The 72089-nt window shown below is 42.7% G+C and overlaps 1 protein-coding gene across 1 annotated transcript; it reads right to left on the reverse strand.

Annotated features, from left to right (window-relative positions):
- Nucleotides 1–4916: 4916 nt before the first annotated feature.
- LOC110073450 (neuropeptide Y receptor type 2) lies at nucleotides 4917–30134 on the reverse strand. The gene is made up of 2 exons (XM_020782657.3): nucleotides 29728–30134; nucleotides 4917–6554 (listed from the first exon to the last, which is right to left on the reverse strand). The coding sequence occupies exon 2, from the start codon at nucleotides 6491–6493 to the stop codon at nucleotides 5333–5335; it is 1161 nt and encodes a 386-aa protein (XP_020638316.3). The 5' UTR covers nucleotides 6494–6554; nucleotides 29728–30134; the 3' UTR covers nucleotides 4917–5332.
- Nucleotides 30135–72089: the final 41955 nt, after the last annotated feature.

The following is a 72089-nucleotide window of genomic DNA, read 5'->3' on the forward strand; positions in this document are numbered from 1 at the left end:
TACTGAGCCTTTGTTTCTGTTCTTCTTGTTGTTAGTCGTTGTCATTGTCATCATCTATGGGAAGTCTGAATTTGAGAGAAATTCATTTCTACTTGGCTGAGCAGAGGCTTCAAATGACACAAGTGACAAGCTGTTCAAGATTGCTCTGGCAATCAAGCCTCTTCTCACCACAAAGTTAAAAATATACTTCCTCTGCTGACACAGATTTTATTTTTTTCAAGAAAGTAATAAAGCCTGTTCTTATGCTCCTTTTTTCTTTGTACAACTCCAATAAAATCATCACCGGATGGGAATAATGAATATACAATGAAGCTAATTTAAAACAGGTGCCCTACTTGCTTTTAAAGCCAGATATAGTGGCCAACAAACCTCCAGTGCCATTCCTTTAGCTTTCTCTCTATAAAGACGCAACAGTCTTTTGTAATGGAGACACATGTCATCAACAGTGCCATTCAATTGGAGTGCTCACCCTTACAAATGCAATGGCTCCTTTCACAAAACAAGTTAATGTTTGGAACAAAGAAAAAGTCCTGGAAAAGGAATGTCTGCTGCCAACTTTCTACTGATATTCTGCAAAGCAGATTTTGAGTTTTCTCAACCTACAGAGTTGTAACTGCTGGCTTCCTTATTCTCTCTGCGGGCTTTACTGTACTCTCTCTCTTTCTTCCCCCTCTCTCTGTATAAACCAGATACAGTATTTAGAAAGCTTTGATGGTTGCTACTGTCCTGCTAAGTTCCTTCCATCAGCTGTTGTCTCCTCAGAGCCTCAGCTGTGGCCATGGACACCTTACTGTACCAATGTGTGGGAAGCAAAAAGATCACAATAAGCCAGCTCAGCAGGAATATAAGAGAAGCCCTGCTGGATCAGATCCTAAGCCTGTCAAACCCATCATGGTATTCCCAGTGGCCATCCAGTTGCCTATGGAGAACCCACTATTAGCACATATCCATTCCTGTTTCCTAGCTTATGGAATTCAAAGGCATGGGGCTTCTGACTATGGGCAACATATCACAATTATGGCAAGTAGTCATAGTTACAGAGTTGTTATACCATCTGTTTAGCTGAGTTTGTCTAGATTTCAGAGGTGCTACCCACTGCCTATTTGGACCATCATCTGCTCAGATTCCAATCATTTATTTAAAAAATAAAAAATAATGAGCCTTTAGCCTTCATGGAAGTGAACATGGTCAATATCTTTTCTGGCTGTTGTGGATTGTGCAGTTTATTGAAAATATATTCCAGATCCAGTATAAATTTTATTCCCAATATAGCAGAGCAGGGAAACAAAACCACACCTAATGGTTGTGGGGTTCAGGAAGCAGGAAGCATGCTAGATTGGCACTTGCTGGTGTGCGTTTGAGAGAGCGATTGAGAGAGAGAGAGAAGCCAAATATGGGAAAGAAAGTAAAGCCAGGATATTTTCCAGTTATAATAGAATATTTCATTTGCATCTCTGAAGGCAGTGACACACACACACACACACACATTCCAGATTTCTGTGATTTATACAGTCTGTCCTCATCTTCCCCTGCTTTTCCTCCCTGCAGATCAAGCACAGGGCAAACACCCTTATTTATCCGTATCCACTAGCACGGTGCCTAACTGCTTTCCATGGTTCCCCCTCTCCATCTTATTTGACCAACAACTCCATGAGGCAGCTTTGCCTGAGAACTACTGATGAGCCTAAACAGACCAAGGAAGCTTTGTGACTTAAGCAGTGATCTGAACTCTCATCTCCCTGTTCCTCACCCAGCAACTTAACCACTTCATTCTGCTGGATCCCTCAGATCAATGGGTTCTGTATAAATGATTTCAACACTATACTATATTGGTAAAAAATATATGCTTGGAAGGGGGGAAATGAGCTTAATTTGCATGATATAAAAATCCATATTAATTAATATATGTTAATTCATACAGTATGCAAATTGAGTGTCTACTTTGCGTAATATACAAATTAGGTTTCCCAGATGTGGAGAAAAGGAATAAAGCAAACATGAAGTAGTCAAAACACTTTTCAGAACAGCCCAGTCTGTGACCCTTACTGTGAACTCTGTGCTTCCCTTTATCTCCCCTAAATAAGCTCAGGCTGCTATTTAGAGTTTAAAACAACACTCAATTATGGTCACCAAAAAATGGGTTTCGGAAAGTATAGGCTTCTTTCCCCTGTATTATAGAAATTTCCAGAAGGATAGTTGTGTTTGTCCATGAATGCCAGCACTAAATAAAACTTCAAAAATCTTCAAGGTTTTATGGTTGTTGTGTGGTTGGGTTTTTTTTTTTTATTTAGTGTATTAACATTGTGATTGGTGGGATGATTTTTCTTCTTTTTAGAATAGGAATCATTCCTTTATTAGACAGCAGCCTGTCTTTCTTAGTAGACACTGCCACTTATTTCAAAAGAGATATCCAAGGTTACCCCAGTTTATGGTTTCATTTCAGTTTTGTTTGATCTGAAGTATTTTACCTATTAAAAGGGGGGGGGGAGTCAGTGTGCCCAGATGACTGTAGATATAGTGATGCAGTGCATATTTCGCCTACTAGAAATGAAAAGAAGACTCCAATAATAAAGATGAAGCAGAGATTTCTGGCCAGAAAGAAGGCAACCTGTCCTGCATTAAAAGGAACATAATTTCAATTTTGTTCTCATTGAAACAGACTAACAAAGCTGTCTCAGTGAAAACGGTGACATCAAAACACTTTGCTGAAAAGATCATAAACTGTTCAAGGATTTCTCATTCCTGCCTGAGAATGGGAGGGGGAAGAGTTGTTTTGTTTTGGTTTGGTTTGGTTTTTGTTAGCAGCAGCTCTACCAAAAGCAGATGTTGCACCAGCAAAACATTTGTATTTTGCATAATACAATGGCCAATTAGAATTTTCACTAATTGTGGTGCTGGAGGAGGCTCTTGAGAGTCCCTTGGACTGCAAGGAGAACAAACCTATCAATTCTAAAGGAAATCAACCCTGAGTGCTCACTGGAAGGACAGATCCTGAAGCTGAGGCTCCAGTACTTTGGCCATCTCATGAGAAGAGAAGACTCCCTGGAAAAGACCTTGATGTTAGGAAAGTGTGACGGCAAGAGGAGAAGAGGACGACCGAGGATGAGATGGCTGGACAGTGTCTGCGAAGCAACCAACATGAAATTGACAGTCCTCCGGGAAGCAGTGGAAGACAGGAGGGCCTGGCGTGCTCTGGTCCATGGGGTCACAAAGAATTGGACACGACTAAATGACTAAACAACAACAACACATGTGCAGAGCTGGAACTGGAGAAATTGCTGTGGCAATCTGATGAGATTTGATGTCTTGATTCTCACATGTCAGTCACACAACCAGATATGTTTAGTGGGCAGCTAAGTGTGACTGTAATAAAGAAAAGCAGGATACACAAGCCTGTAAGTTCAAGCAACTTTAAGTTTAAAATATGGACTTCTTTCTTGTTAGGTTGAAATGTTTCACTACTTATCCAAGTAGCTTCCTCAGTCTTGGTTGAGTAGCAAAATGTTTCAACCTAACAAGAAAGAAGCCCTGTTGTCATGACTCAACTTCCAGATTTGACTTTTAAATTGTTTTGTATTCTTTCTCCTACAAACATCTCTGAGTTAGTTGTTGAAACTTAAATTGTCAGTTAATGAGAAAATGGTGGCCTCTGTGGAACTGGTAGCTATTCTCCTCTGTGACTCTCTGTATTTCTACTGTGTAGAGAAGGAATTTTATTAGGAAGTCAAAACTCTGCACCAGCATGAGCTTGCTAAATCACCATAACAGCTTTCGTAGTTGGAACTATGCACAAATATTGAACAGAATACTGGTTGCTGTTTTTGCATAAAATACGACAGCTTTTGCATAAATGCAAAATGCAGTGTTTCTATGGAGAATTCACTTTCCAAAAACTAAAAATCCGAACTGTGAAAAATGCGCATAAATTCCCATGGAGGAGAAAACTTTTTCCTCTAATTCTTACCTGCACAAAGGGATTAAAGATGTACCTCCCTAGCTCAGATAGACACACAAGTCAAATTTAGAATAAAAGAAAAGTTCTATAATATAGTTTTAAGATGGTACTTAACATTGGTTAAATTGAGTAAAGTAAATACTAAATATTTGAATGTTTGTTGGAAATGCGGTAACAAAATTGATACATATTTTCACTTGTGGTGGGAGTGTGAGAGGGTACAAAAATTCTGGAAACTAATTACGAAGGAATTAAGAAGTATTTTTGATAGAGATATAAAGTTGAATCCAGAAATGGCGTTATCAATATTTGTTACTGAAGATTATGATTTTACAACTAGAGAAATGCTTACTAATTTATTGTTTGCTGTAAAATTAATTAGAGCTAGGAATTGGAAATCTAAACTTGAATCTCAACTGGAAGAATGGTACAATGAAGTTTGGAATCTTGCTGTAAATGATAAATTGACTTGTATTCCCAAAGTTAAGAAAGGGGAGATAAAAATATTTATGATGATATATGGGGTAGATTTATTGAATTTGTGTTAATAAGAGGAAGAGGTAAAGTCTCAATACAAGGATCAATGCAATTCTGGAAACGAGGACAATGAGAAGAAGAGATCTTCAGAAGGTCCCAATGGTGGTGAGGAGCATGGTTGTTTTAGTTTGTATCTTGTATTTTGTAAAAATTAAATAAAAATAAAAATAAAAAAATTAAAAAGAAGTCAAATTTAGCACAGTGGTCATTTCTCATTGCCTTGAAATATAGAATTCAGTATTTTAAAGAGGAATATGTAAAGAATCCACATGCTACGTTTTTTGGCCTCCCAGTTGTTCTGTATACCTATCGAAACAAATTGCCCACCATAGAATATCAATAGTTCAGTCTTAAAATGAATGTCTATGAACTAAAACACATGACTTGTGGGTGAAGAACTCAAAAGAATAGAGGGACATATCAGTTAAAAGAATATACAGTGTATTTAATGTGTACCATATGATGTTACAGTATGTCAGTACTGACAATGCAGACACTTTTGTTGTCACTGGATTCTTAAGTCTTGTCCCCTTTTCCAGATAACAGTGGACCCAAATTTTCTCATAAATTAAAGCATTGGAGTACAACATGTTTTCTACTGCTTATACAACAAGCAATACAGAACCCAAGAAAAAGCTTGATTAACTTGCTTCATGAAGCAGAATGGACAGTACACTGAGATTCTCTGGACAAATAGGCAATGTGTTCTCCGTTGGTTATGATGACAATAATAGCATTTTTGGCAATACAACATTTTCAGTTTTTTAGAAAAGCTGCTTCAGTTCCAGGTAGATGCCACTGAGGTTCCAGACCCCTGGTAGAGATGGCGTGGCTTACGTACTAAACCTCTGTTGGCAGCTGTCCATTGCCTGTGGAGTGTTTAATACTCCCATTCAAGGTGGTAGCTCGGAAAGTATAGGATCGGCCTCTGATGGATCCCTCAGTATAGAGTCTCTCTGGCTTATTCTGGCAGCGGAAGAACATGAGGAACCCATTGCGATAATTCTTGTTCATCCAGCCATACAACAAAGGGTTAGCAAAAGTGGAACACATGGCCACCACGTGGAATACTGTGTAGAGGAGTTTATAATCATGGAAGATGAGCACTAGATCTAGGTCAACAGCAAGCTGAAATATATGGAACGGGAGCCACGAGACCGCAAATACCACCACCACCATTACCAGCATCTTTGTGGTCTTTTTCCTGCGACAATGACTATCACTCCGAGAAGTGGGACTGATATGACTTTTCAGCTTGAACCATATCCTAATGTATGCATAGCAGATGATAGAAAGCGGGAGAACGTACTGCAAGAGGAGCATGGACAAGCTGTATATGGTGGCATCTCTGTTTTCAGAAGGCCATTTCTCAGAGCAGACAGCTATTCTGAGATTGATGGTTGGGATTTCTTCATATCTGTACTCTCGGAAGATGGCCAATGGGCTGGCTAAGACAGCAGCAACCAGCCATGTAGTGGTTATGATGGTGACACTGATCTTCTTGGAGATCCTGCTGTCTAAATGAAAAACAATGCATCTATACCTATCCAAGGCAATCACCATTAAAGTGAGTGTGGACACATGAACACTTAGAGCTTGAGCATAGGAGACCAGGTGACAAAGTACAGCCCCAAACTTCCATTCGTCCAACAGCGTGTAGGCCAAGGTGAAGGGCAGGCAGAGCGTGTCCACCATCAAGTCTGCCAGGGCCAAGTTAGCTATGAAAAAATTGGTGACAGTCCTCATTGTTTTGTATCTCACAATCATATAGATGACTAAGGAGTTCCCAATGAATCCCAGCAGAATGATTAGAGAATAGGCAGCTATCAATATGATCTGGACTCCCAAGATCTTAGTGCTGTCCATCATAACATTATCGGATCCATGGAGACCTTCACTCAGGGTGACAAGATCTTTTGTGTGCCAATCAAAAGGCAGTCTTTTATCTGAGATTTGTCCTTCCAGAAGGAGGGTGCTGTTGGCTTGATCAAGCAACCCCATGCCAGCTTCTTGGTTTATTTTGTGCTTGGGCTTGCAGCTTTTATAACATTTACAGCTTTGCCTGTGGATGGGAAAAGAAACATATTTTTAAAAGAAAAGAAAAAAAGGCTAGCATTTCAGCCAGGAGAAAAGTTTCAAATATTTCATGTTAACTATGACATTTTCAAGACAGCATTTCAAATTAAGCCCCATCTATTATTTCCCATAATCATGTAAAACTGGTTTTCATACATAGTTGGGGGGGGCAAGGTTTCCTTCTGGAAGTAAAGGCCAATTCCCCACCTCTCATTTCGTCTGTATGATGAAATTAATATTGACCAAAATGATACTATGAATTCTTTAAAACAACAACAGTAAAGCAAATACATTTATCTGTCCTGCAAATTCTATTTATCTAAAATTGAATGGTTTAAAAAGACCCTTCCAAATGCCATACTGAGGTAATCATCTAAACCAGATCTTCTATTTAGCTATTAACAAGAGCCATCCAATATTGGTTTAGAGTCTGCCTCTTCACTGCAGTGACCTTGGCTCTGTTTTTCAGAATAATTAAATAGAAATGAAATATAGGGAAGAGTACAGAACACTATATATATCAATAAAGGCTCAGGAAGAAAATAGAATCTATGATAGCTTTCTCATGACTGTACCTATGGCTGAAATACCATGCACACTCATCTGGGGACAAAGGAAAGAGATTCAACCAGGTTTAGTGTCTGAAAGCATTCTTGACCATTTGAAAAGCACTCATGGAAAATTGCTTCAGCCTAAATGTAGACAGCCCCCCCCCCTTTAAACAGCACTTTGGGCTAAGGGATGCTGGGCAGCTGCTCCCAGAAGCTCCCACTTTAAAAGTTCTAAAAAATATTCCCATTGTCATTCTTGAGCACTGTGTGAAAAATCAAAACGGTACCTCTTGTAGTATTGTAGTAAATTTCATTGGTAGTTCTGTCAAAGTGCTACTGGTGCTTGTTGGTGCTAGAAGTGGCACAAGAGGATAGCACATTGTAGCACACTGAGCTGAAAGCCCCTCAGACCTGAAGCTTCTGAACCACTAGTGCTAGAGAGACAAGCAGACAGAGAGATACCCTTTTGTGCCCCCCATTTGGTGCATAGGTGAGCACCCTTTGATAGCTCAGGAATTAATTTTGCTCCCCCCCCCCCGGACCTGGTTTCTAGAAATGCATCCGCTCCTTAAAATGGCCTAAGGAGGTATATTTCATTCAGAGAGCATTTACATTACAATTCTGTTATATTTAGAGGTAATGTTGCCATAGTCCATTGCTCCAAATCCAGGTAGCCCGATTTGAATATTATGCAAATCAAACACATTAATGATTGCATTTCTCCCACCACTATCTTTAATCCTTGGCATTATTTAGATAGTTAGCTCTGATGTGAGAGGGATAGTATAGTGCAAGCACTGCAATGTTGAATTTGGAACAAGGAGAACCAAGTTTATATCTCTGCTTGGTCACAAGCCTCAGCTTCCTTGGTTCAGACAGTAAGTTTTATCCAAGCCTACTCATAGCATTGTTGTGGGGCTGAATGGGTAGAGGGGAACAAGGTAAAGTTGCCATATATGTTCCTAGTACAAGTAGGCAAATATATAATGATATGTCATTGTGCAAAGAGGCATGTGATGATAGTTTTGTCCGTTCATTGTCATTCTTTCTCACCAGAGAAAAAAGCCCTATGGATCCATTACAATGCCACAGGAATCCCCCACAAGGAACACATCGCCACCTGATTTCCAGGAAAAATAGATAAGGGAAACTGAGGTCAAGCTGAAGGATTCACAAGGAAAAAATACAAGGTGTGATTTCCTTCAGAGATGCAGATTAAATATTTTATTGCTGTTACAAAATATTCTGGCTTAACTTTGTCTGACTTGAATTTTCATCGCAGTACATGCGTTAATCAGCTCATGCATGCCAGGATGTCTGGGCTACCAACCAACTATTGTTTGTTAATGACCACCTTCAGGATAATGATCAGTGTCTGTATTTCTTGAATTTCCATGACCTGCCACCCCCTTGACTACCCCCTCCCACACAAGCATGTATAATAAATGAGGCAATGCTGTGCACATGTGCAATGCTAAATGGGCTACAGTCCAGGAAAGTTGAAGACAAAACCCATTGTAAAGATTGCCACAAGATTGTTCTGTATTATTCCCAGTATCATTACCTTTTGTGATAAAAAGGAAGTTGCCTGGAAACAAAGGCAAAAACACAATCATCACATTTTCAGGGACGTGGTGGCTCTGCGGGTTAAACCGCAGAAGCTTCTGTGCTTCAAAGATGGAAGACCTGCAGTCGTAAGATCAAATCCACATGACGGAGTGAGTTCCTAGCTCCTGCCAACCTAGCAGTTCAAAAGCATGTAAAAATGCAAGCAGATAAATAAGTACCACCTCGGTGGGAAGGTAATGGCATTCTGTGTCTAGTCGCGCTGGCCACGTGAGCACGGAAGCAAGTCTATGGACAAACACTGGGTCTATGGCTTGGAAACGGGAATGAGCACCGTGCCCTAGAGTCGGACACAACTGGACTAAATGTCAAGAGGAACCTTTACCTTATCATTACCTTTAGCAAAGAATAAAATTATATAACAACATTTGTATGCTTTGCCAATTTCTGTGCATTACTAGCAATCAAGACTAGACTCAATTTAAGACAAACTAGTTGTGATCCATGTGCCCCTACATCTCTAAGAGTAGTCAAAACAACAGTGGGGGTTTTTTTTAAGCTCAAGCCTACAATGCTAGGAGGCATAGTTCCTGTTTTCCATTTTGTCAAGTGTGTTACATACATGAGTGATCTGTTTCAAAGGTGTAGATTTGTAAATGATAGTTATGTTTCCTTCCTAGCTCTAAGAAAGACACAGCTGGTAATTTAACAACTTCAATTAAGCTTCATCTCAGTGAATATCACTGGTGTACTTCAAGCTTCCAAATGGCCATTATCCTCTCATCCAAAAGCACAGGCAGCCTCTTATCACGGCCATTTTGAAGATTTCAGGCATTTTCTCTGACCGTTCCACCACCGTTTAAAGAAAGGTTATATGAACCTGAAAATGTGATGATTGTGTTTTTACCGTTGTTTCCAGGCAACTTCCTTTTTATCATAAAAGGAACTATTACAGATTTCACAGGCTACAGTTCTCAAAAATATGATTGTGGGAAGTTGTTAAAATTGACGGGGCAAACTGCAAACAACTGGTTTCAAAACAGTTCTCTTACCGGAGTGGGGCATCACCTTGAAAATGTGGCAAAGCGATTTCTCAGTAAAACAGAGAATTGTTCCTTTAAAAAATGCAGGAAGAATGATGGTTGGCCAGACAGTGACAAAGGCAGGGGTTATATTGTAATTCATAGATGCCCTTGTGTTTATTTATCACTTGATAGAACAGATTTCCTAACATCTCTTGGGAACCACTGCAGGGATTCGGACTGGCTGCTTGACTCTATTGCTTGAGATAACCACCAAATACAGAAAAGGCCTTTTTTGCATTGGTCTTAAATGCTTCCTGCCCTTTCTCAGTTCTCTGTGTGTGTGTGTGTGTGTTTATCATAGAGATTGACACACATGATTTTTGTCTGGGGTAGTAGCAGTTATACTGGCTACAAAGAACATAGATGAATATGTGCTGTCTTAGATGGGAGGGGCTAGAAACCAGGCACTTCAGCTTGTTTATTGCCATTCAGATGACCTCTTCTAGTCACACATATTCTGGGCATTAGGTGTATCACATTAAGCCCAAACTGAACAAGAACTCACAATGTGGAGTTTGGTCAACAGGGTTTAGTTTATTTGATGGCTGTTGCTTAGCGTAGTGATTGCACCAGAGTAGATCCATTGAATCAGTAGGGATGTGGTAAGTCAATTCCTCCATAAGTTCCGTCGATTCAAATAAGCTTACTTTAGTTATGTATTACTTTAGCATAATAAATTGTAACTCAAGTAGGCCCATTTGAATCAATGGCCCTTATGGAGGAGTTGAATAACCACTAATTCAATGGGCCTGCTCTAGCATGAATCACTATGCTAAGCAACAGGATTTCAACCACTGTGTATTGTTCTATCTATGTAAACCTCAAGTTGGCTGTTACATTTTGTTGCTCCTTACTGTGACCTCTCAGGAGTTCCACGGGGTTGGAGGAAAAGTTTATGAAATGGTTTGACAGAGTCAGATAAAGACTGAATCCATAGTACCTCACTTTTGAAGCAATTGGAAATTCATCTGGTTGAGTTCTTCCATCTCCAGAATGTTAAAGATATTATGGACAGCCAATGAAGTCCAGTAGTTACAGTTGAACATGGGAAATCTATATTCAGCCTCCCACTGAACTTTGAAATTCACTGGATGGTCTGGATGACTTTGGCCCATTCACCTCTCTTTGCCTGGGTTACATCTCAAAATTGTTGGGATAGAAATGAGCATGAGGGGTGCCATGGACTCATGGATTCTAACTGTGCTCACTGGAGGAAGTGTGAGATATACAGTACAGTAATGTAAGTAATACAATGAGCAAGTGCCCAATATGGCATAGTGAACAGAGTAACAGCCTAGGGCTCAGGAGGGCTGGGCTTGAATCCCTGTTCAGCCATGGAAACTCACAGTGCATGTACAGCATGTGGCATTAGTGAAATTATTCCTTAAATATCTCACTTGCCTTGAACACTCTCTAACATAAGGTGGGTGTGAGAAATGAAAAAATAATACGATATCTACAGACGTCAAGTTATGAGGTGTATTCAGTTCTGCAGAGGCAGTATTTCCAGCAGACGTTAAACATTTTCTAATTTTATTGGCAAAATGCTCAGCTTCCACTAAAATGTGCCAGATAGCCACAGATGAGCTGTTGTCATACACAGCAAGTAATACACACTCATAAATGGCTCTGGCTAGGAAAGCACATCACCCTTGCACGTCAACAGAAGCATCCAGCCAACTCACTTGTGCTTAAAGAAGCAGTGCCGCCCAGTTGCAGATGATCACCAACATGCACAACAGCTATGCATCCAGAAGGCTCTTTTCATCAATGGGTCCCTCTTGCTGGACTGAAGTGTACATGCCAAGTTACATAAACATGTTGATGCAACACAGGATCTTCTGACAGAGGTGAATGTTCTGTACACGATCCTTTTATCTAGTTGACTTTTGCATCTTAGATCATATCAAGTATCAAAATAGACTGTATAGGTTTGCTCCAGCAGCATCCACATGAGCATTTATTTCTGTTCTGGACTAGAATGGCCCCTTTGATTCAGCATGCCTTAGTTGAGCCATCATACTATGTTCAGATTCTTCCACTCCCTTGCAAACAGCAGACAGTGCTAGCTCAATCATCCCCTCAGATCTTTTCTAACCAACACACAGTGCAAACTGGCCACAGAGTATCAACACAGCAGTTTCTAAAAGTCAACAGATAGAAAGAAACTGCAAGTATAATTATTGTTATTAGCATCTCTTAATGGGTTTTTAAAGGCCAATGTTTAGAAAATAATTAACATGTTTCAAAAAATGAAGCAAAACCGTATGGCTGGGCGCTGCTAGTTCAGCTACAGTCTGATCAAAGATTTTTTAGGAAAGCTTCTGCACTGCTTCATCTCATGCATTGAAGATTTCTCTTACAGAAAGCGAAGTTGCTGTTACTGTACTGATAATATGCTGAAATAGGCTGGCTTTAACCCACCAAATCACCATCTTTTCAGCTGCTGCCAGGCTCTTGGGACTCTATAAAACAATGTCAGGCACTGAATTATGTAAGAATGAAGCAATGGGTTATGCAGACTTGCTGGTAATATTTGTCTTTTTCATAATCATGTGCCTTTTCTCCACAGCGATGATAGCTAAGCAGTATCATGGCCCAACAATTGCACTTATAGTCTTTCCAGAAGCAATTGACTGGGCACTTTGTCAGTTGCCTCTGGGAGGTAAATTAATGAATCCTGGACTAGATAGGCCCTTGGTTTGATACAAAATTATTTTTTGTTACATCCGTATTAATTAAGAAGATCCTAAGAGACCTGGCTTACAACAGTAGATGACATGTTGGGTGTCCTTATTAAGGAGTACTGGGCATTCTGCAGTCCCCCTGAGGCAAGAACCTGGTTTAGAACCCCAGGACAGGTTGTGTGGCATGTGCGTCTTCACTCTACAGTAGAGGAGGACACCTAGGAAGTTGAAGAGGAGCATCCAGAAGGCCCAGTAATATCTGCCTCCTGAGGAGGTTGCTTTCAGTCAACCTCATGGCAGAGTTGGTCACATGACACCATGTGGAGCGGGGAGAAGCTATCAGAGCCACTAAAGGTAAAAGGAGATAAGGAAAGGGGGATACAATTACATAACCATGTGGGGGGGGGAAGAAACCGAATGCTGACAGGCCTTAAACTGTCCCCTAACTCAAATAGCCTAGATAGTCCCCTGGGTTAAAAGTGCTACTGCTGAGTGCCAGGTTGGTGAAGGAGAAAACAACAACAGTTGACCAGGATCTTGGATGAGTATAGCAAAGTGGTCTGCATTGCGAAGATATGAATGGATGCATCCAGGAGAATCGTTCTCTCCCAGCTCTGTCCACCCGGGCTCTCTGTGCGGCAGCAGGTTCAGACCTTAGAGGCAGAGTTTCAGTGGTCTGTTTTGATTCCATACCCTTCAGCAGGTGGCTTGTCCAATGGTGTCCTAAGTTTGAATGTATATACCTGAAGCTGGGTGCCTGGGACAGAATGAGGATTCTTTGGGGGCACCTGCATGATACTCTTCCTCCCTGTGCTAGCTGAGGCAGTTTGAAGGATGGTGCAGGAGTCCCCTCAGCTTTTTGTTCCGGGGAATTTCAAAATCTATGCTGAGGCCACTTGATCAGGGAGAGCTTAGGACCTCATGTCTTCCATGAAAACTATGAATTTATTCCAAGGGATATAGGTCCTCACTTATGTAGCAGGATACACACTGTAGTTCTGTTGTTTTGGACAGATCACTTCCTGATAGGATGTAAAGTGGAAGAAACTAAGATACTCTGTGGGGTGAGGATTAAGAGACTCGAATCCAGGTGGAGGGCAGTTCTTAATGATTTCCTTGGGTGGAGAGCAGTTTCTAGCAGGCAATCCCACCAAAACCCTGATTTTGCGGGAAATTATCAAGATGGCAGACATAATCATGCTTGAACATTTTATCACACCGATTGGATCCAAATTTATCTCCTGGAATATTAGGGACCTGGCAGTTGTTAAATGAGTTGGGTGGAGACTCAGATGATGATGGTGGAAAAATCAGAACAGATCTAACCAAGCACAGGCTAAAGCCCTTTGGAAAGTCTATCTTCTGTGGATGGTGGCAGCAAAGAAGCCTAATACAGTTTGCTCCCAGGCTAGTTGAAGAAAAATGTAACCCTCCCTAGCTTTTGAGGACTGTAGTGGGGAGAGCCTTCACCGGATCCTGCCACACGTCCAACTGTGTTTGGGAAGGACATGAAAGAGAAGACTTCTGGTGGCTGCTCCCGGACTGAAGGATTATCTTTCACCTGAGGCCTTCCTTGCTATCCTCTCACCAGCTCTCACTGAGCTGGTAAACTTATATCCAAAGTCTGAACTACAGACTGAACACATAGGGGCTCTTCTGTGCAACAAAGGACTTCCACAGCAAACACCGGATGTCAAAGGAAGATGTCTGGGCTAGCCTCTGTGTTAGGATTAGTATTTGACAACAACAATAGCACTTTGACTCATGAATCCTCGTAAGTCCTCATAATATTAGGGTAATATTACTGGATAGTTCCATAAATAAATGAATGTAACAATAATTATACTTGCATGGAACGAGATTCTCTAAGAAGTCAAACTATCAAGAAGCAGCAGAATTCATTAAGATTAGGAAGATACTTTGGAGATTAGCTCATGAAAATCCAGGCAGGGCTAATATACTGTAATGATTTGATGATATCTGATACTTATTGGGTGGGCTTTGCAGAAGAACTGACATGAGCCACTAGGTAATGTCAGAAGGAAGCACATCTAGAAGTATTTAAGGTAATATAAGAAACCCAGGCAGGAAAACGGAGGAGTGGGGAATACTGGCGTTAGTATGATGGGTTGTAGCAGAATTACATTAAAATGGCTAGGCATAGCTGTTTTGGATAACTCCTGGAATCCCTCAGCCACCATGGCTAGTGACCATGCTAGAGCAGCTGTCGAAAACAGTAGCATTAAGCTCTGACATTCAGAAGGCTACAAAAGACATGTTGGCTAAGAAAACTGGCTGTATAGCAGTTGATACACATCAGTAGAATGCTGGCTAGAAAATCAATAGCTTGAATCCAGGCTGCACAAGCAGTGTGATCATACGTGTGATCTGCTATGTTGCTGGCTTCATGAAGTCAGGAGGCTACACTGCTGTTGGGTTATCCCTTCCTATAACATCTGTGATTTAAATCTAGATGCACATGCATATACCTTCGCTTCTTCTCCCTTCCTAGTGGATGCTGCTGCTGAAGTCCTAAGCATAGCATTAATTCCAAATGGGAAGGGATAGCATTATATAACAACAACTCTACTGAGATTGCTGGAATAAAGACACCAGTGATGGGTAAAACGGAATCTGTAAGAATAACATTGTTACTGTGAATGCGAGAATTATTGCTGCAAATGCAAAATTATTATTAAATGAGAATACAGAGACTGGGGATAAATAATTTCTTTTAGTTTTTACTGCAACTGGGGTTCAATGCTGAGCCCCACAACTCGATGTGGTTTTTTTTTTTTGCTCCCAAGAAGGCATTGGATGACGAAGTAAGATAAATTGAAGTGAAAAGAGGCAACTTTCTAGTATGAATTGAAAAATAAAAACTTAACAAAAAGCACTGGGTCCAGACAGCTTCAACTGGGTGAGAATTCACACAGAGCGGGAATGTATTAGAATGCTAGCCTTTGTAGCAAAATGGTAAGTGTCACTAAAATCCATTCCTAAAGGACTGGAAGCATTTTTAAAATGGGTTGCCAGCAGGTGCCAGAAACTGACAAGTCAGTCAGCCCACTGGTGGAAACTGTTCGGAGACATATCAAAGAGCAAGCCCTGCTGAAGAAGAAGAAGCAACAGCATGCCATCTGCAAGGGTGGGGTGGGGGACATATTTGCCTCATCAGCCTATCTGAATTCTTTGAGGTTATTTGCAAACATGTTGACCTCCTAATTGCTAACCTATGTATTCCCAGAAGTTGTTGGACTGCAATTCCCAGAATCGCTCAGAATGTCTTGGTCATACTGGATGAGGCTTCTGGAAACCAAAGTCTAACAAAAACTGGACAATACCACGCTGTAAGAGCCAAACGCGGCCACTGGCTCTAGTCCATATAGGGCAGGGATGGGCAATCTTCAGAGATCCAGGGCAATTGCACATGCCCCTCTCCAGGTCTTGGATGCCCATCCACAGGTGCTCCTATGACTCCTGTGGATTTTTTAATCCCTTTTTTATAACTGAAAAAGGTCATTTGTGCCCATTAGTGGCCCAGAAATTTTTAAAAGGGGATGAAGGCAGGGGGCCTGGGAGGGCCCTAACCTAGCAGAATAAAATTGCTTCCCATGCTCTCTTGAGGACACAAGGGGGACGTCTGAGCCTCCCATGGAAAAAACAACACTTTTTGTGTAGTGCGTTATCCTGGGTAGTGTCTGCAGAATTAGGGTTGCATTGTCTTGCTTCTTCCTGAAGTTCTATAAGCCAGCTAAGGGATACGGTGGACTGGGAGGCATGAGGGGCCCCCACCCCCTGTAACTCTATTCTGTTTCTATGATAATATGCAATGGAAGAACTCCTCTCAAATATGTATTCGCATATATACATCCAAGAGGTGTGGATCAGGTCATCTCCTATAGGAACCTGAAAATACATTTCTCCAGCATCCTGAAATAACTTTGTGTATGCTTTACTCTGCTGTGAGGAAATAGCCATGTGTGACAAACCCAGACCTACTGGGATATGTCACACAGTTACACTAAGCTGCCACCAACCATTCCCTATAATAAGTCACACAGACCAGGGATGGATTTTTAAACAATAAAAGAATAAGGTTTATTTTAAATACAAACAGGGTAAATAAAACAATCAGGTGAATAAAATAAAGTAACGTGGCTTATTCTCACACACACAAGCATACAGTTTGGTTCACCTAGAACCTTTAACTTAAAGCACAGACCCTGAACCCATCAGTTCTGGCTAACCAACAGACCCCTGAACCTTTCAGGTTGGTACTCTGACACACAGTAGTACCCTGTCAGACACCCAGACTCCCACAACAGCTTCTTCTTCCCCAGCTGCTGCTTCGTCCCAACCCAGTGTCTCACAGTCTGTCTCAGCAACTCCTCTTCACCACCCAGGCATCACATATTTATACAGTACAGCCCCTCCTCCTGATGTCCCGCCTTCCACTCCCCATAGGATGGAACTTTCCCTCCAAACCCATGACAGACAGGTAACATCAGTGCTGTTATGTAACACCTCCCCTCTTTATAAGTTGTTTTGTAGGGGGAAAGCTAAGGTGCTTTTCACCAAAAAAACAACCTGTATAAAACACACAACACAATTATACCTACCATATTATACTTACATATACTTACATTCCAAGTTAAGCATAGCAAATAGACATTTAAACATTTATCATTTACATTACATCCATTTACCTTTATTAATACAAACCAATTTAAAACCAGGTACATTTTAACTTTTTGTTTTCATTATATACATATAGTCCATGTTCTTTCGCCGTCTTCAGTCTTCAGGTCTTCTTGATAAGGCGTCAGCAACACAGTTCACTGACCCTCTGACCACCTTCACTTCAAAGTCATAGTCCTGTAGATTTAAAGCCCACCTCATAAGTTTGCTATTGTGGGTTTTCATCGTCTTTAACCATTGCAATGGTGAATGGTCAGTACACAGAATAAAATGTCTTCCCCAGATGTAAGGCTTGGCCTTCTGGATCGCGTAGACTATGGCCAAACACTCCTTCTCCACGGTTGCCAAATGTCTCTCACCTTTTTGAAGTTTCCTACTCAGGTAGGACACTGGATGCTGGTCACCATTCTCATCCTCCTGGCACAGAACTGCTCCTACCCCGCTGTTAGACGCGTCGGTGTAGATGATAAACTCCCGGTCGAAGTCTGGAGCACGCAGGACAGGATAGTTGATTAACGCCTCCTTCAACCTCTGGAACGCCGCCTCACAGTCGCTGGTCCACGGGATGCTGTCATCAGTCTTCTTCCTCGTCAGATCGGTCAGCGGAGCCGCAATCTCGCCAAACCTCGGGATGAACTTTCTGTAGTAGCCCACCAACCCAAGAAATGATTTGACTTTTTTCTTGGTGTTGGGTCTGGGCCAATCACGAACAGCTTCTATTTTGGCCTTCAGGGGTTTTATCACTCCTCCCCCTACCTTGTGACCCAAGTATTTTCTTTCTGGGATACCCAGCTGCAGTTTGCTCTCTCTGCAGAGCCTAGGCCAAAGCACTTCCTCCCCTGGGTCAAAGTGCCTCTCTCTAGCTTTGTGGTCATACCATGTTTTCTGTCTGACCTTCTGAGCTTGCAGGTTTTCTGCTGCCAGCTCTAGATTTCGCTTTAGGTCATTCATCAAGGTGTCTATGTATGTTACAACGTCTTGTGGGTCATCCTGGGTGATCTGCTCCCAATTTTGTTTGATCAAATCAAGGGGCCCTTTCACCCTTCTCCCAAATAGAAGTTCAAATGGACTAAACCCGGTACTGGCTTGTGGCACTGATCGATAAGCAAACAAAAGGGATTGCAGCTTCTGGTCCCAATTGTTTGGATTCTCTGCCAAGTAAGCCCTAATCATGCGCATTAGAGTCCCATTGAACTTCTCAGTTAACCCATTGCTTTCAGGATGATAAGCAGTGGTTTCCTTGTGCTTAATTCCACAGATCTGCCATAAGCGTTTCATGAGCTTTGATGTGAACGATGCGCCCAAATCTGTGATTATCTCTGAGGCAAATCCCATCCTGGACATATACCCCACCAAAGCATCGGCCACTGTGTTAGTTTCAATGTTAGTCAAGGGTATGGCTTCAGGATACCTTGTGGCATGGTCCACAATTGTTAGAATGAACCTGTTCCCCCTCTTTGTGGCCTTGGGCAAAGGTCCCACAATATCCACCCCTATGCATTTAAACGGAGTGTCAATCACAGGCAAAGGGCACAACTTTGCTTTGGTCCTATCGCGGTTATTCCCCTGCCTTTGACACACATCGCATTGTTTACAGAACTCCCTGATCTGCTTCCCTATGTCAGGCCAGTAGAAATTCTGTGTGATTCTCTGCTGTGTTTTGTTGACCCCTAAGTGTGCAGCAAACATGTCAGAGTGCCCCCTTTGTAAGATCATGGGGCGATACTTTTCAGGTACCACCAGCTGACTTCTGATCCCATCTCCCCCTTTTGAGATATTCCTCAGGGTTTCTCTATATAAAATCCCCTTTTTCTCCAGAAATCTCACTGGGGTCTCAGGTGTTAGCTGGGCGTCAGTCACCTGTTCAAAACACTTTTGGAGAGTGGCGTCTGCCTTTTGCTCCTGTCCAAATCTGCTGTCTGTGGTTAAGGTTTCCACCACAGCTTCTGAACTTCCCCCACCTGCTTCCGTCTCTGGCTCATCATTACCCCCCTGAACTGTCCCTGTGGTGGCTTGTGAACGTGTAATCACTAGCACCCGTTTCACATGTTCAGCCAGGTCATTTCCCACGAGCACGGCTGCTGGCAGAGTCGATGAAATCGCTATCCGCCAATCTCCCCTCCAGCCTTGAAAGTTGACAGGTACCTCTGCTACTGGCAGAGCGATTACCTGCCCCTCAATCCCTGCTACCTTTATGCTCTCATTTGGGATTATAAACCCCCTAGGGATGATATCTGGATGGCATAGGGTTACTTGGGAACAAGTGTCCCGCAGCCCCCTATACTGACGGTCAAGTATTCCTACGTCCACCCCTGCTGTCTCAAACAACTGAGAATCTGTTTTTATCAGCAAGCAGCGCTTTACCTCCAGAAGAGGACCATTTTCCTCAGCCTGATCAGCAGAGGCAGCTGTCCCAGACTGAGTAGTCATGGCAACAGGCTCCCTCTGTGACAATGAGCTTTGCTCTTTCTGGACACAGAACACAGCTTTTGGCTTGGTCCCACTAGAATTCTGAGGCACCATTCCTTTTAGCTGCTTTAATTTCTCACACTCTGAGATTAGATGACCCTTTCCCTGACAGAAATAGCATTTTCTGGTATATTTTGATTCTCTCTCATCTTGTTTTGGTTTTCCCTCCAAAATCTGAGGTCTTGGTTTCATGTCTGAGGGCTTCCCTTCACCATGGGCCCCTCCCCCTTGCTGGCTTTTCCCTGGTCCCTGAGAGTACTTGCTGTAGGTTTCTTTGGGTTTACCTACAGATTTCCCCTCACCCAAGGGCTTTCTTATTTGGGAGATAAAATCTGCGATCTCTGCGGCTGCTGCCACAGATTTCGGTTTCCTTTCCCTCACCTGGAATTTCAATTCCCCCTGCAGGACTGAATAGAACTGTTCCAGGGCTATCAAGTCTTTAAGCTGCTCATAGGTCTCTATTCCCTCCTGCGATAGCCATTTCTCAAGCAGCCTCACCAATTGGGCCCCCACTTGGGTAAAAGTCTGTTCTGGCTTCTTGGTAAGGGACCTGAATCTTTGTCTCAGCTGCTCTGCATTTATCCCATGTCTTGCAAACACCAGTTTTTTAAACTCTGCAAAATCTTTCAACAATTCCTCAGGCATCTCGGCATAAACCTCAGCCAGGCTACCACTGATTAAAGACCGCATGATGGTCATCTTCTCAGTTTCCCTCACTGAGAAGTCCACAAACGCTCTTTCCACTAAGGAAAAGAACACCTCAGGACAATCTCCCTTGTGGTACACAGGGAATTTCTTCAGGTCAGCCTTAGACAGTTGGCCTCCCTCAGAATCCCTATTATTATTATTGTTCTGGTTCATCATTTCCAGTTTTCTTAACTCATACGCCATCCTTTCTTTTTCCAGAGCAATTTTCTCTCTCTCCATTCTTTCTTCCCTCTCCATTCTCTCTCTCTCTCGCTCTAATTCAAATGCCATTTTCTCTCTCTCTAATCTTTCCTCCATTTCCCTCACCCTCAGTTCATGCTGTTGGGCTAGGATCAATTTTCTAAGTTCTGGGTTCTGCTCTCCTGTGCTGTCACCTTGCACTGAGCCAAATTCATCCTCAGAACCTTGGTCAATCTGGGGGTCTTTCACTTCACTCATGTCTGCTACTTGGCTTCGAGTCAAGGGCATACCCCCCCTCAGAACAGGCTGCTTTAAAAAGTCAAGCCTCAAAATAAAACGACCACTTTTTTTCCTTCTTGCCTCAGAACCCAGCTCTCCCTAGAGACTGCTGCTGTTCTTCAGCACTACTTGCAACAGTATCGAGTCAGAGCCTACCCCCCTCTGCTGGGCCTCTCAGCTGGCAAGCTAGCTCGCTGTTGCTACGCAGTTTTGCCTCAGCGTTTTCCCGCCAAAACTAGGCTGCCTCAGAGCACCTTAATCTAAGTCTCCCCAGTTGGCACGTTCTTCTACTAGCGCACTTCCCCGTGAGGTACACCTAGAAGATTACCTACGCGCCTCAAACTGTCCCTGACTAGACCCCCCTTGCTCTGGGCACACCTGCCAAGGCTTCGCTGGACCGCTGGACAACTGGACCAGTCGTATCCCACCCGCTGGACACCAATCAATGTGACAAACCCAGACCTACTGGGATATGTCACACAGTTACACTAAGCTGCCACCAACCATTCCCTATAATAAGTCACACAGACCAGGGATGGATTTTTAAACAATAAAAGAATAAGGTTTATTTTAAATACAAACAGGGTAAATAAAACAATCAGGTGAATAAAATAAAGTAACGTGGCTTATTCTCACACACACAAGCATACAGTTTGGTTCACCTAGAACCTTTAACTTAAAGCACAGACCCTGAACCCATCAGTTCTGGCTAACCAACAGACCCCTGAACCTTTCAGGTTGGTACTCTGACACACAGTAGTACCCTGTCAGACACCCAGACTCCCACAACAGCTTCTTCTTCCCCAGCTGCTGCTTCGTCCCAACCCAGTGTCTCACAGTCTGTCTCAGCAACTCCTCTTCACCACCCAGGCATCACATATTTATACAGTACAGCCCCTCCTCCTGATGTCCCGCCTTCCACTCCCCATAGGATGGAACTTTCCCTCCAAACCCATGACAGACATGTATTCGCATATATACATCCAAGAGGTGTGGATCAGGTCATCTCCTATAGGAACCTGAAAATACATTTCTCCAGCATCCTGAAATAACTTTGTGTATGCTTTACTCTGCTGTGAGGAAATAGCCATGAACAGAGAAGGAAGTTTTAAAAAAATGCTGAGAACAGTGAACCACAAATTCCTCCTCTCTCAGTTGTCTTGCAGGAAAAAAAAAAAGTTTTGGAGATCACCCTTCCTCTAAAGCAACTAATGGACTATAGACAGTAGTAGTCAAGCTGCCCCACCATTTGAGGTAGAAGAAGGCTTGTCTCCTCCCACCCACAATTTTTCCACATCCCCTCTTTTATTCATGCAGACTCCAGCCTCTTCCATCTCCGTATCCTGCTCTGACAAAAATATTCCCTAGTTCTCAGTAGACACTTGCAGCAACAACTAAACAAACAGCAAATAGTAGTAGAAGAAGACATGCAAGTGTTGTAAGAAGCTGAAGCTGTGGAGGGGGGGAAGGTAGAGAGGAGGAGGGCAGAGAGTCTGAACTGCATTAGATGGGATGGGGTTCAATGGAGAAGACAGCCGTAGTGGTAGCAAAGAGCTGCATGTGTTAGAAGAGCTGCTGTCCTGCTCTGGCAGCAAGAAGGGGCTGCATCTATGGGGTGGAGGAACAGAGGGACTGGTGGTGGCTGCAAACAGCTAGATGAAGAAGGACGGACATGAGACAAGGAGGGACAAAAAGAGTTGTGATGCCACTCAAGAGTAGCGGCAACCGTCTCAGAGGAGGAGTGGCGCTATCCATTGCTTCTACCACCGTGCTATCTAAGGCAGCCGCCTCACTCTGCCTAATGGCAAGACTGGTCCTGAGAACATCTCTTTTGTAGGCGGCAGGTTAAGATAGCAATAATTTATTTCGTGGGTTGCAATTTCTTCTCAATCTTGCCTTTTCTTTATAATTTTGTGAGCCCTCGACCTCATGGCATGCAGCACAATAAACAAAAACCTCCACATATGGCCTGCCACTGCCTCATAATTGCCCTGCAATCTTTTCACTCTATACCTCTGGAACATGTGGGTTACATATGCCATAATAAAACAAAGTGTTTATGTTACCACAGACCTGTACTTTTCACTGGAATAGACCAGTTGCCTCCGAACCATTGTGTTATACTTGCAGTCATAACACTATTTTTCTTCATTTCAACTTCTTTCAACATTGCATTTGTTTCTCGGTACATTTTGCAAGTGGAATTGTAACCCCCTCTGTCCTGGGTTTGGAGTGTGCATGTGTGCACAAAGTGACAGTTCATAAGTTAGCCCAAATCTTTCTTGTGTTGCCAGATTCATCTATGCATATCTGGTTAGCATATTTTCCCCTAATACTAAAACCAATAAATACCCAACTTCAATGTTCCTTCTAAGTTGCATGCTTGCCCGCTTGCCCAAAGCTCTGTTGGGGTTGTGTACGGGCAGCCATCAGCCGGTTTGTTTACTTCTCATTTCAAATGAAGCCCATCCACCCATCCCCGTGCACATGGAGTGAGAGTCCCACACAGTGGGACAGAAACACAAAAGGAGCTTTGCACAACTTGAAAATGCATAGTGGAACTGACTATTATTATAAGAATTTAAATACTCCTCCCCTCTACCACTTTCTTTTCTGTACATTTGGTTTTTCCCAACCAGCAACAGACCCTACGTTTTTGTTATCAAAAACAGAGATTGAGATCTCAATAACTTGTGCTCTTGTTGAAGAATTGGGGGGAACGTTTTCTCCTCACAGATGTCTCTGTGTGAGTTTTTTTTTCTGAAAAAAAATATATTTCTAGGGAAATCATGTGAGATTTCTTGGAAGTGTTTTTGTCATTTTTTTTCTTGAACAAATGGTATACTATGCAGGATTATTACAATTTATGCACAAGATGGCCTCTGTCCTATGCAGGATGACTCTAGAAAGGTGAGAGGAAACATCACGTTGTACAGGGTTGTCTTTTCTATGCAGATTTCAACAGAAAGGGCATTAAGCACCACAGAATGTGATACTGTACTTCCTCTGCATAGCAAGGGGTGGGAAATTGGTGGTGGTGTTTAAACACATAAAAGGGAAGCTGGGAAATTTAACCAGTGCAAGGTTGTCAACAGAGATTCTCAGCAAGTAAAGACTTGGGCAACTGCTGAGAATAAGAAATTTTGTGAGTCTAAAATTTAGACTAAAAGTCTAAAACTTTTCTCCAAGTATCGCGCCATAGGGTGGACACTAACTCTCTCTCTCATACAACACTGTAAATTATTACTACTTGATTTCCTTCTAGACGATCCCAAGTTTGTTTGCAAATTTTAGAGCTTCACTTGAAACTGATTCCTGAAATAGAGCATTAAGGCAGAAGCTGGAGAGTAACACATAAGAACTAAACACTTAAGAAAAGGGGGAAAGATGTCAGGGGACATTCTGTCTCAAAGTAGGAGGAAAACCTTAATTAAAATCTTTCTCCCAAGAGAACAGTGGATTTTTATTGCCCCTTGCCTGATAGTGAAATGGGAGGTCCACAGAGAGCAGAACAATAGCACAATCTCTTACAATTATAATTATCATTAGTCACAAGCTGGAAAAGATCAACAGTTCTTGCTTTTAATTTATATCTGATTATCAAGAAAATGTTTCCGTTACTGGCTTTGAGCATGAGGAATGGAAAAAATAAGAAGAGACAAATTTCTTCTATTTATTAATGGTTATTATTTGTTATCCAGAGAATCTGGAGGTAAGTGATGAATAGTAAATATTAAATTTATATAACAATAGAAGACAACTATGCTGGTATCCACAGCTGGACAAGAAGGCAGAAAAAAATGAAAAGGCCATAAGTTTATCTTCCCCAGAATTATTTTCCAGGCTAGGAAACAGCAGAGAAAGCTGGGTGGGATGAGAGACAAAGCAGGAAACCTGTTTTTTTTAGAATGTCCAAAGAAGCAGGCCATCATAAGATCTATAGTTGTTATGCTGCATCTCCATGATTGCTACTGCATCTGTCTTTACAATAAAGGTCGAGCCTTAGGCTGTGGTCACACCAAGAATTTTTTTCCCAATTCTCTCCCTTGAGAATACATCTCTCCCTTTGATTTTGCAATTTAAATTTGTGGTCACATGATGCATGGCTATTAGTGAATCTTACCCAGCAAAAGTGCTAACTGCGGATCATTTCTTCTTTGGCCAGAGGCTTCTAATTTTTTTGTTGCAAATCTTTTTTTTTAAAGTTACATTGTGGAGTGTGTATAAGATCTTATCACAACTTTTTTGAACTTGTCATTTGAAGTTTCAAATGTCTGAAATTAAAATGTTTTCAATTTTTTTTAAAAAAATTCCCCATTTGTGTCAAAGTGTCGGTTAATCTCTGTCAAACTGTCTTAACAAGAAGCTGTAGGCACTTGTTGAATTGGAAAGAAATGACTTGGTAACCCCAAAACATATTGGGACTCACGTCCTGGAATAAATGCCATGTGACCTCAAAGCAGACAGCCGCTCAGAGTGGTCGCATAGACCAGATGAGCGGGATACAAATAAAATAAAATAAAATAAAATAAAATAAAAATAAATAAATAAATAAGCAAGCAAGCATGACAGGAATGTAATTAAAAGTCCCATAACCACAAGGGGACATTTGGCTGGTGTGACCATGGCCTTACATTGTTGTTAAGTTCTCTCCCATTGTTATGGAAATTTAATATTTACTATTTGTCACTTGCCTCCAGATTCTCTGGATAATTATTTTTGATGGCATCTCTGTTGTAGAAAATTTGCTGCTGTTACCTCAAGTGTCATTGTTATTATGATAAGTATGCCTCATTTCCATTTGCTTCCCTCAGCCCCTTTGGGGATGCAGATAATGGCTTTTTTATATGCTTGGGATCTGAGGAAGTGGACTAAAATCTCAAAAAGCTTCTGCCACATGGACTAGTCTTCAAGGTGCCACAAGATGCTTTGTTGCTTGTTCTCTTTTATAATGTCATATCTCTCAAGGGAATGCAGAGAATAGTGTACATCTTAGGGACGACTAACTTGTGTCTTACATTTAGGAGAAGTGCTTTACTTCAGATCCTGCAAAAAAATTCTGGGCTGGTGAAACTGACTGACCCAAATTGTTGTTGTTGTTGTTTAGTCGTTCAGTCGTATCTGACTCTTTGTGACCCCATGGACCAGAGCATGCCAGGCCCTCCTGCCTTCCACTGCCTCCCAGAGTTTGGTCAAATTCATGACAGAAATTAAAGTATGTCAATTAGAGTAGAGCTGAGCAAGGCTGAAAAAGTGGGGGAAAGAGGTGAGGGACATCACCCATGGTGACTGAAAAAAATGCAGGAGGGTGTCTGTGTTAGTCTGTCATAACAAAAATAGAACACAATTTACAGTGCCTAAAAAACTGTGGACTGAATTAGTCTTTGTCAGATGCATGATGAAGAGGAATGTAGCACACAAAAGCTTTAGTCAAATAAAATAGGCGTGTTTTAAGGTGCCTTAAAACTTTTCACTGCTTTCTCTCAGAATAAAGCATTCTCTAAAGGAGTGGTTAGCAGACTACAGACTTGGAGGCTCTACTTCATGCATTGTGTTGTTTTTTTTACTAAAAGCCTGTGTTTTTATAGTGTTTGCAAGTCAACATACTGGAATGTCTGCACACTGCTTTGCAAAGGTTTCCAAAGGAAACAAGCAGGAAAGTGAACAGATAAATGCTCATTAGGAGATTTGTCTCAGATGGCACATCAAGCCAGTAGCCGAATAGAGCCTGCAAGGATGAGTCTTAATGGAAGTTGCTTCTTCTAAAGTGCATCTGACACCTGCAAGTCATATGCGAATTCAGCATGATGCCAGTCCGCTTCACTGAATGATCCTTGCTTGTTCCAATAACAGATCAAGCATTTGTAAAGTCAAAGTGGAAGGCAAATGAGGGATTAGAAAGGGACAGCTGTATAAAAACTTCCTCCGAAGTTGAACCTCATGCTTAGTTTGTGGTAAGCACTCTCTGCAAGAGTAAGAAGTTACTCCTGACCACCAGCTGGCACTATTTCTTGAATGTGCTTTTCAGATACTAAAGCCAAGAGGAAACCTGTATCCCCGAGAGGGGTAGCAGCAGAAGCCCTAAACACAGAACACCCTCCCTGATGCCTGAAAGGATCAGGGGATGGCAAAATGCTGCCAGAAGGGAGTAATCCCTTACATTACATGCTCTGCCACATTGCTTTGTTGAGGACTGCAAGAAAATAGTTTTTGATACCTTCACAGGTATAAAATAAAGGACAACCGCTCCCACCCTTGGTTGCATCCACAGATTTTTCTTGCAAACTTTCTGCTGCCCTGCCATGACAAGCGTCTGACTCAGGAGAGAAGCAAAAACACAGGTACCTTTTATAACATGTGGTGTTTCCTGGGACAGCAGCATGCAAGGGACACAAGAATATGGAGACTCTGTAAAACTGGAAGTTAAACAAGTGTACCAAAGTGCCCAAGAATAAAGTCATGAGGCCAGACCTCAAGCTTTCTAAATTTTTTTCCCCGTCCACAGCAAACCAGTAGTCCCTGGCTTAAAATTAAAAACAAAATCTTGGGTTTATAGGTTGGAAAGGAAGTGAAGCCTTTCATTGTACTTATAACGGAATATTGTATGGTGGTGAAGGGTTATGCTCTTCATATTTTTAAGATCCATTAGTTAGCTACATTTATATTTTACCTTTCCACTAATGAGCTTAAGGTGACATCTTTCCCCTGCCCTTATCACTACAACAGCCCTGTGAGGTAGTCTGAAAAAAGCTGGTGCAGATTTGGGTTCAACACTCTGATCACTGCTATGAGGTGGGCTGAGCCAAACCCAAATATTTCCACTTGAACAAGCTTTTTTACTTATGGCCAGTTATCTATATGCATGCAAAAAAACCTTGCAAGACAACACAGTGTGGCCTTAAGCATGACAACCCCAAGGAAATTCAGTCCAGCAGGACTCATTCATTACTCTTATGTGGTTCGGAGAGAAGTCAGAACAGTACTTTGGGTGCTTTAAATTAATACTATATGAGTCAGGCTGAAATCTGGCTAGTATAGCTCTATATGGTATAACTTCATTGAATAATTAATTATATGGAGTCCTAATTTTAACTTCATACCTAACCTGGTCAACATGCACAGGTTTCCCAAACAGCCTTTAAAAAAAAAATAGACCACCCCCCCCCCCCCAAAAAAAATAACCCTGAGCTGGATGACTGAGATACTTTTCTTTCCAAGAATGTCAAACATTATGCTTGTAAAAAAGTTTTCTGATGCCCAGTTTACAAAAGAGGCAATGGGATGGCGGTGGAGGAAGGGAAGGAAGGAAAAAGAGTGCCAGATGCATTACATGGTGACATGTCTGCATTATTGTACATCCCAAGACTGGGATCTCCAGAGTCAGACCATCTCTGTTGCTTAGGGTTGCTTCATGGCTAAAGTTGTCAGAACAGCTGCAACAGGGAAGAAACTTGCCTTTTTATTCTTTAAAACCATGGTCTGTGGAGACTGGATAAAGAATCAAAATGACACAACATTGAAAAGGAATCATAGGTTTCATGGTTCAGGTATTTAGTGACTGGCAGTTCTTTGTCTAAAAGTTTAGAGCATATTGATGCCCATCGCCAGAGGTGAAACTGGAGACCTTCCCTCTCTGCACCTTCTGTTTTGGAATTTCCTTTCCTCTAGGAAAGTGGCCAAAACATCTGGCTGTGGACTTTGGGTTTTTATGCTTTTTTTTTTCCTGCATCACTACCAGCTCTGCAATGCCCAGCCTGATGGAAGGCTTGTACAGTTGAAAACTAGCTTTGGGGGTTTAATTTGTTTGTTTATACTTTAGTGGTCTAACTAGGGTATCACACCCACTTTTCTTTGGTTCGCTTATAAATACCAGCTGACAGGGAGAAACTGACTTCAGGCACTTTCACAAAATCAGCTCCGAAAGGTGAATGAGACCTGAATGGTATAAAGATAGTGTCTTGTACTCTATATGACTTCCCTTCACCTGTGTTTCGTAGTCTCTTCATCCAGACTTCATCATGCAAACCTTTAGAAGCTGCTAGGACAATTTTTTTTAACCTAGCACATTTATTTATTTTTTATTTGATTTATATACCGCCCCTCTAGTGGACATACCACTCTGGGTGGTTTACAAATTAAAAACTCACAACTCCACACAACTCCAATATTGATACATCAATACGGTGGTTCAACAATCTAGATCTAAAATTAAATCAGAAAACAAAGCACAAGAAAAAAAATGTTATCAGCATCTGGTGATAAGTTACCAAAGGCAGCTTTGTATAGTTCTGTCTTTACTAATTTCCTGAATGGCCAACATTCCAACAGATGTGTTGGACATCATAGGATTTGTAGTCTAACGCACCTGGAGAGTGACAGTCTGGAGAAAAAAGAAGCTGTTCTCCTGGAATTGCTTGCAGGCAGCACATGCCTCTGTGTCACCTGGGGCTGGTGTCAGACTGTCATCTTTTCAGGAAAATGAAGGCAATGTGACGCATCTTTGTCAATCTCATGGAAGGTTGTTTTCCCCCTCCCACTTATCTCCATTCACAGGAGCTGCAGACCCAAAGAGCTGCTTCAGAAACCTGTGCCACCTGTTTGACCATTGTTGCAGGTGAAACCAAAGAAACTGAGGTTGATAAACCATAGGAGCCTATGCTTTCATCTTAGCACCTTCAGCCGGCTTAAGTATTGTTCTCTGATACCAGCCTAAAATTAGCAGTAAAAAGAACAAGAGAGAAATAGCTGTTTTATGAACGATGACGGGGATGAACCACCCTAACTCTCAGCTGTACAGTAGAAATGTGCCCTTCTCTGCCAGTTACCACCCACCACCCTTCGAAATGGAAAACAAAACAAACACAAAAGCCAGACAATTCCTTCCCTTTAATTGTCTTCGCTGGACAACAACAAAGAAAAACAAAGACACTTACCCGCAGTTATTGTTTCATTGCTGCCCCAGACTAAACTCTTTGTATCTTCCTTTTCACTTTTCTTCCAGTGGATGAAATCTTATAGTGACCAGGAGCAAAGCAATACTGATGCAGAAGCAGGCGATACCTATATTGGACCAATGGGGGAGGGGGGGAAGAAGGTGCAAAGCACTTTCTTAAAGTAACTCTCTTTTCGGGGAGGGAAGCACCCCCAAAATGACAAGAGTTGCCCCTTCTCCTAGAACCTGCCTCTTGACGCGGGGCAGGGCGGGGGGGGGGGGTGAGCCCGGCGTCGACTTCTAAACGGGACCCTGCCCCAGAAAGCGGATGCTCCGTTTAGACACCGAATGAGAGAAAGCAAGCGAGGGAAGAGACCGGAGCGTGTGTAGCAGACAGCAAAGCCCAGGGAGGGAGGGAGGGAGCGAGCGAGGGAGCGGGAGGGAGGGGGGCCACGGGGTTTGTTGCTGTTCGTGCATCGTTCAGCCACTGTAGGGCTTATTACATAGCAGAAATGTCCTGCGATTATCACACTGAACCCATCCCCATAAAACATAGGTTACAAGCAGCACCATGTGGATCATCTCCAGAGCTCCAGCCAGAGATTCATCCGATCCCTGCTGTGTTCCTCTCTGACCCTGAACTAGTTGATAGCCCTTGGCAAGTCCTTTGTTTCTTTGGGAAGAACATAGCCCTGTTAATCTGTTGCCACTATATATCTATCTATCAAGAGTCCTGTGGCACCTTAGAGACTTTTCCTTTGTGCCTTCTCCTTATGTAACATATTTTTTTTAGGATTCAGGATTATCCTTTCCCCAGCAGAGCTGGCAAATAGGTAGCTGGTTTCAGTCTGTTCTGCTCTCCCCATTCTGTGTGTGGGGAGACAGCTGTACAGAGCTGTGCTAGAAGAATAACACGTTTAGCTCATGCAGTGCGGTAGTTGGAAAGCTGAACTGGAACCTTAAGCTTAACTAGGCTTCAGTCCTAGCTAAGCTGCACATTTGTCTGGCAGTCCTCGGCAGAGTGCTTGTCTCTCAGCCTGGCCTACCTCTCAGGGCTCTTATGATGATCAACTGGGGAGGAGGAAAGCCATGCATGCCCCATGAGCTCATTAAAGAAAGCCCTCAGGATATCTAGATCTATCATCTGCCTGGGATGTACGTTAAAAACTATTCAACAAATGAATTAATCAATGTGATTATTACATTTTTACGACACTAAGAGCCAAACCTTGAGACCCCTTTCCCTTGGCATGTTATTCTCTAATTCTGTCTATGCTTACTGGGACTAACCTACTGAGTGTACAGGGGGGATGTAAACATGGAGATGATTCTGCCACTTGCACATAGTGAGAAATACCAACTTACAAGCATGAAGATGCATGTATGATTATGAGTCCCAGCCAGCTATACATGATCCCCCTCCCAAATGAGATACGAGTCACGATGGATGCCCTCCAGACCCAGATTTGTACTGCACCAGGAAAATATTAATAATATATTGATGTTTATTTCATAAACTGCAAGAATCACACCCTCAAGAAATTTATAGATGCACACATATTCCATCTCACCTGAAAGGCATATACTCCATCCTATTTTCAGAGTTACGTTAATTTAAAGGGGAAGTTTTGGAAATGCTGCTTTTTCCATGAGAGTGATAAAGATTTGATGAGGCCCCAGCAGCATGTTTGTGATTAGAAGAGAAATGCTAATTGAATAACTGGCAGCAGCGAGCATGACTTAAAATTTCCACCACAATTCACTTTACTCAAGATTGGAGGCTCTTGCTAGACCAAGACATCTGAGGAATTTCGAAGGAAGCGAAAAAGGAAGGAAGAAAATAAAAGGGTGTTTTGATAAGACTCATGACGTTTGCCAAGGGGCTTCTCTGCACTCCTATTTTTGATGTTTCATGCCTTCCATTAAAATGGAATGAATGATCTGATGCTCAACCAAAAGTAATAATCATTACAGAGACAGTGCATCTGCAGCATTTTTTTAAAAACGCTAGCTATATACTTGGGCTTCTCTGTTGGCCCAGAACATACAGTGATTATAAAGGCACAACAGAATTTCAGACCTTTCAGCTTAAAATCTAGCCTGAATAGGAAAAATATTCAAAAATGAAAACCTTTCCCCTGCTTTTCAAAGGTGTGAGCCATCCATACCGTTTCCAACTAAGCTTCTGTCTCAGCAAGCAGCTTGCTTAGGAAGCTTCTCGTTCTGTTTTACAACCTGCACTTGAATCCCACGAAGTTCAATGGGATTCATTCCCTAAGGCAAGAGCAGACAATCTTTGTCACTCTAGATGTTTGGGACCTCAATTCCCAGAATCCCCAGCCTGTATTGCCAATGATAAAGGACTGCGGGAATTGTAGCCCAAACCTTCTGGGGTGCCAAAGGTTTGCCACCCCTGCCCTAGGGACTCATGTTTAGGATTGCAAGCATAGGGTAACTGGGTCTCACAGTATCCTCCCTGGTCATTTATGGATGGCCTTCATCTGCAAATCCTTCCAGAGATGCAGTGCTGTTGTGGATTTCTCAGCAGACCGAATTTCAGGTCCTAAGTGGATCTTTGCTGTAAAACATAACCCAAGGGGTGTTTGTGTCAAGAGGGACCAGATGGTTCAACAGATGAAAGAAAGCAGTGGCATGTTTAAAACACAATTAGCTTTCATTCTACCATATTAGCATATCTTTTCAAGTCACCTGCAGCTTCCAAACATTCAGTAAATGAGCATATGCAGAGAAGGTAACCATGCCTGCTAATTTGCTATGCAGGCTCTACCCAGAGGACTCTTGCAAGTGCTTTAAAAGCAAAGTGGGATCATATGGGATCCATTAACAGTGACTGCTTCAAGACTGGTGGTGCTCATGCAGTGCCCCAGGCTTTTGCTACAGGCAGTGTCAGAACAGAGTTCCAAACATGGAGAGCACACTCCCATCCATGTGTACACTTCTTTCAGGCAGAAGTAGTCCCAGTTTCCACCTAGCCATACCTAGACTGCACGGTAGCCCATAAGTATTCTTCTGTTCACTGGCAGGCTGCTTGGATGGAAGCATCTGGGTAAAGATGATGTAAGGTAAGTCTATGGTCCCTTGGATAGCTACATTTGAGAGTCAGTGCCAGTTTGGAAAACTCTGAAGATAATGCAATTTAATGATCTTAATAGCCCAGTGGTATAGGTCTCTGGCAGTGGAGCCAGAGGTTGGAGGTTCTGTGTCTCCTATTAGTACAGTCAGCTGTGTGGCCTTGGGCAAGCTGCACAGCCCCACAGCTGCTCCCAGAAGAAGAGAATAGTAAATCACTTCTGCGTACTCTCTACCTAAGAAACCCTGAAAAGGGTCACCATAAGTCAGAAATGACAGCGCATTATTATTATTATCAAGACAGTTTGGTGAGAAAGCATAATAGACTCAGGTTGTTCCTTTGGCACATCTTTCATATAACTATTTGACAACCACTCAAACGTTCCCTGAAGAGCATGAATTTAGCAATCCAGTGTTTCTTCTCCCCCCCCCCCATACTAAGCAGTAGTTGTGTTGTACAGAACACTTGTAGGAAACATGAATGATTGTGAAAGTTATTTATCTAGAGTACAGCTCCTAGAATCTTGTAGCCAGCCCGGCCGCTAGCCATGCCAGCTAGGAGGCTAAAGGAGTTGCAGTCAAAACCAGTAACTTTCCTATATTATACTAAAAAGCATAAGCAATGCCAGAGCACAGTCAGAGCAGTAAGGTACAACAATCCATTTAAAAACCCACTCAGGCAACTAATCATTAAGGGTAACTTTGCTTGAAGAGAAGTCTTTGCTTCCTTGCAGGAGGGCAGCAAAGATGGGGCCAGCCTGGCCTCCTTTGGGAATTCCAAAGTCTGGGAGCAGTAACCGAGAAGGCCCTCTCCTGTGTCACCACCAAACACGCCTGTAAAGGTGGCAGGACCAAGAGAAAGGCCTCTCCTGATGATCTTATCACCCGAGCAAGCTCATAAAAGAAGACACAGTCTTTCAGGTAACTTGGTATGTTTTGTCTGAAGAATGGATTGCCGACAGACTATAGGACAGTCATAGCTATTGTAACAGTTGTCACATAGGTGATGGGGGACATTTGTTCTCTGTTGCTCCATGCATACAGAGCTACGTATAACTAGGGCAAGTTTAGAAAGCACAAAAATTCACTGCTGGAAGGATCTACAACCACTTGCAGCTACATCTCCCTGGGCAGGAAGAAGCATAAAAATGTGGATTTGACAGACAGCAAATACAACCATTGCACATTCAGATCAGGATGCTCCTCTATATTCTTCCCAGGCCCTCTCTCTATGTGCGCCAATCTTAAGTGACCTAAGAGAACAAATAGGGCAGTGAAGCACTGGGTGCCAGAATTGCTCAGTATGGCTCTGACATGATCAGTGTTTGAATTATAAGAAAAGAGATTATGACTAAGCAGTAGAAAGAATATCCCAGTCGTACAAATTGTTCAACATGGGAACATATTGTCTCAAAATATTGGCGGACTCCATGGCACTAAAGTTTTTAAAGCTTAGGAATGCTGTTGCATTCATTGACAGGGATGTATTTCACACACACAAACACACACACGCATTAGTTTGGGAACTTGGATTAGTTTTATCTATTATTCTAACAGACAAGAGCCAAGATCAGCCTGGCTTCTAGAACATGTTATAAGTTCAAATTCCAACACTATTGGAGCGCACTGCAGATGTGTCAGTCTAGATCCAGACAATGTTTTACCATAAATGTGTGGCCAGTGGCATTACTTGGATCACCCATATCCCTTAAGAACATTGAGTCAAGCTAGATGGATGAGCATCCCAATGTTTTCCCTTCTCCTGTCTGCTGAAGGCAAAGGATAAAGGGGTACTCTCTGTTCTACATTCAGAAGCCCACTGGGCTGGCAATTGAGTTTTACTTGGATACTGCCAATGGAATAGTGATCCTTTGCTACAATTCAGGCAGCCCATAATTTATGGGAGTGGCATAAGACAGTGTTTGGCACGTACAGTTGTGCCCCTATAATAAAAGTAAAGGTTGGGGGACCCTTGAGGGCTACCGCTCTTCTTCCTCGTACGGCACAGGTGATGATTGCCTCACTCTGCCAAATGGTACAGCCAGCTCTGTTCTCTGTTTCTAATGAAGTAGTGTGGTGTGAGCACGGGGGGGGGGGGGACTCCCAACAGATACCTAAACCATCATGCTATTGGGAGCAACATGCAGCCTCCAGGTAATACTTTGCCAACCCCTGTTGTAGAGAAATAGGAACCCAAAGCAGAGCATACGTCAGCAAGCATGGAAATCTGAGGAGGAACCATGCGACTATGGCACTATATAGCTTGGCACTGAGTTCAACTTTAGTTTCCACTGATTTTTATAGTTCACAAGAAAACAAGAACAGGTTTACTTTGGAATGCAAAATGTTGGTCCATGTCAAATACTAAATTGAAAGGAATCACACTTTGCAAGTTTTGTGTTCGTGCAATGTGGCAAAGCAGTTGAAATTTAGATGCAACTCTCATTTATTTAGGCGCAGAGAGTGGCTAAAGGTTAATGTGTTTGACTTCTCTTCAAAGGATATTCTTTTGCTGCCTGTATGTAAAGCTCATCCTTCTGAGTCCTCCTTCTAAATGAGCACAACAACTTAATTCAATCACAGGAGCAGCTTGGGGTACTTACTGAAAATTAAGCAAGAAGGACTATTTATTTTTGGAATGTGGTACTGAGGCAATAAAGGTATTTTTTTTAAAAAAAAAAATATTTATTCGTTCATTTATTTATTGACAGCTTACGTGCCAAATTCTATTAATGCAGAAACCTCTGCCAAATTGTAGATATATTTTACATCAATCTCTTCTCTTCTCTCACAGCTAGAAGAACTCCCAGTGGAGAGGTTAGAACTAAAGATAAGATACTGAGGACTAAAATCTGAGGTTTTTGGCTACTAAAAGGGAACATATGTTGTTGCAGACTCCTCATTTGCTTAATCAGGCCAGCAGTCTGAATTTCCACCTCTCTCATAGCTAAACAGGGTCAAAGGGGCCTGGGATATTGAGCAATCACCATGGCACCCTTATGGAATACATTAGCAACTCATGCTCCACAATCACAGCCAAAAAGACTACAGAGGGGGAGGAAAAAAGCAGTTGGGAGCGGGTCCCCAAAGGGTTAAACCAATGACCTTCGGGGTTTTTGTGTGTGTAAAGCAATAGCATGTCGCAGAACAAACTAAAGAATGTAGATCAAGAATAATAAAACAATCCTATGACACTATGAAATACAGTCTAGCATGGTGTCTGAAGGGTGATAAACCTGCTCAAGCTTCAAAGCCTTTTGTCTTGACCTGTGTATGAGAGAGAAATCAGCAGCAAATTGCGCTACACACCATAAACCTTTGGAAAAGCATTGATTTGTCATCCCAGCACTCAACATAGCTGCCAGCTTAGTTCATAAATACTAAGTCAGGCTGTGCAGACTTGCAGATCACAATACAGAGGCTACAGTTCTTACAGCACCCACTAACCCTCCCCGATTCCTTGAGTCACCATTGGAAGAGGTGATGGGATACATAAATAGGTGCGTGAGACATTGTAATTGTGTCAGAGACACTCACAGCAGGCTGTACATGTCTTGCATGAACATCAGATGATCCTGTCACCTCCAAAAGTATGCTAGCTTCTGTGTGTTGAATAAAAACAACAGAAGTACTTGAGATCAGATGTACTTCTATTACTCCAGTGCGTTAAAATATAACTCAACCATCTGCAAAGCCATCTGTGTAATTATTAATTAATTACATTCTATCGATACCAATAGAATGGTATGATGATTTTCAAGTTATAAGACACTGAGAAAGCGTTTATCAGTTCCTCCTTCACGTGGTGCTCTGGGACCATGCAGTTTGCATGAGGCTACCCGATGACAGGGCATTCATTAGTCATGGACACCCCAGATGGTTTCAGATGGTCTCCCTACCAGGAGGCATGATGGGGATGCAAACTCCTGTCATCCAGCTTTACACCCAAATGCCGCAACCCATTATCTGGCTAGGATATGGGAATATTCTGAATGAGGTTGTGTCAAAGTACTGCCTTTTACCTTTAAAGCCCTAAATAGCTAAAGAGTAAGGCAACAAAAGGATAACTTTTCCCATACAGCTAAGTGTGCAGATAATCCCGATAAATCCTGCTTCAAAGCAACTTTCTCTAAGGAGTTTAGGTGGGTGGTGATCAGAGAAAGGGTTGTTCTAATAATTGTTAGATATTTCTTCCTATGCCTGACATAGGAAGTTTTTTCACCACCAAGTTAAGTTTCTCTTTGTGAAGTTTTTGAATCTGATGGTTTTTACCAAGGTAACCAGCTGTTGTTCTGTTGGATGTTACTAATTATTTTATAATGATGTTATGGTTAGTTTTAAACTAGGGTAAGGCTTGGATCCTTTTAAGGAGAAAGGCAGGGTAAAAAAATTTTTAATAACTTTAAATAAATAATAAATAATCTGAAGCGCTACGCAGGCTGAAGAGCTAGGTAGCAACTTGCTGTGAGACTATTCAGTGCATTAGGGAGACAAACTCTGCCTGCAAGCTATGAAGCTTTTGGAAGTTGCAAAACCCTTCCAACCTTTTCTCCCATAATTTTGATCCCCAGACCATTCACAGATCAGAATGATGCCCCAAAATGTATAAACATGCGGCAGTGCTGGTTTTGCCTCTGACAGCCAATTCCATCTGTGCCTGCACTGTCTGCAGCACTGAAAAGGCCAGTTCAGACCAGAAATAAAAATGAATGGACACCATTATCTGAGAAACAACCTCCAGGTCTTTGAAGAACTGAAGGGATCTGCCAGAATACCAAGTAGCAAAGCACAGCCATCTCTCTGACAGGTACCGTTTCCACTCCTCTCAACCTGACACCTACATCTCCGTGACAAGGCAGTCCAAGTTGAGGACTAGGGTCCACTGCTCCAATGCAGCACCACTTTCTACAGACTTTGGTTTCCTCACCTCACTATGGACTTGGGGTGAGTGCCAGACTTTTAAACGCCTTCTCTCTCTTTCTCTCTCTCTCTCTCTCTCTCTCTCTGTCTCTCTGTCTGTCTCTCTCTCTCTCTCTCTCTCTCTCTCTCTCTCTGTGTGCATGCTCATATGCACATATATGAGCATGCTATAAAGCAATAACAATTGAATTTGTGTCCCATCAACGTCATGCTGAGAACAGCAGCCCTGTCTAGTGCTTCTAATTAATAGAACAAACCCCAGGAATGTCTGTGCAGAAAGAGAGAGAGAAACTGAGAGAGAGAACTATATATACTAGCCTTCTCCTTTGGTCAATGGAAATCACCTAGGGGAGTTTATCAACTAGGGAAAGATTTGCAATTAATCTCCTTAAGCCTTTCTCCTCTGAGGCAGTTTACTAACTAGTGCAGCTGGAGAGTCAAGGCCTCCCTGCTTCTCCATTTCCGCTCTTATTTTCCCACCACCCCCATTTCAACAGCCTTGTTAAAATACAGAGGTTCCTATAAACACTTGGGCACAGAGTATGCTATTTCAACCTTCCTCGGAAAAAAGTCCCACTTGGCATCCTATTTTCTCAAAATGCAGTCAAAGACGGACCATGGTCTTGCAGTACTTTTGCTGCCGCAGTAGACACCACAAGTCTCTGTGCCCTCAAACCCACCTTATTGGAGTTCAGAGAATTAGCTTCATTTTGCAAATATAAAGGTGAGGGGGATGCTCTGGATTTCCCTGATGGACTGTCAGGGAGACTGGGCCTGGCAGACGTCAGGGAGACCCTAGTGACAAAGTCAGAGGGCACCAAGGGCAAGTGGGAGGCTTCTGGTGGGAGAAAGGAGGCCAAAGCCAATGAGGCACATCTGTGGGATGTGGTGAGGGTTAGGGCAGGTTGGTGGATCCAAGGCTTAAAGCAGGAGGAGGAGGAGGAGGACAAAGGGGGCTTTGGCTCAGACTTGCCACCCACTACAATCTCTGAGAGGGAGGAGTGGGCATCCATCTTCTGCACCCTCAGAGGACACTAGCTGCTGCAGGTCCAGAACTCTTGTAATAGGGAATGGGTCCCATTCTGGCCTGCTAAAGGCTGATGGTGCAAGGATACATGTTGCTCTTCAGTCCACCAGCTCTGACAATCCCCTGGACACTGAGACAACTCACTGGGTACCCGTTCCTCCACCACCCCCTTCCCACTCAGAGGACATGCTGGCAGATGAAGAGGCAAAAGGAGCACCTTTGTCAGAGCCACCAGAAGCAGCACACATTTCGGGGACATGAGAGCCTATAATGGCCTAGTATTACCGGCCATCCTAAAAGGGTGTCAGCTATCTGGAATCAGTGTGAAAGACTAAATCCCAGCCATGTAAACTACACCAGCCCAGTGATGTGATCTTGGGCCCAGGTGAGGACTGGAAGAAACAAGAGGCCAGCAGAGTGAACTAAGCCCCACTGCAGACTGTTAGGACAGGGAGAAGTAGACTCCCAGCCATCCTTTGTATCCCATTTCCCCACCATGATAAAGATCAGCACCATGAGTCTGGGTTTCATGGACTCCATAGTAGAGGGGACCTTCCTGGCTGCCTTCACTTGGGGGGGAGGTATATTCTGTAGATATCATGGCAGATATACTGTAGATAGGAACAGCTATATACACACATAGGTACGCATATGTATATGTTTAATGCCCAATGGCTTAGGTATCAGGCTACGGAGTTTTATTCCCCACTGTGCCTCCTACGACAGGAGGCATACTGTGTGGCCTTGGGCAAGCTGCGCAGTCCCAGGACATCCCCAGAAGAAGGGAATGATAAACTACTTCTGATTGCTTACTGCCTAGAAAACCCTGGCAGGGTTTACCATAAGTTGGAATCAACTTGATGGCATGCAATTATATGTACAGTATGTATATATGTGTACACACACGGGCAAAATAATAGAGCCAGATGACCACAATCTACAGTACAAGGTTTCTGTAGACCTTGCATTGCACAGCTATGAAGTCCCACTGTTTACCACCTCTCTCACACACACACTGTTTCATTCTCTCCCTGCCAATTGAGGATAGCGTGCAATATGTGTGATGAAAGGAAAGCTCCATGCAGCAGGGAGTTGATGCCACAAGGAGCCACAAATAGGGATAAGAATTCTTATTTGAAAGCAATGGAATTCTCAGCTGATTCATCTCTCTCTCCCCCCCCCACCTTGTTGGAAACGTTCTAGCTGAGCTCATCTCCCTCCCTTCTGAGACCTCCTCCAGCAAAATTCTGTCTCTGCGCCTATTACATTAAAATCAAATCTGTAAGCTGGTCATGTACATGAAAGAAATTTTAGCTTAACACCAAACCCTGAAGGGTGATAGTTTATTGCACCTGTTTCCAATAAAAAGCACTTTGAGCCATGAACATCAGAGATAAATGGTCAATTTGGTCCCTCTAATAAAAGTGAATGGGTAACAAACTGTTTTAAAAGTGGTGGGAAGGAAAATAATATATGATGACCAGTTGATCGCACTTAACCCCAAAACCAATCCCTCATGCACCTGAGTCCCTGAGTCATATTATTAACTATGGTGTGTACAGGCTGAATTGAATTCTGTGATTCCTCATAAGTAGACTGTGTGCATATATGCACAGGAATATGCTTTCTCTTAGCATGCAGGAAGGTTTTTGTCTTAGTGGCCAAACTAAGGAGCAGGGCCATATTAACCCATGGTCGAGCCCTTACAATTTCAGGTATTTCAGGGGGCCCTCTGGCACGTCAATCTTTCACCCCACTACACCCAACAGCCCTAGGGCACCTCAGAAAAAGAAAGGAAAAAAGAAACAAAATCAAAATCTGATGGGCCCTTAGGCTTCAGCCTAGTCATCCTTATAAATACTGTACTATGGCCTTGCTAAGAAGGACTTAGGATATACAAAGAACTCGTATATGAACAAATAAGGGAGGAGAATGATGGAGTGATACACTGAGAGAATCTAAAACAAACATCCATGAATTTGCACAGAATACTAGTTGCTTTGTTCAGTAAAACAACTTGGAGTTTGCTTTGCTTTTTGGCTTGATTGGGTTGGGTTGGGTTGGGTTTGGTCAGCAGCAAATGAATTAAACATCCTAAAATGTAAGAAACAATAAACCTTAACATTGCAACCACTTTGTGGTGAGAAGGTGACTGCAAAAGAGTGTCTTTAAAGTAGGGCTGAACAAGAAGTTCAACTTTTGAAAATCTGGGGGGCTGACTAGGAGAGGTTCCATGGAAGAGGGTGTCAAAATGCATCCAAACTGTTACTAGTGGGCCATAGGAGGCGCCAGTGCCATCCAAAAATAATTGAAACCCACCTGTTTTATCTCCTGAGAATGAAAATAAAGAACTGGGTTGCATTTTAGCTTCAGTTTACATTGTGAATAGTAGGCTGCCATCCTATGTTTTACTTACTTAATAATCCCCATCTAATGTAATAAATAATATCCAAGAATGGACACTATAACACTGTACTGTTAATCTGCATGACTGAATATCCCTTATTTATTTGAGCGGTACAAGGTTTGAAATGGAAGAATGGTTTTGAGAGGTAAGATTGTGCCTCAGGTATTAGAAGAAACAGTATACCGTATGAAAGCGATACTTGCCCTGTGAATGTATGGTCTTGAAGGCACAAACTTCTCCAGAGTTCTAAAAGAATTTAAAGTTCTAAAAGCAAAAGTTGGAGGAGAAGGTATAAATTATTGATGCTTAATGAAGCTGCGGTTATGAACACTTGTATTTTTTTCCCCTTGAGAAGTGGACAAACAATTAGCATAAGCACATCTCCATTTGGAAAAGGGGTTATTGTTTGCTTGCTCTGTTGCTGTTACAACGCCATCCTTTTTCCTTATTGTCCAGTACCTCTCCTGAGATCATTTACCTGCAGAGTGGGTGGTGCCCATCCCTGGGGAGCAAGCCAACTGTGCCACACCAATGGCTTTTCACTGGAAGCAATGCCCACCAGACAGAGGACACCCTAGTTCTAAGCTACATAGGATGTTCCATCACCCACTCTTCTTCTGCATTTTCATTTGCTAGTTTCCTCTTGACATCTCTATTGAATAATGGCAACTGTGCTTCAGAATAACTGCGAGCAAAATTCTGAGACAATTTTTCAAGTATAAATCTAAATTTTCGGGTTAAGACATCTTTGACATTTTCTTATGTTTGACAACCAAGTCAGCTGTTCAGGTGAATATCCTTCTCCTGTTCTTTGAATAATCACATTTATTATGTCCCAGGTTTGTGAAAAGTGGAACGTTTATCCCAGTCAGAATGTCAATTTATGGAGGAGTGCACGGGGAATACCTTAGCTTTTGCAGTCTCCTGTTGCTGTCTTCCCCACTCCCCTGAGGTAAGCTGGGAATTTTTTGGGGGGGGGTTAATCCTGTTAAATTGCTGAGATCCCTGTGAAGGAATTGATCCAGCATGACCAGCAAAGAAGGAAGCCTTTGACCTGGATCCTTGGTTGCAATTCCTGTGTGTGTGTTTTGGGTTTTGTTTTGTTTTTCTCACATAAATAATTGTACAGAAAACAAACCTTTATCCTGTGTGAAAAAAATTGTAATTCCACTTTGATTCTGTGAGCAATTTATTCTAGAGCTCTTGTCAGGAAGATTTTGAGATGTTTTCTTCCTCAGGAAGCTGGGTTCCGGAGATACAGAAGAAACAAATGAATGTAAGGCTTCCTCGCTCTCTGAAGACATCTGCCTGATTCTGGGTCCATGTATCACAAGCGTTCATAATATTCATTCAAACTTTTCACAGTCGATTCTAGAAAGGCAGAAATTATGTCATATGTTACTGAATAAATCTTCTCTTTTGAACACAATAATGGCTAAAAGCAATTAATCCAGCAGTTTTAACCATGTGATTCAGAAAATTGCCCACAGATGCCATAAGACAATATTATGGTTATATAATGTGGTAGAATCTTGTGCTATCAAACTGTACATGAGCCAACAATGTGAAACGAAGCAAAATTCTGTCATTTTAGGTGGCATCAGCTGGAATACCATCTCCAAGCTAAGAAGTATATCAGTGCTATTCTTTCCAACACTTGGAAAAGCTTTGTGATGTTCAATCGCTTGCACGTCACCTGGATAGTTATTGTCTGTCTTGAATAATAGTATAAGTGTATTAAAATAAGTCACTTTCAAATTCCAGTGGAATAAAGAAATCCATAGGGAACAGACAAAGATTGGCAACTTAGGATAAGGCAGGAGTTGGAAAAGAAATAAGAGGAAGAAAAATGACAAAACTGGCATAGAATATATGTTAATCATAGCTACTTGGAGTTGTATGTGGGTACCCTATTTATACAACGTATGACTACATCAATACATTCTGTTACATGAATGCCTCCCCTCAGATTTTAATATTACACCTCACTTTCAGATCTGGATCAGTAGCTGCCATCTTTGCAAGGTCTTGACACCTTAAAATTAGCACAGAGCCTGCCCTGTTTGCTGTCAAAAGTGAGCCATTTTTGACTGTGAGACACCATTAAAATGTCTCACCATGTTCTGTGGTGACCCTACATCATGCCTCCTGGAGCACTGTGAAAAGCAACCTTCCTTGCACATTTGAAGCCCACCCCTAATCACTTATTTCATCAGAGAAGTAACTAATACACATTATTGGGAAAGGAAAAGGAGGGTGGGAATGGTAACACTGAGCAGGAAGCAGGGATATTTTTCCAGTACCATTTCCCTCCCTCCCCAAAAGTTCTCTGCTCTTGCATCCTGCCAGTGAATCAGTTCAACTGTCTAGATTTTTATGCTGAAGGAGATGTAGGAATGCAAGGAAATGGAGGGCATAAGGAGTGGGGAGAAGGAGAAAAATACAGGATAGAGCAGGTGACATCATTCATTAATAACATTCTCAATTAAAGCCATCCCTCGCAATCTATACTGTAGCTGAAAGACACAAAACCTATCTTTTTGACAATTCTTTTGGTGAAAATGGGCCAAAGTGCAATAGCAACACTCTCTGACAGTTTACGTGCATGGCCTCTTTCCTCAATACTGGCTCAAAAAGTAGTAGCAATGTTCCAAATTAAGCTTCTACATTATTATTATTTAAACTGACTTAAATCATAGCATCATCACAACAAAACGAATAGAGATTGCTTCTGATGCCCTGATGCTAAACCTATTTCCTTCAAACTACCATTCTGTTGACATAAAAGGTAATATGTTGTCATTTTTTAAAAAGAGCATATGTAACTTTGTAGGAGGCCATCCAGCAGCCCCGTCACAGAAAAAATATATATTTTAATAAGAAAGGAAGGATGTTTCACTGACCAGTGTCAATTCCAAGACACGCTTCATGTGGCCACACCAACCTAAGGGTTGATGCTGAACCCGTTTATTGCTGCACACACACACACCATAACTTGTGGTTGCCCTTCTCTGGTTAGTCATTTAGGGGTGCTAAAGCTCTAGACCAGTCCTATGTCCCCAGCTGTTCTCCCAGAAGCCTTCAGCACTTGCTGCACTGGCCAGGATTTCTGGGAGTTGTAATCCAAGAACATCTGGGGACCCAAGGCTGGGAACCACTACACTAGACCTAAGATTCAGCTCTGTCTGCATAGCTGTTCAGCAGCTGGACAGCCCTGTGAGCAGGCAGGCACACAAATTCATGATCACAGTCTTCTCCTCTATAACGAACATATTGTAATTAGTAACGAATGTGATGATATTTTCCGCTATAGGTGCCAATCAGCCTATACAGATTTTATTCAAAGCAGTATTGTATTTTACCTACTTTGGGGTGATTCCTTCTCCTTTCTTTTGGAAATATGTGATTAGCCACCTTATATGTTCCTCATGATAAGCAGCGGTGTATTGGAGCCAGGCCTCACAGAGTCAGTGACCTAGTGATCAGGAGGCATTATGATGCCATCTGCCACCCCTCTCCAGGTTTCTGTGGCCTTAGCTGCAATGTTCCCAGGAGCTGGGGAAGAAGTGGTTTTCCTGTAACAATATACTGTTGCTAGGTTCCCGGTTGTCATGCAATATTTGAGCATCATTTGGTCTTGGATGGGCAATTAAGAGCCATCAGAATTGCAAAAGACCTGCTCCTAGTTAAAAAAAAACAAATCTCATTTGTTGATATGGCTCAATCCAACTATTTGCAGACTTGAACCCTCTTTAAGAAGGAGGAGAGGTGACCAAGGGAACTCTCTTGATGGGCACCTGCGCTTCAAAATTTACCACTCCAACATTGATAATCAGGGCACTGTTGCATTTTCAATCAGACACACTCACAGAACAAAAATATGACTTTGGGCCACAGAATAATAAAGGGAAAACAATGTGCATTTAGTTTCTTCTACCTTATCACACTGGCCAATAGCACTAGTAGCTCCTTCGTGGGCTACATAGAAGTCTTCCTGATATGACAGGGGAACTTAGGCTTTGCCAGCCTCACCCAGTGTCCCCACAGAATGGATACGGTGGGATTACATATTTCAATGGCATGGTTTGGGGGAAAGCTGGTCATTCAGCTTGTCAGCCATTTTCTCTTGCCTGCTAAGTCTTAGTTGTGACATTTCTTTATATCTGGTTTTCAATTTCCTCAGACAATCACCTCAGTTCTGACCTTGCTCTTGTTCTGAGTGAAACGTTTTGTTCTGATTAACCTCAGCATGTGATGCTGGTGTGTGGTTCACTACTTTGCCTAAAATAGGGGCGGGAATTTGTAGCTGCTCCAAGACTCCAAAGTTTAAAAGTGCAAGTTTTGGAGGAAATGTCCATCTTTTTTCCTGATAAAGGCCTATTTCATATTCTTGAGGGTGTCTTTAAGCCATCCTATTCCCCCAAAATGGAAAAAGACCGGAGGTCCATAGGGCGGGGGTACAATTTGGCACCAAAGTCCCCTGAAGTCACCCAGGCTGCTCTAGACTGTGCCCTTCTTGCAAGCCCCTCCTAATCTTGGAGTCTCCTGACACTGCCAACCAATTGTTTCCCACTGACGTATAAAATCAAGTCATCCCTTAAGATAATTATATTTCCTGCTATTATGATGATTCTTCCTCCAGGGGCATTATTCCCTCAAAGCCCCTTGCTAAGGAAGTCAGACTTGCAAATTAAGTCTGTGTTTGCGTCCTAATAACCTTAGAACTGCAAAGCTGGAAGGGACCCTATGGATTGGCACAGTGAGGGAATCAAACTCCCAACCTCTGGTTCCGCAGCCAGATCCCTAAACCACTGAGCTATCCAGCAGTTCTAGACCCATCATAAAAGAAACGCAAGCTAATTTGTAATATGCAGAATGTGACACGTTCATGCTAGCATAAACAGACACCTTGGCACTTGCAAAAGAACATCATTTCTAACAAAGCACTAATTTTGCAATTTAGTTCTGCTCCCTCCCTCCATTAACCCAAGGAACTAGATCTGAATATGCTGCACATATTGTTACTTCTCAACTGCAAGAACAATTTTTCAGTGCAATATATTGCCTACTGGGTTCTAGAACTTAATTTTTTAAAAAATATTGGACTGATGGCAATAGAGAATGAGTCTTTAATGTGCTTTAAGATGGTAAATTGCTTTTTTTAAAAAGAGAGAGAGAGAGATTCCACAAAATGCTTTGATTTTGTATCATCCAAGCTTTGTCAATGTGTGTGCTTGTTTGTTACTGTCTTTTTAACTCACTTCTGTACAGTTTTATAGCCATGGAAGCCATACATCGGAACTAATTTTGCTGGAATGCCTGGCACTATTCAGTTATGGGCCGTGACCACAAGCAGCCGACAAAGCTGATGAAGAGATAAGATAATCAAATATAATTTCTCCTGCTGGTGTTGTGGCTTTTGTTCCCACTGCTGTGCATCAGTGACGGGTGGGAGAGAAGCTGGCGCAGAAGATAAGGACGTCCCCAATAACTGCAAATAAGCAAGTGCAAAGCAAGAATAGAGATCTTTCTTTATTCCTATCAGGGTGTTGCACCATTGAAAATAATGGGCATACATGAAATATAGGCCACATCAAAAACCAATTAGAATGTCAAAACAATCAGATTGTTTTTGACCAATCACATTTTGACCAGAGACAGAGAAGGAGCAGTACTCAAGCGTCCCCTGGGCAACAGCATGCAGCCGGCAAATCCTTCACTTCCAGAAGCATTGCATGGGAACAGAAAAAGAATAAAGATGCGGACTTGAAAGGATAAAATTACTTAGAGAAGGAAGCACTGAGCTCTCAGAGGATGATCCTGAGCTGCAGATGATAAAATCAGCTGCCAATTAATACCGCAATTGCTCACATCTATTCCTGTGGTAAAATAGAAAAAGTCATATTAGGCACCCTTTTTTTCAGAGCTCTTTGTGTGTATGTTTGTGTGTATCTCTACAGAACCACAGAGTGTTACAGACTTACCAGATAATGAGTCCCTTCTCCTGAGGACACTCTGGGATTGTGCAGCTTATTCAAGGACACACAAGTGGGCTCTTCCTCCAGGAGGCACAGTGAGGGAATCAACCTCCCAACCTCTGGCTCTGCAGCCAGAGATACCTAAACCACTGAGCTATCCAGCCAGCTATATAGTCTTTAAACCCCCCCCAATAAAATCCAGAACTGCTGGATAGTTCGGTGGTTTAGGTCTCCAGCTGTGGAACCAGAGGTTAGGAGTTCAATTCTCCTCAGCACTGATGTTACCTGTCTGTCATGGGTTTGGAGGGAAAGTTCCATCCTATGGGGAGTGGAAGGCGGGACATCAGGAGGAGGGGCTGTACTGTATATATATGTGGAGTTTGTGTGGAGAAGTTAGAAGAAGCTGGAGAAGAGCTGAGAGAAGAAGCTTGAGTGGGAGTCTGTGTGTCAGACAGGGTACTACTGTGTGTCAGTCAGTACCAACCTGATAGGTTCAGGTGTCTGTATGGTTAGCCAGGACTGATAGGTTCAGGGTCTGTGCTTCAAGTTAAGTGTTCTGTGTGAACCAAACTGTGTGTATGTATGATTGAGACTAAGCTACGTTACTGTATCTTATTCACTTGATCCTTTTATTTTTCCCTGTGTGTTATTTAATAAACCTTGTTCTTTTATTTGTTAAAAATCCATCCCTGGTCTGTGTGACTTCTTATAGGGAATGGTTGGTGGCAGCTTAGTGAAACTGTGGCATATCCCAGTAGGTCTGGGTTTGTCACATTGATTGGTGTCCAGCGTGTGGTATACGACTGGTCCAGTTGTCCAGTGGTCCAGCAAAGCCTTGGCAAGAGTGCCCAGAGCAAGGGGGGTCTAGTCAGGGACAATCTGAGAGCACGTAGGTAATCTTCTAGGTGTACGTCACGGGGAGGTGCGCTAGTAGAAGAACGTGTAACCTCAGATTGGGGACTAGATTAGGGAGCTCTGAGGCAACCTGTTTTGGCGGGAAAAAAGCTGAGGCAAAACTGTGTAGTAGCAGTGATCTAGCCTGCCTGCTGAGAGGCCTAGCAGAGGGGGGTAGACTCTGGCTCGCAACTGTTGCAAGTTAGTGCTGAAGAACAGCAGTAATCTATAGAAAGCTGGTTCTGAGGCAAAAGAAAAAAAAGTGGTCGCTTTATTTTGAGGCTTGACTTTTGAAAGCAGCCTGTTCTGGGGGGGGGATTATGCCCTTGACTCGAAGCCAAATGGCAGAAATGGGTGAAGTGAAAGACCCCCAGGTTGACTAAGGTTCTGAGGATGAATTTGGCTCAGTGCAGGGTGACAGCACGGGAGAACAGAACCCAGAACTCAGGAAAATGCTCATAGCCCAACAGCATGAACTGAGGATGAGGCAATTTGAAATGGAGGAAAGATTAGAGAGAGAAAAAATGGAGGAAAGGGAAAGAGAGAAACAAAGGCAATTTGAAATAGAGAAAATGGAAAGAGAAGAAAGAATGGAGAGGGAGAGAGAGAAAATTGCTCTGGAAAAAGAAAGAATGGCGTTTGAGTTAAGAAAATTGGAACTGATGAATCAGAACAATAATAACAATAGGGATTCTGAGGGAGGCCAATTGTCTAAAGCTGACCTGAAGAAATTCCCTGTGTACCACAAGGGAGATTGTCCTGAAGTGTTCTTTTCCCTAGTGGAAAGAGCGTTTGTGGACTTCTCAGTAAGGGAAACTGAGAAGATGACCATCATGCGATCTTTAATCAGTGGCAGCCTTGCAGAAGTCTATGCAGAGATGCCAGAGGAACTGATGAAAGATTTTGCAGAGTTTAAAACTCGGTGTTTGCCAGACATGGGATAAATGCGGAACAGCTGAGGCAAAGATTCAGGTCAATCACCAAGAAACCAGAGCAGACTTTTACCCAAGTGGGGGCCCAATTGGTGAGGCTGCTAGAGAAATGGCTATCTCAGGAGGGGACAGAGACCTTTCAGCAGCTCAAAGACTTGATAGCGCTGGAACAGTTCTATTCAGTCCTGCAGGGGGAACTGAAATTCCAGGTGAGGGAAAGGAAACCGAAATCTGTGGCAGAAGCAGCCGAGATCGCAGATTTTATTTCCCAAATAAGAAAGCCCTTGGGTGAGGGGAAATCGATGGGGAAACCTAAAGAAACCTACAGCAAGTACTCTCAGGGACCAGGGAAAAGCCAGCAAGGGGGAGGGGCCCATGGTGAAGGGAAGCCCTCAGACATGAAACCAAGACCTCAGATTTTGGAGGGAAAACCAAAACAAGATGAGAAAGACTCAAAATATAGCAGAAAATGTTATTTCTGTCAGGGAAAGGGCCATCTAATCTCAGAGTGTGAGAAATTAAAGCAGCTAAAAGGAATTGTGCCTCAGGATTCGAGTGGAACCAAGCCAAAAGCTGTGTTCTGTGTCCAGAAAGAGCAAAGCCCCTTGTCACTGAGGGAGCCTGTTGCCATGGCTACTCAATCTGGAACAGTTACATCTGCTGATCAGGCTGAGGAAAATGGTCCTCTTGTGGAGGTCAAGCGCTGCTTGCTCGTGAGAACAGATTCTCAGTTGTTTGAAACAGCAGGGGTGGACGTAGGAATATTTGACCATCAGTATCGGGGGTTGAGGGACACTTGTTCCCAGGTGACCCTGTGCCATCCAGATATTATTCCTAGGGAATATATAATCCCAAATGAGAGCATGAAGGTGGCAGGGATTGAGGGGCAGGTGATCTCACTGCCAGTAGCGGAGGTACCTGTGAACTTTCAAGGCTGGAGGAGAGTTTGGCGGCTAGCGATTTCATCGACTCTGCCAGCAGCCGTGCTCGTGGGAAATGACCTGGCTGAACATGTGAAACGGGTGCTAGTGATTACACGTTCACAAGCCACCACGGGGACAGTTCAGGGGGGTACTGATGAGCCAGAGACGGAAGCAGAGGGGAGTTCAGAAGCTGTGGTGGAAACCTTAACCACAGACAGCCGATTTGGCCAAGAGCAAAAGGCAGACGCCACTCTCCAAAAGTGTCTTGAACAGGTGACTGACGCCCAGCTAACACCTGAAACCCAGTGAGATTTCTAGAGAAAAAGGGGATTTTGTATAGAGAGACCCTGAGGAATATCTCAAAAGGGGGAGATGGGATCCGAAGTCAGCTAGTGGTACCTGAAAAGTATCGCCCCATGATCTTACAAAGGGGGCACTCTGACATGTTTGCTGCGCACTTAGGGGTGAACAAAACACAGCAGAGAATCACACAGAATTTTTACTGGCCTGACATAGGGAAGCAGATCAGGGAGTTCTGTAAACAATGTGATGTGTGTCAAAGGCAGGGGAATAGCCGCGACAGGACCAAAGCAAAGTTGTGCCCTTTGCCTGTGATTGACACTCCGTTCAAATGCATAGGGGTGGATATTGTGGGACCTTTGCCCAAGGCCACAAAGAGGGGGAACAGGTTCATTCTCACCATTGTGGACCATGCCACGAGGTACCCTGAAGCCATTCCCTTGACTAACATTGAAACTAACACAGTGGCAGATGCCTTGGTGGGGTATATGTCCAGGATGGGATTTGCCTCAGAAATAATCACAGATTTGGGCGCATCGTTCACATCGAAGCTCATGAAACGCTTATGGCAAATCTGTGGAATTAAGCACAAGGAAACCACTGCCTATCACCCTGAAAGTAATGGGTTAACTGAGAAGTTCAATGGAACTCTGATGCGCATGATTAGGGCTTACTTGGCAGAGAATCCAAACAACTGGGACCAGAAGCTGCAATCCCTTTTGTTTGCTTATCGATCAGTGCCACAAGCCAGTACCGGGTTCAGTCCGTTTGAACTTTTATTTGGGAGAAGGGTGAAAGGGCCACTCGATTTAATCAAACAAAATTGGGAGCAGATCACCCAGGATGACCCACAAGACGTTGTGACATACATAGACTCTTTAAGGAATGACCTAAAGAGAAACCTAGAGCTAGCAGCAGAGACCCTGCAAGCTCAAAAGGTCAGAAAGAAAGCTTGGGATGACCAGCAAGCCAGGGAGAGGCACTTTGACCCAGGGGAGGAAGTGCTTTGGCCTAGGCTCTGCAAAGAGAACAAATTGCAGCTGGGTAGCCCAGAAATAAAATATTTGGGTCACATGGTAGGGGGAGGAGTGATAAAACCCCTAGAGGCCAAGATAGAAGCAGTTCGTGATTGGCCCAGACCCAACACCAAGAAAAAAGTCAAATCATTTCTTGGGTCGGTGGGCTACTACAGAAAGTTCATCCCGAGGTTTAGCGAGATTGCGGCTCCGCTGACCGATCTGACGAGGAAGAAGGCTGATGACCGCATCCCGTGGACCAGCGACTGTGAGGAGGCGTTCCGGAGGTTGAAGGAGGCGCTCATCAACTATCCAGTGCTGCGTGCTCCAGACTTCGACCGGGAGTTCATCATCTACACCGATGCGTCTAACAGCGGCGTAGGAGCAGTTCTTTGCCAGGAGGATGAGAATGGTGACCAGCATCCAGTGTCCTACCTGAGTAGGAAACTCCAGAAAGGTGAGAGACATTTGGCAACCGTGGAAAAGGAGTGCCTGGCCATAGTCTACGCGATCCAGAAGGCCAAGCCTTACATCTGGGGAAGACATTTTATTCTGTGCACTGACCATTCACCACTGCAATGGTTAAAGACAATGAAAACCCACAATAGTAAACTTATGAGGTGGGCTTTAAACCTGCAAGACTATGACTTTGAAGTGAAAGTGGTCAGAGGGTCAGTGAACTGTGTTGCTGACGCCTTGTCAAGAAGACCTGAAGAATGAAGACGGCGAAAGAAACATGGACTATGTATATATTTTGATGACAAAAAGTCAAATGTGTCTGTTTATTAAACATGTTGGTTTGTATGAATAAAGGTAACTTGATGTATTGTTAATGGTAAATGTTTAAATACCTAATAGAGTGTAAGTATAAGTAAGTATGGTATTGTATGTTATTATATGACTGTTTTTGTTTGTTTTGGGTCCAGGTTGTTTTTTGGTGAAAAGCACCTTAGCTTTCCCCCTACAAAACAACTTATAAAGAGGGGAGGTGTTACATACAGCACTGATGTTACCTGTCTGTCATGGGTTTGGAGGGAAAGTTCCATCCTATGGGGAGTGGAAGGCGGGACATCAGGAGGAGGGGCTGTACTGTATATATATGTAGAGTTTGTGTGGAGAAGTTAGAAGAAGCTGGAGAAGAGCTGAGAGAAGAAGCTTGAGTGGGAGTCTGTGTGTCAGACAGGGTACTACTGTGTGTCAGTCAGTACCAACCTGATAGGTTCAGGTGTCTGTATGGTTAGCCAGGACTGATAGGTTCAGGGTCTGTGCTTCAAGTTAAGTGTTCTGTGTGAACCAAACTGTGTGTATGTATGATTGAGACTAAGCCACGTTACTGTATCTTATTCACTTGATCCTTTTATTTTTCCCTGTGTGTTATTTAATAAACCTTGTTCTTTTATTTGTTAAAAATCCATCCCTGGTCTGTGTGACTTCTTATAGGGAATAGTTGGTGGCAGCTTAGTGAAACTGTGGCATATCCCAGTAGGTCTGGGTTTGTCACACACACACCCCAATAAAATCCAGAACTGCTGGATAGTTCGGTGGTTTAGGTCTCCAGCTGTGGAACCAGAGGTTAGGAGTTCAATTCTCCTCAGTGCCTTGGAGGGAGGGGCTGGTCCTGATGATCCACAGAGCCCCTTCCAGCTCTGCAGTTCCAAGACTCCACGATTCACCCTTGCACAAATATAATTCTGCTTTCTAAATCAAGGTGGAAAGAGCCTTATCATCCTCCAGGGGAATGGCAACCCCTGCCTCTCCAGCTCTCCCACTCTTTCTCCTCTTCCTAAGATTTCATCAACCACTGGGCTGAACCAAATAGGCCATATACTACAACTAGACCAACTGCTGGTTCTCTCCCTGCCCACCCCTTCGAAATAACTAGCAGTTTATATATTAAAAACCATTCTGGAAGCATTTTAAGTAGGAAAATAAAATATTTCTTTACTTACAGTTGCAATTAATAGTTACAAACAGAAGAATAAAAGGAAGATTGCAATATACTGTATTTTCGCCAAATACTGCATCCAAGATATTCGTGCAGGTCAGATCTGACAGAGTGCTGTCCTCTGAAGATGCTGACCACAGAGATTGGCGAAATGTCCGGAAGAACAACCTTCAGAACACGGCCAAAGAGCCCGAAAAACCCACAACAACCATCAGATCTGTATTATTTATATCAGTTCTGTCTTGACTTAGACTCTATCAACATTATGGTAAGACATCAAACGTAAGGGGAAATGGCATGTATGTAGTACTTGCAGCAAGAGGGTACCACGATATTATTGACTATTATAAATGTCAAGGAAAGTGAGTTTATTTTCTCTAGCTTAAAGAGGTTTTTAGGGGGAATTTCCAGACAAAGAAAACTTAAAGCTATCCTTGTCTGAGATAAATTTATGCAAAAGCTCAAAGAAACCCCTCTCAGCATATTGAATGTCAAGCACATATTCCATTATCAGTGTCTGGAAATAACCTAATTTCTCTGTTCCAATGTGCTCTGTTGAATAAAATAGGGTATTGATCACCATGAAGAAAGAGAAGACCTACAGTGAATCTTAATATACAGTTCTAAATGTAAACACATAGTATCGTACCAGCAGATACTTCTCCATGAATTCATGCTCTGTCATACTACCCATTATTCCAAACTACTAAGCAGCTTCTATTTGAGGCTTACAGTGTGTCCTTCCTCCTGTACATCATGGGTACACGGCTGTCACCAGCTGCTTTCCAGAATCATGTAAAGTACTGTAATAGGATACCTGTTGTCCCTAAACATACCACTTTTATTACAAGGGTAGGCAGAGCTGAACAAATGGAGCCCATCTTGCTTTTATTTTTAAACATGGCCCTATTGGGCATTGTTTTCAGAAGATGATGACATTATCAACAGTTTCAGTTAAATTGTAGAGGGCAGGAAGCTGGGAAGCATGTGGATTTCATTAAAGATCCCTAACTTTCCCCCATAATGTCAGTACTTCCTGTCCTCATTAATATATCTTAATTAGCATAAGAGAACCCATTCAGTTATAATCGTTAGAGTGTTAAGCTGGGAATTGGAAGATTCAGGTTCAAAGCCCCATGAAACAAACTGGGTGACTTTGACCCGGTCCCTTTAGCACAGCTTGACCTAACTCACAGGCTTGTTAGAAGGAAGGAGGGGGGAGATCAATGTATGTTATCCATGCACGCTGCCTTGAGCTTCCTGGAAAAGAGATATAAATGTAAAAAACGGACAAAGAAACAAATCTTGAAAAAACTGGTATAAATTGTACAGGACCAGCATCAGGTAATCATCTTCTGGACTCTTTCCTAGCTGAAGCCCGGGACTCCCTTGAGGGTGACATAATATATTATATATGTGGCATGCAGCTAAGTGGTCTCATCCCTCATTCATAAATGACCACCACAAGCTGGCAGATTTCATTTTTATCATGGCCGGGGGGGGTGGGGGGGGATAGACATCTGTGTGTGAATAGAAACTTAAAAGATCTCTGCATAGGAAAGAAATTAAAAACATGGTGCCGTAGCATCTTCCTAAAAATTAAGATTCCTTGTTCTCTCACTGTATCTGTAAATAATCATAGTCTCCTCCATATTTGAAATCAAGGGTTTTTGAGAGCCTAACTCAGTGCTAGATTGCTTTCTGGTTATGCGCCAGAAAGTGAGCCATTCAGAAGGCAGATGTTCATCAGCAACTCCCACTGTCAGTCTTTTAGGTTTTCCAAAAGAGCACAGTCAACTGAGAGCCAGCTCCTTTGAGAAATCATGACTCTGTCAACCAATCAAGCAGCTTTCTTGAGCATGGTAGCCATTTAATTGATATGGTTTTGCTCTCCATATAATTGATATGGTTTTGCTCTCTCATAGTTACTCTTTCTACCACTATTTTCATTAGTCCATGAGCTGTCTGCTTTCTTGCTCTCTAAGCAATTACTTGCTGAAACCCTGTTGCTTAGAGTAATAAGTTGCTCTAGTATAGGCCCATTTGAATCAATGGAACTTAAAGAGGAGTTGATTCACCAAATCTCCATGGATTCAGTGGATCTACTCTAATGCAACCTACTAGACTAAGCAACTGGAGGTTAGCAGTTGTATCATAAAATCTGCATTCTAGCAGAATCAATGGAGAACTGAATCCAACTGGACAAGTGACCCCCTTGGATAGCTTTTCTTCAGTAGTAGAAGGGTCAAATTGTTGGGATAATAATAACTTGCATGTGATTAACACTGGGTATTATTGGGAGGAAACTTTCACAAGCTAAGGTGACTGCCTCTTTTTGTCACTAACCAATTAGGAGAGTTCTTCCTCCTCTCCCAGTATTTGAGGGAAGCTTCCGCCCCTCCTCTTCCTTTTTGTCCTTCTTCCCTTGTTCACTCTTTCTGCTCCTCATTTCAATCATGCAGGCATGGAAGTAGTTTCTCTGCTGTGGAAAGACTGTGTGAGCACAGATCAAACTGTCCAAGGGGGGGGGGGAGTAGCTTCACTGCAGCTACAACTCCCATATGTTTTTGGATGAAACAGGAGAGAAAGCTATATACTCTTATACTCAGCAGATGGTGACAGCAGCCACAAAATTAAAAGATGCCTTCTTGTTGGGAAGAAAGTGATGACAAACCTAGACAGCATCTTAAAAAGCAGTGACATCACCTTGCCAACAAAGGTCCACATAGTCAAAGCTATGGTTTTTCCACTAGCGATGTATGGAAGTGAGAGCTGGATCATAAAGAAGGCGGACCGCCAAAGAATTGATGCTTTTGAATTGTGGTGCTGGAGGAGACTCTTGGGAGTCCCCTGGACTGCAAGGAAAACAAACCTATCCATTCTGAAGGAAATCAACCCTCAGTGCTCCCTGGAAGGAGAGATCCTGAAGCTGAGGCTCCAATACTTTGGCCATCTCATGAGAAGAGAAGACTCCCTGGAAAAGACCCTGATGTTGGGAAAGTGTGAGGGCAAGAGGAGAAGGGGACGACAGAGAACGAGATGGTTGGACAGTGTCATAGAAGCAACCAACATGACTTTGACCAAACTCCAGGAGGCAGTGGAAGACAGGAGGGCCTGGCGTGCTCTGGTCCATGGGGTCACGAAGAGTCGGACACGACTTAATGACTAAACAACAACAACAATAGACTCAGCACTCTCCACGTATTAATATTCCAGATTTAATAGTCCGTATTCTTTGGTGTGCCTATAATTAAAAAGTTATTTTTCTTTGTATAATTCTACAACAGCACTGCAGGCTGAAGAGCTTGTTGAGTTGGAGTCTTGACTGTATAGCTGGGGTGAGGAGTTCATTTCCCTATTGTGTCTCCCAGGAGAAGAGCCGAGCTGTCTAGCCTTAACAAGCTGGACAGTCCCAGTCTATCTTCAGAAGAAGGAAACAGTAAATCACTTCTGATTTGCCTATACCTAGAAAACCTGGCAAATTTCCATAAGTCAGAATCAGTTTGGTTGCCCATTATTAATTAATTACCACAGAACAACCACCAAATTGCTCATCATAACAGAATTTCTCTGTAATCCACACTTGATTGATTGCTTTTTGTTATTGCTGCCAACATGAATTTGCTACCAACATGCTACCAACATGAATTTGACCCAACTCCAGGAGGCAGTGGAAGACAGGACGGCCTGGCGTGCTCTGGTCCATGGGGTCACAAAGAGTCGCACACGATTAAACGACTAAACAACAACAATTGCTGCCATTATCATTTAAAATGTCCATTACCAATAAAAATGTCACCTCTTTTTTCCCCACCTCACTTGGACCTCATCTGCCTGCCTTGTGTTCCATGTATATAATCCTGCAGTTTAACTATTTTTCTCCATCTGTCTGAAGAAATGGATTTTGATCCATGAAAACTCACATCAAGATACAGCTCCTTGTCCCTGAGGTACACCAACTCCTGTTTTTATTTTTGTTACACAATGAGGTAGCGGGTACTTAGCAAAGAAACCACATTAATATTGCAGAGAAGTAACTGAAGCGGTTTTGCCATGTTTGTTAAGTCAGATTTCAAAGGAATTCTGTGCTTAAGTCCTAAAGGCCAATCAATAAACAAAGCAAGCTAATTTGCATAATTCCTGAAGTGAGACAAGTTTGTACTGTGACACTTAGTTACATTAGTTAAGATTTCCTCTCTTCCAGTCACAGTATGCCTCTAGCATCTGTTTTGGGCCACACATTTCTGTCATTGTTACAAACTGTGCGACTGAAAAAAAAAATCATCTCCGTATCTTCTCCTTTTTTTGTTGTTGGTTTTTTTTTGTTAGGTTTGTTGTGGTGGCTATTGTTTATTTTATTTTGTTAGGTTCATCTTCTTTCAATTATGAAGGTTTGTTGTTATGGTGATAATTTCAGTAGGGAGCCTGCAAAATACCTTTCTGAAGGTTTCATCGATGTGTGATTATCATAATTGCCATGCTGAAATAAGATGCCATTATTTTCACTCTCTATTAAACATTATTGTGTGGTCTTTTCTTTATTAACAGCGGGAGAGATCTAGTCAAATCTCTGGTGGATAGAAAAATTCCTTCCATCAGTGGAATGCTTTACATCCAGAACGTTGGCTGGACCATTTGCCCAATTCTATCCATCACAACCTCTCAGTCCCCTGCTCCACAAAACTGCTCTGCAGAACTGAGAGACCCTCTGGAGAAGGTGGAATCAGGATCTAAGGAGGAGTGGGCAAAATGGTACAGTGGTGCCCCGCATAGCGACGATAATCCGTGCAGCCAAAATCGTCGCTATATGGATTCATTGCTATGCGAAATAAAAAAGCCCATAAGAATGCATTAAAACCCGTTTAATGCGTTCCTATGGGCAAAAAACTCACCTTAATGCGAAAATCCTCCATACGACCACCATTTTCGCTGCCCGGTAAGCGAGGAATGGGTGCGAAAACACAGTGGGTGGCCATTTTTTTTACCCGGCGGCCATTTTGGAACCGCCGATCAGCTGTTGGGAAAACATCGTTATGTGAAAATCGGTAAGCAAAACAGCTTACCGATCATCGCAAAGCGATATTTTCCCATTAGAAACATTGTTATGCGATCACAAAAACGATCACAAAAAACGTTGCTATGTGGATTCGTCGTTAAACGAGGCACCGGTTAAACGAGGCACCCATTAAGCGCACCCATGGGGAGGCGGTTCTCAGCTGAATTCCGTACTCCCATCAACAGAGCAGAAACTGAGGATGTGCACTAGCACCAAAATTTGGATTCCGAGTTCAGATTCCGAGTTCAGAATTACAGCCTTTCAGATTCCACATTCAGAATTTTGAAAATTTAGAAGATCCAGATATCCAGAACTATGTTACAGTCATTGTGAATGTGTTGTTTAGTCATTAAGTCGTGTCCGACTCTTCGTGACCGCATGGACCAGAACATTGTGAATACTATTCATTGTGAATACTATATACTGGTAGTTATTGTTTTCCCCTTTGAAAAAAACACAAGCAAGCAAAACATTTTTAAAGGATTTCCCTGTGACCTCTGACACAGTCCCGGTGACTGTGCCAAACAAAAGGAATGCACACCAACAACCAGTAGTGCTTAGGTATTAGAAAATAACTGTAATCGGCATAGAGATTGAACCCTGAACAATGGGAATGCCAGCAGGAAATGCCAGCTGCATTGAGAAAAGCAGAGGACAGGGTGCACTGGGGAGTGGGCAAATTCCCCCAGGCAGCACTGGTAGGCAGATTGGAGCAGCAGAGTAGCCTGTGGTGAATGAGAACTGTGCCAACAGCATGGGGCACAGCGCAGTCAAGTGACTGAACACAATCTTGGAGCAGCAGTTAGAAGTACGGAAGAGGCAGAAGGAAGGGGCGGCAGATTGACACATGGCACATCTGGTACTGTGAACGGAGTGTGCCATTCTCTCTTACTTAGAGGGGGCTTCAGGGAAGCCCAGCAATAGTATGCTGACCTTAAGGAAAATAGGTTTTTTGTACAGATCCAGGTTTCATGTGTGAGTGGTGCGGACTAACAATGTCTCCTTCCTGAGAGAACACTCTCTCAATGGGCACACTAGTTGGGGGAGAGGCAAGACAGCAGTCCCACTGCCATATTGGCCAGATTTCCCCAAGAGACTTTCTCAGCCCAGGAAGACAAAGGATTGGTCTCTTGGCTTGCAGGGCTCCTGCATGTACACCTCGACCTCTGCCATGTCCTTCCTCTGGGGTGATGTCTCTGGAACACAAGCTCCTGCCATGCTTTTCAAGACAGTGTCTCAGAAAGCTTGCCCTGTTGTTGCAGAGCTGAGGGACTTGGACTCTAAAATACAACTGCTGGTGTGCTCTTTGGGGTGCTATGAACATGGCTAGTTTCTCCATGCTCTGTGTGACACCCCCCCCCCCAGTGCTAGCTAGACTTTCTTCACTAGCGGATGCTGCGTGTGATGGAAAGTTGGCTGGCATTGCCCCTTCCCCTTACTATCCTTAATATCCACTGCCCACTATTTAATTCAGAGGTCCCAGAGGGTTGCTAGAGTGTAACTCCTCCATCTTCTACAAGGAGGCAAACCTGGTCACTTGCTGGTCAAGGCCGGTGTACCCAGCGAGAGAGTATTCTCTTAAGCAGGGACACTACAAACCAGGAAAAAAAGCTGTGTCCCCTCTATGAAATCCCTCATCCACCTAGATTGTACTCTCATTATGCCCTCCATCATGCCAGCCAAGCTGATGAACATTGGGATCACCTGGCTAAGGATGGTTGTCTCCCCACTTAAGATGCACATTGCTCTCAGAGCTTTGGAGGACCTACAGCACTTGCCCTATAATGTCCCACTTTTCTCTACCCAGAGGACCCAATGGGAGTTTCCTACACCAAATCATGGTGTGTCCTTTGCTGCTCCAGCACTCTTTCAAGAAGGTAGAAAGTAGAGTTCTGTCAAGTTGTCACATCCTGGATTAGATGATGTGGTGACAATCCTAAATTTTCCTTACTTGTGTTGCAACAATTTGCTGCCCCAGACCATGTGGTGAAAATGTATAGAGCTTCTCCATCTTTGGCTGCAGAGAATATAATCAATCTGATTTCGATATTGCCCATCTGGTGATTTCCATGTATAGCGCCACCTCTTGTGTTGTTGGAAAAGAGTGTTTGTGATGACCAAACTCTATGACAAAACTCTATTAGCCTTTGCCCTGCTTTGTTCAGAACTCCAAGGCCAAACGTCCCTTTTGTTCCTTTTATCTCTTGACTCCCTACTTTAGCATTCCAGTCCCCCAGAATGAGAAGAACATCTCTCTTTGGCATCAGTTCTAGAAGGTGTTGTAAATCTTCAAAAAATTGTTCAATTTCATTCTCCTCAGCAATGATGGTTGGTGCATAAACTTGGATTATTGTGATGTTGAAAGGTCTGCCTTGGATTCGTATTGACATCATTTTATCATTTTTGAGATTATATCCCATTACAGCTTTTCTCACTCTTTTGTTGACTATGAGGGCTACTCCATTCCTTCTACGGGATTCTTGCCCACAATAGTAGATATGATAATCATCTGAGTTGAATTCGCCCATTCCTGTCCATTTTAGTTCACTGATGCCCAGGATGTCGATGTTCATTCTTGCCATCTCCTGCTTGACCGCCTCCAGCTTAACAAGGTTCATAGATCTTACATTCCAGGTTCCTATGCAGTATTTTTATTTGCAGCACTGGACTTTCCTTTCACTTCCAGGCACATCCACAGCTGAGCGTCCTTTCGGCTTTGGCCCAACCACTTCATTAGCTCTGGAGCTACTTGTCCTTGTCCTCCGCTCTTCTTCAGTAGTATGTTGGACGCCTTTCGACCTGAGGGGCCCATCTTCCAGCGTCATATCTTTTAGCCTTTTGTTTCTGATCATGGGGCGTTCTTGGCAAAGATACTGGAGTGGCATTGCCATTTCCTACTCCAGATGGATTGCGTTTAGTCGGAGCTCTCCACTATGACCTGTTCGTCTTGGGTGGCCCTGCACAGCATAGCCCATAGCTTCTCTGAGTTACTCAAGCCCCTTCGCCACGACAAGGCAGCAATCCATGAAGGGGACAACAAGATGTAGAGAATGTAAATGTAAGTTGAGGGTTCAGAAAATGACACAAGAGTAAAAACCCTGTAGTGCAAGCTTGCACCGAAATATATACTTACAGCAACGTTCAGTTAATCCATAAGCAAGTATGCGTACTTTTCAGTTAGAAAAAATGAGTGTGAAAAAATGCCTGTACCTTCTAATGTCCGTGCCTGCTTCTATATTTCTTTGGTGCAGACAGACATCATTTATAGTACTAGTTTTGCTTTCACCCCAGTCCCCCTCCCTTGGGGAGACACTGAGTTCTCTGCCTTTTGGTGCCAGAATGCCTTCCAGTTAAGAAATCACTGCAGAATGCCTGGGAAATAGGTTTCACTTTCACTTCTTCCTCTAGCAAGCAGAAACCTAGACTTTTGCTTTCTAGTTTGTAGGAGTAAATGGGACTCCATCAGTTAGGAATTATTATTGCATATATTTAGAATTATAAAATTTGGATTTGGATATATTCAGAAAGAACTATCCAAATATGACTGTGAAGGAAAAGTGGTTGAAAGGAGTGCGCCGTCTCCTCCAGAGAACAAGGATATGATGATCAAGGAAGGGGAGAGGGAACTGAAAGAGCAGGGGGTTAAAGAAGAAAGGGTTAAAGTAGAAGTTTGCCTGATAGAAGAAGGGAAGGGAAAGGAGGAGGAGCAAAAGATTGACGTGTGGGAGGAAAAGATAAAAGGGGTGATGGGAGAGCAGGATTTTGGGGTCTCAATGAGAGAGAAGGAGAGAGATTAAAAGAAACGTGAACATGTGAGTGAGCTGTTGAAAGACTTTCCCAATTTAAAGGTGGGAGGATTACTGCCTGATCCGATATCAGAAAGAGAGCGAGCGATGATCACCGAAACATCAGAATGGACGGTGGTCGTCTTTCTGAGAGGACGAGGTCGCTTGAAGAAGGCGGTGCGCCCAGATCCTACCTACAACAAACCATCTCCGGAGGGGGATTGGGCTTGTCACCCATGTTGTGGCACCATTTGCGCGGTACGGAGTGCCCCGATGAGGAATCCAACAGACAAGGAGAGGTTTGGCCTGGCTCCCCAGTATTGAGGAATGGCATTGGTTATAAAGATCCTGTGATGTTTGAGAGACAGTTGTTTGATTGGAATCAAGTTTATCCCACGGATGTTATTGTTGACACTCCTATATCCGAATTGAATAAATCTGTTAATGGTTTGAAAGAGTCAGCCATTTCAATTTCCGTGCCAAAATTGGAACTGCCAAAGACTTCTAACGAACCCAATCACAACACCATTATTTGGTGGATTTGAATGTTTCCAAATCTGAATGTACATCTGTAAGAGAAATCTCAACTCAACCCATTGTTTTAATGAAACTGCTAGCAATATCTTTGTTGTGGTGTAAAAATGCTGAAAAAGTCTGATCAGTGCTTTTGGATTTTTTAAAATAGGTACATCAGTGCTTTTAAATAACAAGCAAGGAAGCATTTGGAAAGTTTTCCTCAACTATTATTTGGTGCCAAGTGTGATTTCAGGTTAGTTGGAGTCGGATACACAGCAGATTCTTCTCAACGATTACTGCACCAAGTAGTGATTCTGGCCACAGATTGAATTTTTATACAAGTTCTCATATTTATCTGTGAAGATTCTCAGCCATCCAGGTGAAGCTGTCTGGAAGCTGAGTCATGGCAACTGGACTTCTTTCTTGTTAGGTTGAAATGTTTCGCTACTCATCTACGTAGCTTCTTCAGCCTGAGGAGATTTGGTAGGAGACTCCTGATCTCCTACCAACTGCTGTTTTCCCAGTATGTACTTGTATTGCACACAGTGCCCCTCAGGGCAATCAGTTTACATTAGTATGTCCTCAGTGTAGGCAATCAATCAGGCACTGGGATGTAAGATACGAGAAACCAGATAGAGAAGGATAATAGACGAATATCTATCAGCTTCCAACTTAACCAACAGGGAAGACTTTGCAACAAATGAAATAACACTAGTCCTCCCCCCCCCTTGTTGTCTTCTGTCTATCATCTCCTGCACCTCTAGCTTTTGCACCTTCTTTGCTGTTCTTCCAGTAACGATGAAGTTGCCCTACAATCATTACAATTTGCTGGCTTCCCAGAGAGGAAGAGCACTGGATTATTAACATGTTTCTCGATGTGATATAGAAGACCTATAAATTAATGTCTCTGCCTTGTCTAGTCAGAGCAATACTTGCAAAGTATGGAATAAAAACAATCAGTAAACAGGCTATCTAATATCAGAGTCCTAGGACTAAATATTAGCTTTGGAGCCAAGATCAAAGTAGAAATATATTCTGCATGGAATGTGCACATGGATTCCTGGCTGCCCAGAAAAGAACTGGTATGGGAAATCTCTCCCATTAACATGCCAAAGTCCTTGACAGGCAAGCCTGTGATCCTTGCAGGAAGGTGGCCAAACCAGACAAACATTCTACAGCTGAAAATGTACCTCTTCATAACTGTACACAGAGCAGTGTAAATGGAGAAAATCTACAACACAAAAAGCAGAGGGCTACCAACCAAAATGGCAGCCTCTTGTGGAGTTTCTTCTTCCACCCCAGCTAGACACAGATTTTTTTTTAAAAAAAGTGCCGATCTATATAGATGAACATATCTATGATTTGTGTATGTGTGTTCCTCAATGCAGTCTCATGGGAAGGAGGAGTTGGATTGGGGGCCATAGCAGGAGAGATGGGTTGAGTATTCCCTCCATATCATTCTCTCTCTCTCTCTCTCTCTTTCTCTCTCTCTTCCTCCCCCCCCCCATTTACATGTTGAATTACAGTATTCCAGCATTTGCACTGGGTTTAACATGCTTGGAATCAATTTAAAATTTTCCAACTACACTATGAAAGCGTAAGCTCATATATATTTTGGCTGGAAAGTGAGGCATTTTAAACCACTTGGGGTTTATTTTAACTTGATTCTGAAGACGATTTATTTTGAATCACTTTGGCCAATGTGAACACCTGTGTCAGCATAAAATCCGTAGAGTTTGTAAAATATTGTTTTCTAGGCTCACAGGTAGACTGCAGTCCATACTCTATTTTTTTAAATTTAATAATTTTCTATCCTATTTTTGTACTGTATCACTTAAGCAATGAAAGGTGCTTACAGCTGCATAGCTGGTGGTTTTTCTTAGTGTATCTTACCATTCCCACAGGCTTCCTAATCATTTTTGCTGTGCTTCCCTTTTTGCCCTTTATGGCATAAAGGAGGGATTAATTTGGATTTTTAAAAGAGAACTCTGTAACATCAGTCTAGCGCTGTGTCACTGAGAAATAATAAAATATTTTAAAAATATGAAAAATAATTATAATTAATAAAAGGTAATAAAAAGTAATAAATTAATTATAATAGCAGTGAAGAATTCTGTACACAGCACAGCAGGGAGGAAAAGGCTTTTTGACATGATGGGGCACCAAATTAATTAAATATAGAGGCATCAGGATCTTGGGCAATGAGGCACCAATCTGCTTGTTAACACAACAATTTTAAAGCCTGTGTAGTTCCTGGAAACAATATACCACACAGCTTAAAACTGGACAAAATATGTTCCAAAAGGATGCACAAAAACCACATGATACCATGATTTCAAAAACTCTGATCTAGCTCCCAATTTATTTCAATTGTATAACTATACCTCCCCTCTCTCACACACCCATATGTATGTGAGAGATGAGAAAACTTAGGTAAGTGTATTATGTTTGTATCTTTTCCTTTTAATGGCTCATAGTACTGGCTAGGTTTAATTCAAACTGGCTTGTGCCCATGCAGGGGAGAAGAGTTCAGTCTCTTTCTGCACCACAGCCCTCATCGAAATCAACACACATATTCACACACCACTTAGATCCATAACTAGGGTGGGGCAAACGGTGGTTTGATCCAATTTAGACCTCCTACTTCTTTCTCTGCACAAGTCCTCTTGTTTGAAAGCTTTGCATCTCCACAGTTTGGGGGGGGGGGAGTCCACATAACTGCATATCTTGTGTCTACATCTCAGCCCTACCTAGTCAAGGACACACTTGCCCACATCCTTCTTCCCTTTGTCCTGGCTGACTTATGTCAGGATGGGTGGCTGCAAGCATTTCTGGCAGTAGGAAGTGGACAGCTGGTAGCCAAGGAAGGAAGACTGCCAGAGATAGAGCATTAAGCCAAGGGAAACAAGCATGCATGCTTGCTTGCCCATCTGATTCATCTGCTTCTTGTGTGAGCCGTGCACAGTGCCAGGAAGGTACTTGGCAAAGGTGAAGGGGTGCTCAGAGGCTGAAGTATATGTGCTGGGTTCATTCCTGTGCTGCACAGCTTGGGTGCCAAAGTTGCTAGTCAAAGCTCTGCTGTCACTACCGCCTCTGCCACAATCAACACTAATAATAATAACAAAACTGGTCAGAAATGTACGGTATGTCTTTATTTCCAATGTCTAGTATGGTCCATAGGAACCAAAATGTTCATTTCATGTCTAATTCCACACAGTGGGTGGGCATATGAAATACAGGGAAATGATAGAACACAGATTAAGCGAACTAGAAATTTACAGGAGGTGGGAATTAAACATAGGGCTGCCACTGAAAACATAGTTTGCAACATTTAATTCTATTCTAAACAAAAATAAAAGTAAAGAATCAGAATCACAGCACTCCATCTACGCTGTTTCCAAACTCAAATAATGACGTATGAAAAAGGAAAGCTGGGAAATTTACTTGTAAGAAAAATGGAGATAATAGCATTTTGAAAACAGAACTAAATGATAGGAGCATGATACTTTGGGAACCAGAGCATCATCCTACCTGTGCTTATTTATGAAAGGCTTCAGTGTACCATTATATTCATTCTAGTGTGTGTGTTTTAAACTTCCAAGCTATTAAAAACAAGTTAAGCAAATTGCCCTAATCTGAATGTGCTTGCAACCAATTTAATTTATATTCCAAAACTGAATGCTTCCCCCACTATTTTTCCATGTTGTATCCATGTGTGATTTAAGAGAACTTTAGGAGGTGGTAGTGGGGAAGTAAAAAGAATCTGGAGGTGATACTTAACATAATTACATGAAAAGTAATGAGGGCATATTACATTTACCCTTCCTCCTTTTTTGTGTGCCTCAAGGTTTATTTGAAGAGGAAAATCACAAAGGATTAAATATATTTGGGACAGATTCAGTGGTGCTCACTTCATCTGTCTATGATTTAGCACTGTGGGAAAGTGGTAGAATTAACAGGTGCCCAGTGTGTATGTGTGTAATGATGTTCTGATTTGCATGTCTTTTTCTTAATAATCATTGTTATTTGTAAAGGGCGAAATGAACAAAAGGCTGTTCCCTTGACAATCATAGTAATATCTATCTATCTATCTATCTATCTATCTATCTATCTATCTATCTATCTATCTATCTATCTATCTATCTATCTATCTATCTATCTATCTATCTATCTATCTATCTATCCATCTTGTATAACCCACCCATGGTGAACACACTCTCTGGGCACAACACATTCAAATAACTTATAATGAACAAAACTAAACCTCCTCCAATAAATACCATAAGATAGAGAAAACACTCACTTTAAATAAAACAAATTACAACAGATTTCAGACTCTCAGGCATTAAAACACTAATAAAAATTGATTTACTACTTTATTTTTTTACTACTTTCTTAAAAACTGCAAAGGAAGGCACTTGACAAAACTCTGTTGAAAGCTTGTCCCAAAAGAAAGGAGCCAAAAAACATGGCTCCCAGTATACTGTATATATGAATACAATTATTCATGGCCCTGTGAAAAAGGGCTAGGCAGGAGATTTTCTTCTCCTTTCCTAACAATGGAAGTCGGGTCACCCAGTGAAAATGATTGGCAATAGATTTAGGACTGAAAATCAGCTGTAGTTATATGAGGGCAACAGCATAGGAGTGTTGCTGCCTTCATCCTCTTGCTTACAGGCTACCTGGTAGCATCTCGTTGGCCACAGGCAAGAGGAAGGGGAAGAACAAGGTCTAGACAGGTCTGATCTAAGAGCTTGCCTGTATGTGTTTTTACCAACACTGGGGCAGCTTCGGCCTGCAAGAATACAGGTGCACCATGACTGGGTGGAACTGAGCAGCCAAGCAACAATTCTGAAATTGGCCTCTTAAGAAAGCTTTAATATTTACTTTAATCAAAGTAAAGTTATACAAAGGATAAAGGGATTTGTTTTTAACTGCTCAAAGAGCAATTCTGACTGGGGGCGGACTGGCGTTAAGGGACCTAAACAAATTAATCACTCACTCGTACGCAGCTTTAATAATAACAATTTATGGAAAGAGATTAGAATGACCAAGGAGATTTGCCTATTATACTATTGGTTTTGTTTATTTTCATAAAGGCAAAAGCAGATCTTTTTATGTTCTGGTCTCCGTGGAGCTGAATTCCACAGGCTGCTATGAGACGGTTTGCAACACAGAGCAAGCCCTTCTAAAGGATTTTGGACTAAACCCATCAGTGTCCAATTGCATCCTTTCCATGCTCAGGCTGACACTTTATCTTTCAGTTAAGAGTGCTGCTGCCAGCGACATCAGCATTTTCAAACTTTAAGACTGAACAAATGAGAGAAAGGAAGCAGCTTGAAAGGCGCAAAGCTGGCCCTAATTTGAATCCAGTCTGGGATCGTTTTTTTTAAAATACTAAATGCTGTCACTGTTACCCTTCACATACAGGAGATAATAGCAATAAGACAGAAGACAATTTGTACCCAAAAAGCTACCTTGCTTCACAGGTTCTGTGCAAAACCACCTACAGGCATGTTATCCATTAGTATTTCATTTGTCTATTGTCAGTAACAGAATTGGTTAGGCAGCTACCTTCTACAGATAATAAGTGCAATGGTTGTTGTGGGTTTTTCAGGCTCCTTGGCTGTGTTCTGAAGGTTGTTTGGCCAAAGAGCCTGAAAAACCCACAACCACCATCAGATCCCGGCTGTGAAAGCCTTCGAGAATACAATAAGTGCAATCTTTCTTAATTATAGTGCAAGTTAAACCTACCACTTTTAATCCTTGTTTAAAGACGAGTGCAGCTTGGGGAGAGTGCTTCGGCCCCATGGAGTCTCAATTGCGGGGTTCTGCAGGGGTCGATTATCTCCCCAATGCTGTTTAACATCTATATGAGGCCGCTGGGTAGGGTTATCAGGGAGTGTGGAGCCTCGTGTCATCAGTATGCGGATGACCGAGCTCTACATCTCCTTTTCACCAACTGCAGGTGATGACGTCCTGTCCCTCCGGTGCTGCCTGGAGGCCGTACTGCAGTGGATGCAGGAAAATGGGCTGAGGCTGAATCCGGACAAGACGGAGGTTCTGAGAGTGGGTGGCCCCGTGGCTGGCGGCTTGGGAGACTCTCTCACGTTTGGGGGGGGGTGACCCTGGCCACGAAGAGTGGGGTCCGCAGCCTGGGGGTACATCTGGACCCGACACTCACCATGGAAACACAGGTGGCGTCGGTAGTCCGCACCGCCTTTTTCCACCTATGGCGGATTGCCCGGCTGCGGCCCTATCTCGACACAGGGGCGCTTACTACCTTGGTGCACGCACTCGTAATCTCAAGATTAGACCACTGTAACACACTCTACGTGGGGCTGCCTTTAAGGCTGATCCGGAAACTTCAAGTGGTGCAGAATGTGGTGGCCAGACTCCTCAATGGAATGAGAAAATACCAACATATTTCTCCTGCACTGGCCATGCTGCACTGGCTGCCCATTCGTTTCCACATTGACTTTAAAGTTCTAATGCTTACCTTTAAGGCCCTAAACGGTTTAGGACCTTGATATTTGGCGGAACTCCTACTCCCACCAAGATCTACCCGGTTTACCTGTGCGAGCCAGGAGGTGAAGCTGAGGAGCCTGATGCTGAGAGAGGCCAGGAAGGAAAAGACACAAAACCAGGCCTTCTCGGCAGTGGCTCCTCGCCTCTGGAACAACCTCCCTCCTGAGATTCACGCGCCCCCCACTCTGGGCACTTGTAAAACTCAATTAAAAACATGGCTGTACATTCAGACTTTCCCTCCAGCTAATACCTGATTTTTTTGTTTATTCTCCCTTTATTTATTTATTATTCTATCTTTGTATTGTATTTGTCATAGTATGATTTATGTAATTCTTTATTATTAATTTAATGTTTACAGTATATTGGAAGCCGCCTAGAGTGGTCTTATAGGTCAGATGGGCGGGGTATAAATAAATAAATAAATAAACAAACAAACAAACAAACAAACAAACAAACAAACAAACTTATGCCCTTGCTCCCCATGGCATGCTTCTCATAAGCTGAGAGGTTCCAACTCTAGCCAGCTTTGGAACTATGCTGCTAACTTATTTTCAGAAAGCTCTCTCTCCTATTCTCCCTGAAGCATCTAACTGGTGCCAGTTGCCATCATCAGTCACCTTGGTTTGAGCCAGATCTGAAGGGATTTCATCTTGGTCTGCTTGCCATAAAAACAAATCCTGCTCTACTTTTCTGAAAGACCACTTATGGCAGCTACCCATCCCTGAGTAGATGTGTCCTCTTTCTTCCAGGAAGCATCGGTGAAAATTCCTGGCTAACTCAGAGAAGATCCACTGACCATTGAGCCACACTGCCCTTATTTAACCTGGTGTCAGTGCTTGCCAGGTGTTCTAGTGTGTGAGAGAGCCTTCTTCTAACATTGAGCTTACTCACTCCTTTAGTTCCCCAGGGAGAAACAAAACCTTCCATGTTGTTGCTTGTGGCTGCAAACCAACCTTGCAGAGTAGAAAATACTAAAAATCCAGAGAGTACTCAAAACATACAAGTGCAAGGCACTTTCCTTAGTACCACCAACCCTTTGGTCTATCTGACTGTTAATACAGTTGCAAAATGTTATCATTTTTATTGGAAGTATTTCAAAAAGACATATACTGTACATTTAAAAGTAGGTTTAAAGCTTCTAAAAGAATAATAATAATGTGAGCAGTTCCATGGTAAAAAAACAAAACAAAACTCATCCAGAGTCTTAGGCAGTTACGAGTTAGACCTAGAGAAAAACAATGAAAGTTAACTATCTAAATCTGTGATGACAACATAGCATGGTTCTACTACACACAGAGAATTCAGCAAAATAACAGGTTTAGGTCACATGCTGAATGATCAAGCAAGCTAGCTGAGCATAAGGTGCTTGCCTCCCCTTCCGGGGGGGGGTCAATTTTTGACCCAGAAGTCTTGCCTCGCAGGGCTCTCGCACCTGTCAAAATGAGTTTGATGTAGGCTACCCCTTTCTACTATTGAGAGAAACATTCCTCTTCCTCTACTTATATCCCATCATACCCTATCTGGATGGTTCAAAACCTTTAAGCCAATCACATTGTGCTCTTTCTCAAACTAGTTAATTGGCAACTTCTGCAAAGACACTTAATCAGATACCACAAGTGTTTCTAATTTCAGCTCCTTGAGAGTCCAAGACAAACTGATTCCCATAACATTCTTTCAGCCTTCAAAGTTTTAGACAGGGGTGGGGTATAGACTGAACATAAACACAGCAAGTCTCTCTAATTAGGAGATGCCTCTCTCCTTCCATCCAGTTCATTGCAGTTACCAAGTTCAGGTTTTCACAGACTTCAGGGAATGAATTAACCCTCTCCTTGCTAGTTTCATGACGACATCTTCCTGTTTGGGGCACATGGCCTGGAATATGCTCAGAATGACCCATTGCACTTTTTAGGGCAAATAGGGGGTATTTCTGCCACATTTTGAGAGCCCTCTAGCACCCCAGTGTTGTTTAGTAGACTGAATGATGAACTAAGGTGCAGGAGACCTGGGTCTGACTCTCCACTTGTCACTGGGGGAGTGACACTGGTAATGCTGATATTTATCTCATTTGCCTTAAAATTCCCGTTGAGGTTGCTATACATTGGTTCTGATTTGTTGGCACATAATAAACACCAGCACCTGGTTTAAAAAGCTTTCAATTTTTTGCCATTAGAGGGCATGAGCAGAATGGTTATGAAGGAACAAACTAAAAACAATTTTAAAAACTGTTTTTAAAAAACTTGAACCCTAGTTTAGTTTTCAGATAACATAAACCAGCTATTTGCCCTCCACTTTAGCTCTGCCTCCATTGGGAGTGCAGCCCTCTGTTTCCCAGCCAACCTTTAAAAATAGTCTTTAGTGCCACTAAGATCCTTCACCTTCACTTTAGAAAGGTCCTCACCCTTCATTGACGTCCCGCTTCAGTTCTCAACTCTACTGCCCTCTCACTGTTTCTGATTCCAGTCATCTGTATTTTTTGTGAGGGGGTGGGGGGGAGGGCACTGGTCCTTTCTTCCCTTTAAAGGTAGCTACCCTCACATTGCTCTGACTCACCATCCCAGCATCAGCTTTTTCCTTGCCTTCAGGCCACAAACAGCCGCAGCCTTGTGATGCCATATTGAGGTAGGGAAAGGGCCCACATCACTCAGTTGTGCCAATTTGACACTATATGACTCCACCCTGTGGAGTTCGAGAAGAATATCATTTGGTGAGTGTGGCGGAACCTCCAAGTCATGCCTGTCTATCATGGAGAGCTCAAGAGCAGGAGCCTATGAGAGGATAGGAGGGGCGGAACCTAAAGGACAGTTAGACAGTTAGATAGACAGTTAGGGAGGAGAGTTGGAGAAAAGAGGTTCGAGATAGGGAACTGAAGAGAGAGAGTTAGGAGATTGAATTGAGAAAGTTAGGACAGAGATTGGAAAGTTGGAATGCTAGAAAGAATAGGAAAGAGTTCCAAAGTATAGAGAATGAATAGATAGTCAAAGAATATTGTAACAGTGAATATGTAAACATACAAACCAAAGTGAAAGCAAATGATATTTAATGAATA

This window comes from Pogona vitticeps, chromosome 2, assembly GCF_051106095.1.
Source record: "Pogona vitticeps strain Pit_001003342236 chromosome 2, PviZW2.1, whole genome shotgun sequence".
Lineage (NCBI taxonomy): Eukaryota > Metazoa > Chordata > Lepidosauria > Squamata > Agamidae > Pogona > Pogona vitticeps.

Bases quoted from the DNA above. Each gene is read 5' to 3' on its own strand.
- LOC110073450 (XM_020782657.3), bottom strand. From the start codon at position 6,493: ATGGGGTTGCTTGATCAAGCCAACAGCACCCTCCTTCTGGAAGGACAA.